The 71,186-nt window shown below is 47.9% G+C and overlaps 2 long non-coding RNA genes across 2 annotated transcripts; one reads left to right on the forward strand and one right to left on the reverse strand.

The window, feature by feature from the left end:
* The first annotated feature begins 8,497 nt into the window (after positions 1-8,497).
* LOC311428681 lies at positions 8,498-14,274 on the forward strand. The gene is made up of 2 exons (XR_014687818.1): positions 8,498-9,242; positions 12,444-14,274. It is a non-coding gene; the product is annotated as an uncharacterized lncRNA (long non-coding RNA).
* LOC311428682 lies at positions 9,134-12,449 on the reverse strand. Its single transcript, XR_014687819.1, has 2 exons — positions 10,953-12,449; positions 9,134-10,913 (listed from the first exon to the last, which is right to left on the reverse strand). It is a non-coding gene; the product is annotated as an uncharacterized lncRNA (long non-coding RNA).
* Positions 14,275-71,186: the final 56,912 nt, after the last annotated feature.

Here is a 71,186-nt window from a genome sequence, read left to right on the forward strand (position 1 = left end):
GGTGGTGAAAAAAATGCAAAAATATCACAAGTTCTGGAAGAAACAGAAGTCTAAGGATAAAGATGGAGAGAAGGATTCCAAGTAAGCAAGGATTCCAGCATACTCCGCATTTTTTATCCTAATTCTTTTCTGGGTGCTTCTCATGTCTTCCTTTTTTTTTTTTTTTTTTTTTTTTTTTTTTTTTTTTTTTTTTCTGGTAGTTTCTAAGTTCTTTAGATAGCACCAGCTGGCTGGGGATCATGTTGTTAGGTTGATCAGTGAAGACAGGAAAGCTCTTGCTGAATTGTGTCAGAGCACTAGCTTTGGACCACATAGTTCGAATCACATCCGTACACCATTCCAGATTAGGTTAAAAGATTTTTTCTGCTTGCACATATTCCAGAGCTAGCCGTTGTTAATGATCTGTGTACAAACCAGGACCTATGGTCCTTCAATCTGACGGCTTAAGTTTGCTGCATCTAAAGTAAGTTGCGTGTGCACAAAGCACCACAAAATAGCTGACATGCTGCAAATCATCACCTGTGGTAAAATAAATCAAGTTTCATATAGGCAACAAGTGCCACATCTTTTTTTCCCTTTTTAACTTGCATGTTTCTTTCAGACTTCATGATTTGTGTTTCTGTGCGCTCCGCTTTGACAATGCCAATCGCAAGCGTAAGAAAAAGAAGAAAAAGGAGAAGAAAAAGAAGAAAAAGGAGAAACACCAGGAAAGCAAAAGGCTCCTTGGAACACTTGGATCCTCGTTTCCAGAAGATAACGCGGGAGAAGAAGGAAGAATGCCATCCTCCAGATGGCTCTTCATGTCAGTAATGCAGAAGTGAGAGCAGTAAACAACCTTACAAGGAAGGGAAGACTTCCAGTGCAGGCCAAAGCAAGAAATACTGCTCCATCGCATCCAACGACTATACTAAAGGTAAGCGGCCGCAGCGTGTGTGAGGAATTCCTTTTATATTAATCTCGAGATTATTTCAAACAGTCTTGAAGTGCTTGATGACTTAACAGTCTGCAGATTTATTATCAAATCAAAAAAAAACCCCACTTGGTAGACTATTTTTTTCCCAGTTTTGAATGGCCACTAGGAAAGAAGGCCTGAAATAAAGAGGTTAAAGGCAAATGGTTTTCACAGAATCACAGAATTTTCTAGGTTGGAGGAGACCTCAAGGTCATCGAGTCCAACCTCTGACCTAACGCTAACAGTCCCCACTAAACCATTTCCCTAAGCTCTATTTTCATTTGGTTTGATGATGAAGTGGCAAACAAGAGGAAGAGTTGCAAGCTCCCTTCTTAAATTCAGTCCAGCCAAGTAGGAAAAGTAAATGTGGACGGACAGCTGTATCTTGGCAAAGAAGATAGTAGGGAGCAAGGAGGTTTAGCAGTCAAGATGGAAGGTGATGCCATGAGGCTTAGAGGCTAGTAATGTTCTAATGAACATGGCCAAGTCTTGCGCTGGGCAGCCTGCTTGGGTCCAAAGCCTGCAGTCCTCCCCAAGATGTCGGCGAGGGGCTGGTGAGCCGTTGGGACGGAACCCCCGTTGCCCGGGTTCCCCAAGCAACCGCCCCACTCTCCAGCCACCATGGCAGGTCCAGCAGCCGGCTCCCGCTCCTCCCGGGGCTGCGGCCCTGCTGGCGAGCCCAGCGCCCCAGAGCTCAGCCCAGCGGCCTTTTTCCCACAGAGGGTTTCCCCAGACGGCTTCCGCGGCTTGCGCAGACGCAAAACTCCCCCTTCGTCGTCCCAGCCGTGCCGCCAACGGTGGCTGCCTGGCTGCTGCCCTCCCTCCCCGGAGCGACGGCGCTGCCCTTGCAGCCCCCGCAGGTACCCACCCTCCCCTCCGCGCTGCCCCAGGCCACCGTCTGGCACGTGGTGCCGGGGGTCCAGGGGCAGGTGCTGCAGCTCCCCGCCGGGGTGCAGCTGCCACCTGGGGGGCACCTCCCAGCCCAGGGGCACCACCTGCAGCTTGGGCAGCTCCCCGCCGGGGGGCAGCTCCCTGCTGTGGGGCAGCTCCCCACCGTGGGGCACCAGCTGCAGCTGGTGCAGCTCCCCGCTGTGGGGCAAAACCTGCAGCTGGTGCAGCTCCCAACCATGGGGCACCAGCTGCAGCTGGTGCAGCTCCCCGCCGGGGGGCAGCTCCCCCACACCGCTCCTCCCTGTGCCCCCTGTGTCCATCAGTGGGGACAGCCCATGGTGACGGGGACACTGGTACCCCACCATGCGCTGGGGCTGGGGCCCAGGGCCGTGCTCCATGGGGAGCTCCTGCACCCCGCAGGCACCTGCCTGTTGCAGGCCCCCGCCCAGCGCAACCCCCCGCCACCCCTCGTCCCGGGGCCTCCGCTGCGGGGGCAGGCGCTCCCCACGCCCCGCACCCTGAGCAGCAGCCGGGGGCAGCTGCCGGAGCCCTGCTTGCACGCCGTGGGGCTCAGCGAGGACCAGGGGCCCCCGCTGCCCGGCCCCACTGCCCCCAAGCCTGCCCAGGCTCCAAGGACCGCCAGCACCCAGACGGCGACGCCTGACGGTGAGTTTGGGGCTGGCACAGCCGGCCGCTGGGCGCCCCACACCCAGGGGCCATGGGAAAGCTGACATCGCCCGTCTTGGGGGATTTTCTTGCTTCGTCCTCAGCGGCGACAGCCCCGCAGGTGCCTGAGGAGCCCCCGCAGCTGCCCGAGCTGGGCCCTGATGCCTTTGCCGAGGCCTTTCCAGAGCTGGCAGGGGACAGCCAGCAGCTGCAGCACATGCAGGACGAGCTCCTGGCCGACCTGGACATCCCCATCCCCGGCATGGAGGAGCTGCTCAGCTGGCTCGATGCCGTGGAGCCCCAGGACGCCTTCCCCGATTTGCCCAGCAGTCCTGCCCTCAGCCGCTTCCTCTCGCAGCTGCCCGACCTCTGCGAGGACATCGAGGAGCCGAGCACGCAGGGACTGGAAGCCACAGGAGCCCTCGGTGAGGTCCCCTCAACCCCTGGGCTGCGCCCCGAGAAGCTTGAGGGTGGGCTGTCGCTGCAGTCCCCCGTCGTGCCAGCAGTGAGCCCCCCGCTCAGCCCTGCAGCCAGTCCCCTGCCCAGTGCGCTTAGGAGCCCCCTACCCAGTCCACCCCTGAGTCCCCCCAGGAGCCTCCCTGACACCCAGCTCCTCAGTGCCCTTAGTAGACCCCTGCCCCAACGCCCCCAGCGTTCCCTCAAGACCCGCCCCAACCCCAAGGTCCCCAGTGCCCTTAGTAGACCCCAGCCCAAATCCCCCCCGAGTTCTCCCAAGAAACGCCCCAACCCCAAGGGCCGCAGTGCCCTTAGTAGACCCCAGCCCAAATCCCCCCCGAGTTCCCCCAAGAAACGCCCCAACCCCAAGGGCCGCAGTGCCCTTCGTAGACCCCAGCCCAAATCCCCCCTGAGTTCCCCCAAGAAACGCCCCAACCCCAAGGGCCGCAGTGACCATAGGAGACCCCTGCCCAAACGCCCCCTGGGTCCCCTCAAGAGTCCCCCGCCTGCCCCTGCGTCCACCGGCACCAAGCGGGGGGCCAAGCGCCCTGCGCCCAGCAGCACCCCCGGGACAGCGCAGAGCTGCCAGCACAGGAGGCCGACGACGGAGAACCCCCCCGGCAAGGAGAGGAAGACGCTGCTGGGCCAGGCTGGCCAAGGCCGCAAGAGACCGTGCCAGGGGAAGACGGCTGGCAGCAGCACGGTGGCTGGCAGCAGCAGGGAAGCAGGCAGCAGCGCGCAGCAGCTGGCGATCAACAGCACCACGGCACCCAGCAAGAGAGCGCGAAGCCCGGGGGCTGCAGGGGGGCAAGGAGCAGCGGCGCCACCTCCCCGCAGAGCGCGGCTGCTGCCGGAGACTCCGAGTGGGGAGCCCCGTGCCGTGCGGCCCCAGGACAGGCTCTGTCCCCAGGCCAGCGGGGCCAGGACGCTGCAGCGCCAGCAGCCGGGGACAAAGACCCCCAGCGAGACTTTGCAGCCGCTGGGGGCCAGGGCCAAGGCGCTGGGGCCAGCGTGCCAGCTGGCCTGTGTGCAGCCGCAGCCCACCTCCAGCAGCCCCAGCAGCATGCCCAGCGCCCCGCCGACAGTGCCAGGCTCCAGCTACCCGTGACCGACCTCGGGCTTCTCCTCGACGGCCCCCGCAGCACCCAGGCAGGCACAGAGACCTCTGCAGGCACCTGCTCCAGCTTCAGCCACGCTCCTCAGCCCTTGCCCCTCTCGCTTGCCCTCTCCCCTCTCTCGTGCTGGAGCTAGGGGATGGGCTTGCCACTCACAGGGATGGCAACAGCGCCAATGGCAAATGCGCGCGCGCCTCACCCAGGAAGGTGGCAATGGCAAGCTGGGGAGATGCTGGCAGCAGCTGGGCTGGGAAAGCTTGGCCATGGCAACTGCTGCTTGGGACACCAAAGGGCTGAGAGACAAGACTTGCTTCTTCTTTCGGGGCATTGCTCTTCTTTCCTGCCTTCTGGATCAAATTCCTCTCCTTAGGTGGTCACTCAGCAAGGCCTCTGCCTGCAGAGCACTTCTTCTTGCACTGGCATGCCAAGGGGATAAGAACTGGGAGGTCTTTGGGATAGCAAATGATCAGTGGGATGGGAAGTGATGATGGGGATAGCAATTCATTGGAATGGGAAAAATGGGTTTTATTTGTATTAAATTTAAATTTTTTAATTTTCATTTAATTTATTGGTTTTCTTATTTATTTAATTAAATCCACTTTATTGACTGTGTTGTACGGTATGGCATTGTTTTATTATTATAAAATTATAAGTATTTAATAGTATTAAATATTTTTATATATTAATATCTTATAAACTGTAAGTATCATTATTTATTATTTTGTTGGTTTTTATTCCTTTTCTACCCTATTAAACTCTCTTTATCACAACGCACTGGTTTGGACTTTATTTTTCCTTCCGAGTCATTCTGGATTCACTCCAGATGGGGGGACACTAGCGAACGCCTGTGTGCTTCAGATCCAAGGTCACCTTTGCCCTCATTCAAGATACATATTTGCATCTGTTGTTGTGAAACAAAATTAACAACAGGAACAATAAAGTTACCTACTTGCTAGCAGCAGCTCTACATTTGCTGGGGTCTGCTCTGTGCATTTTGAAGACCATTCCATGCTCTTCAGCCCCTTCAGGAGGAAATGTATGGTTCTAGGAAAATGCGTCTTGACCTGATGCAAAGCTGTGACGCAGCCTGCAGCTGCTGCAAGCCCTGGCATTTTACCTGCAGCCCCTCCAACAACTCTGATGTTCCCTGCATCGACTTCAACCACTGCGGCAGGACCTGAGGCCCCTCAAAGCCTTGTCACACACCCTGCAGCCCCTCGAGCCCCTGGCATGGTCCCTGCAGCCCCTCCAGCCCCTGGCATGTTCCCTGCAGCCCCTCCAAGCCTGGCACAGGCCCTACAGCTGGCTCCGGGGACGACCCCGCTGCTGTCTCAGGCACCAATACACACAAGGGGAAGGAATGCATGCAGAAGTCATCTCGTTTTGGAAGGGCAGAAAGTCCTCCCAAGAAGAGGAAGGAGCAAGAGGAAGGCGAGGCAGCCTACCCCAAGCTAGGGCCATCCCAGGGCACAGGAGGCTGTTGGAAAGGAGAGCAGAGAGAAAAGCAGCAGGAAGCAGGTGATCCCCATCCCTGGGCGAGCTGCGAGCCATGGGACAAGATTGCAGCTGTCCTCCAGGCGAGCACATTGTCAGCTGGCTGCTGCGCTGCTGGGATAGCAGCTGCGGGAGCCTGGCAGCAGAGGGCAGGGAAGCCAAGCAGCTGGGATCCTTCTCTGGGGAAGGGGGCACTGAGAAAGCGCTTGCAAACGGGGCACAAGCCCTCAGCCTCTGGAGGCGTGAAGGAAAGGGATCCCTTCTGGGAAGATGCTGTGGGCTTGCTGAGGCTCGAAGAACAGACGGTGCTGGCTGCTACCAGCGTGCTGCAGCAGCGGCAAGACAGAGCCGTGGTGGTTTTCCTCAGCTGGGCAGCTGAGCTCCAGCACAAGCGCTCTCTCCCTGCCCCTCCTCCAACGCCAAGGGGAGAAAAGAGGCTGGCAAGGGCTCAAGGGCTGCCAGAAGGACAGGGAGATCACTCCACAAGGAGCGTCACGGGCAAAGCAGGCTCAGCACAGCCTGTTCCAGTCCAGCCCGGGGCCTGCTCCTGCGGGGGCTCTCCACAGGCCGCGGCCTCCTCCAGGCCACAGCCACCTGCTCCACCGGGGGCTTCTCCAGCCACAGGGGGGCTGCAGCGTGGAGATCTGCTCCACGGGGGACCCATGGGCTGCAGGGGGACAGCCTGCTCCACCAGGGGCACAGCCTGCTCCACCAGGGGCCTCTCCCTGCACAGGCCGCAGGGGAACTGCTGCTGTGAGCCTGGAGCACCTCCTGCCTCCTGCTGCACGGACCCTGGGGGCTGCACAGAGCTTTCTCACTCCTCCCTGAGCCAGACGCTGCTGGGCAGCAGCTTTTGTTCCCTTTCTTAGATGGGCTCTCCCCCAGGCGCAAACATCATCCTTTTGCTCTGCGTTCTGGGCAGCAGCGGGTGGGTCCCTCCTGGAAGGAGCCTCCTGGAAGCGGCTCTGAGCTCCCATGGGGCAGCTGCTGCATTCTCCTCACAGAGGACACCCCTGCAGCCCCCCGCTCCCACAGCCTGGCCACGCAAACCCAAGCCAAGACACCGAGCGAGCCTCCCTGATTGCCAGCCAGCAGCTGGCTCAGCCTGGGACCCCAGGCCAGTGCCCACAAGACTCTCCTGGGCCTTGAAAAGCAAGCCTTGTGGGGACGGAGCACCCACAAAGAACGGACTCACACAACAGGACTCCTTGCCAACACTGCCTCACAGACACCTGGGCCTTGAGCGGGTAGCTCACCTTGAGCGAACTCATTTCCTTCCCAGTAGCTGAAATGTGCCCTTTCGGGGGCATTTGGGGGCTACAGCGTGCTGCTGAGAGGGTTGTTGGAGCTCCTGCAGGGCAGTGCTTCCACTAAGGCAAGGCCTTTTCTGCATCTTCTACTGCCCTGCAAGCGAGGATGCTTGGGGCACACAAGAAGCTGGCAGGGGACACAGCTGCAGGGATTGCAGGGATTCCTAAAGTCATAGCCAAATACAAGAAAGACAGGAGGACGTGATGCTCTTGATAGAAAGGAGCTGGGTTTTGGGTCAAAATCCGTCCCTTTTTCTATCCCGGAGACCCCCAAGGGCGTAGGACAGCAGCACTGCAGGGCAGCAAGAGATGCTGTGCATTTCTCTCGTCCCCCTGAGACAGCCACTGGGTGACGATGGTGCCAAGTGTCTGGAAAGAGACCTTGCTTTCTCAGGCCCAGGTGTCCAGCTGCACACCAAGGCCGTCCCTGGCTTCCAGGCGCAGTTGCCAGGCCCGAGGCCGAGCTCCCCTGCGAACCCCCAGCCCAGCAGACCTTGCTCCTGGCATTGTGGAGCAGCCATTTCACGGCAGCCTTTTCTCCTGGCAGTCAGCTTAGTGCCGAAAGCTCTGTCACCGGGACACCCGAGAGCCGTGGCAGCTCAGCAGAGAGTCACTGTCAGCCTTGGAGCTCACAAAGGTGGGTGGCCGCAAGTGCCCTGAGCGTCCAGCTCGCAATGAGGACTGGTGCTGGCACTCGAGGCGTGGAGGTCGGTATGGTGCAATGGGAGACGCCACTGTCCTGCTGGTGGGACAAGAGACACTGATGTGCTGCTGCTGCAGGAGGAGACTTGAAGGTGCTGCTGCTTAGAGGTGCTGAGGAGCGGGCAGCCTCCTTCGTGGTGGCTGAGCTGAGCATGCTCCTTTTCATTAGTACTCTCCCCTTCCTATGTTTTTCCTAAGGTGGAGAGAGAGAAACGCACAGATCTCTTTGTTTCCCGGTAAGAAATGGAAGAGCCTCGTATCTACATATTTGCCAGATTCATCCTAGCACCCTTGGGACTGGGGATCTGTGTTGATCTGTAATAAAGAGCAATCATCAGCACAGCAAATCCCCGTGACCTTGTGTCTATCAGCATCGTCCAAATCCCTCTCTAGAGCTGTGGGCTGGCCAAGCTGTGTGTTGGATGGTGAAGCTGGGAAATGCTTGGGATGGGGAAGGCTGAGTGGGCCGAGAAATCCTTGCTGGGATGGGAAGGTTTCCTTGGCGTGGAAAGGCATTGGGCTAGGAAATGAGAGAGGTGGGAAATGTTCCCGGGCTTTGAAAGCACTGGGAAGCAAAAGCATTGGGATGAGCAATCGTTCCTGGGATGGGAAAACATTGGGATGGGAAGTCTTGAAAGGGGTGGGTAACATTCGCTGAGGAAGGAAATACTTGGAAAAGTCATCCAAGAGAGGGAAATTCTTTGGGACGAGATCTCTTTGGATGAAGAAATGCTTCGTGTTGATGGGAAATCTTTTGTCTGGGAATCTGTTCTCATGTGAACTTGTCAGGATGGGAAATGACCATGAGGATGAAAGCTGGTCCTGGCATGGGAAATGTAATACACAATAAATGTTTGTTCATTGTCTTTTGTATTATAAAACAAGGAGTTCCGTTTGAGGAGCAAGAGTTGCAAAAGCTCCCTGCTGAAGTAAGATGTATAATACTTGGCTAGACACTATGAAAATTCTTTTGCTTAATGTAACAAAAAAGAGAACCCCCTCCCCTTCTCTCCTTCTGCATCTCAGTTGCCTCTTTTGTTCAAAGACACTGCTGCAAAGTTCATGTAACCATCTCCTGATAAGTTGCTAAACTAGTGTATCAACATCCTGCATTCCTGTCTCACGCTGGGCCAACATGACCAAATAAAAAAAAAGAAGTTGAACCACAACGCGGAGGAAGACTATGGCCTTCATCTTCACGACCACCAGAGGGACAGAGACGACCCCCTAGCAACAGTGCGCGCAGTCGCAGAATATACCAGGATGTGCTGCGTAATCCCAGAATTACCAAGATATAAAAAGGGACCCTGGCGGGGGTGAGGTGCGCGCCGTTGGTGGAGCCGAGACTCCCCGGCCGCCCAGCGCTGTTTTGCTTGCTGTTGCTTACTCAATAAATTCCTTTCTATTATTAATGCAATGCTCTCTGAAAATTAATTAAGGGGGCAACTTATAACAAATTTGGTGCCGTGACTCGGATGAAGGCAATCTGATTGAAAGACCTTCGGAGGGGGCGCCCCGCTGATTTCAGCGGCCTTCGCTAGGACTGCTTTCATTCAAATCCTTCACCGACGAACCCTAAATTCGGCAGCAAGCAAATAAAGCCGGCAACCCCTAGTAATCTTTGTGCACGAAGACCGAACGAAGACTCAGGAGTGAGTAAGTATAGGCCGGTGATCCGTTCGGTTGGGGTTGGGTATCCTGGAGCGTGTCGCTGTGAGACGTCCAATTGTGGACGAAGCGAGTGCGGACCCCTCGGTAGTGCAGTTCCCACATCCCGCGAGGGACTGGGCCACGAAAAGGGGGAAGCGATTTGTGTGTGTGTGTGAAGGCGCTCCAGAAGATGGGACAGAAGAAGAGTAAGCCTTCTGGTCCCATGGGCGGGGTAACGTCTGATGTTAGGTTACTCCGGGATTAATGATTAAAAATTGGGAGGATTCCCCTTTTAGGCGGGGAAGGAATAAAGTAAAAATGATACATTATTGTGTTGAAGTTTGGGGTGGTAAACAGATTTGAGGAGACCACCTTTACTGGCCTGTATTTGGGTCCTTTGAAGATTGGGTTTGCCAGGCCCTAAATATTTATGTAAACTCAAAAGAACCTTTTAGTTTGGAAGAAAGTGAATATGCACATTTGTGGATCAGCTCGGAAACTCGAGCCAATTTATATCCTCTAAAAGAAAAAGGAGGGGATGGGAGGCACAAGATAAACCGAGAATTAGAGATTCCAGCCCCACTGCCTCCCTATATTCCACCATCCCCACCTGCAGCCCCTCCAACTCCCGGGCTTCCTAATCTGCAACCCCGGGGAGACTCTGATAGCAACTCTGATTCTAGCACTCAGGGACCAGTGACTAGGAATATGTGGCAGTCCCCATTAACTCCGGGGATGTCTGAGATTTTAAGAAAGAGACAGGAGGAGGGTAAGTGATCTTTAATGGCAACTGGCATAATGTTTGCAGCTGCTGAGGAATAATTCTAACTGGAATAATAACTGTACATTGTATATTGTATATATAAAAGCCCGGGCATTTTTGTTAAAGTGTTCTTTTATACATATGTTAATATGTTAATATGTAAATATAAGAACTGCCATTGAGGTGTATGTCTAAGGGAACAAAATTTGCCCAGGCATATTATCGGCTCATCAGGTTTAAATGTCCCCAGTGTAATTGTCTACAGGCAGTTAATTTACAGTGGTCTGTTTTTACTTGTGTATCTGTATATTGTGGATTTTGGAGGGATTGGGATTGACTAGTAAAGAGCTTCTAGGAAAACGGTGGAATATTAACCACTGTAGATTACAATAGGAAAAGTTCAAAGCAAAGAAATCCCGAGGAAAAGCCTCCTAGGATGTATACTAACACATTGGAGGGATATAGTGGGGTGAGAGGGTACAGAAAGTAAAAGAACTCTTATCAAATATTGTAATCAGTGGTGGCCACTTTATAAACTAGAGGATGGAGCGGAGTGGCCCCTAAATGGAACTACTAATTATAACACCATATTACAGTCAATGTTTTTGTGGAGAGAAGGAAAACAGGATGAAATGTTGTATATTGATGTTGTTTCAGCATCTTGGAGGGAAAAGGTATGGAATTAAGTTGGCCCCTGACTGAGCCTTTGATGTCGGCATTAGAAAAGTAAAGGCTAGAGAAAGATAAAGGAAGTGTTAAAAGGTTTGTGGAAAGTGTTAAAGGTATTCGAAGTTGAATGAGCAGGGAAAGGTGATGTAGGTATTATCTAAGTAACAGTCTAGAAGTTTTGGTATATTTGCATATTTGTTGTGGTGTTTGTTCAGTTTCCCAAGCATCAGGGAGGGGGGAACAGCCTGCTCCACCAGGGGCCTCTCCAGCGGCCGCAGGGGGGCTTCGGCTCCAGCGCCTGGAGCGCCTCCTCCCCCTCCTTCTGCACTGACTTTGGTGTCTTCGGGGGGGTTTCTCGCTCTCCCAGCTGCTGTTGAGCAGCAGGTTTTTGTTTGTTTGTTTGTTTGTTTGTTTTCGTGGATGTGCTCTCACAGAGGCACGGACTATGTTGCTATGGCTTGGCTCTGGGCAGCAGTGGGCCCCTTTAGGGCCAGATGAAATTGTCCCTTATCTACCACGGGGAGGTTTCTGTTTTTGTTTTGTTTTGTTTTCCACGGGGGCTGCCACTGCAGTTTCCCACCCCCACACCCCTCACACACCCTCAAACCTTGCCATCAAACCCAATACACTGGAGCAGCTAAGTCATTACTGACTTGTAAAGTATCAGGGATTAAATTAACTAATGAAACCCTAAATGTGATGGGGGTAGAAGGGACTGGGATAACAGTGCCACTTTTGGGGGATACCAAGCTGAGACCAGGGGATAAAATGATCACTGGGCAATTATTGTATGTATCCAAGGCGGAAACTAACTTGTTGGGAAGGGATTTGATGATTAAATTGGGCATTCAACTAGTAAATTGTTAGACTGGAATAACAGTGTTATTAATGGAGTGCTCTCAGGCCCTGAGAGCAAACGTATATTCACCTCTGACTGGAAAGACCCTGAAATGGGGGCGGAAGCAACAATATAGGTGGACAATTTTACTTTAGGGGTTTACAGGGACACCTATCTATTTGGATAAATTCTAAAAAAGATTTTGGAGCAATTACAACCTCCCAAGGAGGTATTAATGTTATAAATATGTGGATCATTTTAAGGAAAATCGATACTCCCTGATGGGAGAGAAATGCTGAATAAAGTGATAATGAGGCAAATAACTGTTTTACATCAGAAGAATCATTGGGAGGTGCAAGCAATGTGTGATGTTGTTCTAAGAAAGCATGTCTGTGTAGGAATATATACTTTAGGGAAGCACACATGCAGAGGATGTACTATATGTCAAAGGATAAATAAAAAGGTCTTCTGTAACCTATCTAGAGGGGGACGGGAGCCAGGGCTTTGACCTTTCCAAAGTATACAGGTAGATTTTACTGAGTTACTTGTTTGTCCTAATCGACCACGTGACTGAATGGGTGTAAAGCTTTACTGCAAGGATTAAAGCAGGCCTTAGAGATTGAGTGGGATTTTCACAGCCCCTGGCACCCCTCCTCTTCTGGAAAGGTAGAGCAAATGAATGGTGAAATTAAGAAACAACTAACAAAACTTGTGCTGGAAACTAAGGCTTCTTGGGTAAAATGCTTACCTCTTGCACTGTTAAACATATGGACACAGCCCAGAACTGGTATAGGAATTTCTCCTTTTGAAATGCTATATGGTATGCCCTATGACTCGGAATTGCCACTTGATCACCCTCAATTCTAATTAAGACTTGGAAAGAGACTTCTTTAACACCACGATGGGGAAGGCCCCTATGTTGTTTTGCTTACCACAGAAACGGCTATTCGAACTGCGGAGAAAGGATGGACGCATGCCGGCCGAGTGAAAGGACCAATCCGGGAACGTAAATGGGAGGCAGCTCCAGGCCCTGACGACTTGAAGCTGACACTAAGACGGACTCGATAAGTATTGTGTATTATCTGTGTATCGTGGGAAGGGGAGGAGGCCCTGTTTCGAAGGCTCCCTAGTAGGTTCCCCTGAAGAACACTGCTGCTGCCAAGAAGAACCGATACCTTGTAGTTCGCTACAACCGAACTGACAAGCAAGGCAGAGAAGTGAAAACGGTGGGGGACTGAGGGGCCGACAATTTAGATGGGCTCCGACCACCTCCTACGATACATGGGAGTCAGTATCATCGTTTTGGTCAGCTATGGGTCTGCGCATCCCCACCAGCCTTTTAAATGGAGCTTAATCAGATGGGAGGATCAATTCATCATCCAGCAAACAACGACAGCGGGTGCTCCCAGTTTCCGCATCACATTATGTGACCTGGTGTCAGTGCAGCCACGCTTTAACCTATCAGGATTTTATTTCTGCCCAAGTTCTAACCCAGGAAAGGGGTACTGTAATTATCCAAACGCATATTATTGTGCATACTGGGGGTGTGAAACCATTGCTACGGACTGGACACTCGGGGCTGGTCGGAATAAATTCTTACAAGTGGGATATGGGCCGCAAGGTTGTAACTGACAAGTGGATCCCCGTTACAGGTGGCAAGGGCATGGTATAGGGTATACAGGAACCTTCCATGGAAATAAAGAAATTTGCAAGGTTCTATATATAAATATAACAAACTTGGACGATACTAGCTGGGTACTAGGAAAATGTCAGATTTTACGAACACAGAACAGATAGGGGAGGACTCATACTAATAAAAAGGAGGATGCTGATAGGCCCCAGGCAGTAGGAACAAATGAGGTATTGTCAGAAAATGTCCAGGGAATCCAGCCTGTGGAAAATACTACAGTGCCAACCCTCGGCAGCCCTACAAGCTCAGGTAAAGCTGAGAATGATAACATAGTTGAGAATAACATATGGGGGGGGGTCATGAATGCCAGCTACCAATTATTAAACAAAACAAGCCCAAATGTAACAAAACACTGTTGATTATGCTTTAGTATAAGGCCTTCATATTATGATGCTATTGGGGATCCTGGGGAGCCCACCCGCACAAACAAGAACAGCCCTCTACATTGCAGTTGGGGAAAAGACATAAGGGTAACACTAACACAAGTCACTGGAGGTGGTAGGTGTGTGGGCACGGTTCCTAGTGGGAAGTGTCATCTATGTAATACCATGGAGAATGGAAAACAATCAACCGAGTGGCTAATCCCAGCCAACAACGCTAGGTGGGTTTGTTCATGAGTGGGCGTAACTCTTTGTCTATCACTAAAACTCTTTAATGCGTCTCGTGATTTTTGTATACAGGTGATAATTATACCAAGGATTCTATACCACCCTGAGGATTGTATGTATACCCAGCACACAGTGGCAAGTTATCATCTGGAAAGACGGGAACCATTCACGGCTCTAACTTTGGCCACCCTAATAATCCTGGGAGGAGCTAGAGTGGGGACCAGGGTAGCCTCATTGGTTAAACAAAATCAAGAATTTACTTCCTTACGCGTTGCTGTGGACGAGGACCTGACCCAAACTGAACAATCCATCTCGGCCCTGGAAAATCTATCAGGTCACTTCAGAGGTAGTGTTACAAAATCGTAGGGGATTAGATTTGGTATTTTTCAACAGGATGGGCTGTTTGCAGCCCTGAAAGAGGAATGCTGTGTATGCTGATCACACTGGAGTGGTAAGAGATACAATGGCAAGACCCAGGGAAGGGTTGGAAAAAAGGAAACAGGAGAATGAAGCCCAACAGAGCTGGTACGAATCTTGGTTTAATTATTCACCTTGGCTTACTACTTTATTATCAACAATAGCAGGACCTTTGTTGTTATTAAAAATAGCAATAACTTTTGGACCATATATTTTTAATAAATTGATTGCGATTGTAAAGGGATGTTTAGAAGCGGCACATCTAATGCTCATACATGCCAAATACGAGCCAATAAGTACCAACGAAGGAATCGAGGAAACATTAGTTCTTAATAGCCAGGCATTGCAGAGCTTCAATGAACAAAATGAGTAACTAAAAGAAAAAGGAGGGATTGTAATACACAATAAATGTTTGTTCATTGTCTTTTGTATTATAAAACAAGGAGTTCCGTTTGAGGAGCAAGAGTTGCAAAAGCTCCCTGCTGAAGTAAGATGTATAATACTTGGCTAGACACTATGAAAATTCTTTTGCTTAATGTAACAAAAAAGAGAACCCCCTCCCCTTCTCTCCTTCTGCATCTCAGTTGCCTCTTTTGTTCAAAGACACTGCTGCAAAGTTCATGTAACCATCTCCTGATAAGTTGCTAAACTAGTGTATCAACATCCTGCATTCCTGTCTCACGCTGGGCCAACATGACCAAATAAAAAAAAAGAAGTTGAACCACAACGCGGAGGAAGACTATGGCCTTCATCTTCACGACCACCAGAGGGACAGAGACGACCCCCTAGCAACAGTGCGCGCAGTCGCAGAATATACCAGGATGTGCTGCGTAATCCCAGAATTACCAAGATATAAAAAGGGACCCTGGCGGGGGTGAGGTGCGCGCCGTTGGTGGAGCCGAGACTCCCCGGCCGCCCAGCGCTGTTTTGCTTGCTGTTGCTTACTCAATAAATTCCTTTCTATTATTAATGCAATGCTCTCTGAAAATCAATTAAGGGGGCAACTTATAACAGGAAATGCCAGGGAAAAGAGGCGGTGTGGAAGCGTGGTGGGCATGGCAAGTGCTGCGTGGGAGGGCAAGCCTGCTGGGGATGGCCAAGTCTTGCGCTGGGCAGCCTGCTTGGGTCCAAAGCCTGCAGTCCTCCCCAAGATGTCGGCGAGGGGCTGGTGAGCCGTTGGGACGGAACCCCCGTTGCCCGGGTTCCCCAAGCAACCGCCCCACTCTCCAGCCACCATGGCAGGTCCAGCAGCCGGCTCCCGCTCCTCCCGGGGCTGCGGCCCTGCTGGCGAGCCCAGCGCCCCAGAGCTCAGCCCAGCGGCCTTTTTCCCACAGAGGGTTTCCCCAGACGGCTTCCGCGGCTTGCGCAGACGCAAAACTCCCCCTTCGTCGTCCCAGCCGTGCCGCCAACGGTGGCTGCCTGGCTGCTGCCCTCCCTCCCCGGAGCGACGGCGCTGCCCTTGCAGCCCCCGCAGGTACCCACCCTCCCCTCCGCGCTGCCCCAGGCCACCGTCTGGCACGTGGTGCCGGGGGTCCAGGGGCAGGTGCTGCAGCTCCCCGCCGGGGTGCAGCTGCCACCTGGGGGGCACCTCCCAGCCCAGGGGCACCACCTGCAGCTTGGGCAGCTCCCCGCCGGGGGGCAGCTCCCTGCTGTGGGGCAGCTCCCCACCGTGGGGCACCAGCTGCAGCTGGTGCAGCTCCCCGCTGTGGGGCAAAACCTGCAGCTGGTGCAGCTCCCAACCATGGGGCACCAGCTGCAGCTGGTGCAGCTCCCCGCCGGGGGGCAGCTCCCCCACACCGCTCCTCCCTGTGCCCCCTGTGTCCATCAGTGGGGACAGCCCATGGTGACGGGGACACTGGTACCCCACCATGCGCTGGGGCTGGGGCCCAGGGCCGTGCTCCATGGGGAGCTCCTGCACCCCGCAGGCACCTGCCTGTTGCAGGCCCCCGCCCAGCGCAACCCCCCGCCACCCCTCGTCCCGGGGCCTCCGCTGCGGGGGCAGGCGCTCCCCACGCCCCGCACCCTGAGCAGCAGCCGGGGGCAGCTGCCGGAGCCCTGCTTGCACGCCGTGGGGCTCAGCGAGGACCAGGGGCCCCCGCTGCCCGGCCCCACTGCCCCCAAGCCTGCCCAGGCTCCAAGGACCGCCAGCACCCAGACGGCGACGCCTGACGGTGAGTTTGGGGCTGGCACAGCCGGCCGCTGGGCGCCCCACACCCAGGGGCCATGGGAAAGCTGACATCGCCCGTCTTGGGGGATTTTCTTGCTTCGTCCTCAGCGGCGACAGCCCCGCAGGTGCCTGAGGAGCCCCTGCAGCTGCCCGAGCTGGGCCCTGATGCCTTTGCCGAGGCCTTTCCAGAGCTGGCAGGGGACAGCCAGCAGCTGCAGCACATGCAGGACGAGCTCCTGGCCGACCTGGACATCCCCATCCCCGGCATGGAGGAGCTGCTCAGCTGGCTCGATGCCGTGGAGCCCCGGGACGCCTTCCCCGATTTGCCCAGCAGTCCTGCCCTCAGCCGCTTCCTCTCGCAGCTGCCCGACCTCTGCGAGGACATCGAGGAGCCGAGCACGCAGGGACTGGAAGCCACAGGAGCCCTCGGTGAGGTCCCCTCAACCCCTGGGCTGCGCCCCGAGAAGCTTGAGGGTGGGCTGTCGCTGCAGTCCCCCGTCGTGCCAGCAGTGAGCCCCCCGCTCAGCCCTGCAGCCAGTCCCCTGCCCAGTGCGCTTAGGAGCCCCCTACCCAGTCCACCCCTGAGTCCCCCCAGGAGCCTCCCTGACACCCAGCTCCTCAGTGCCCTTAGTAGACCCCTGCCCCAACCCCCCCAGCGTTCCCTCAAGACCCGCCCCAACCCCAAGGTCCCCAGTGCCCTTAGTAGACCCCAGCCCAAATCCCCCCCGAGTTCTCCCAAGAAACGCCCCAACCCCAAGGGCCGCAGTGCCCTTAGTAGACCCCAGCCCAAATCCCCCCCGAGTTCCCCCAAGAAACGCCCCAACCCCAAGGGCCGCAGTGCCCTTCGTAGACCCCAGCCCAAATCCCCCCTGAGTTCCCCCAAGAAACGCCCCAACCCCAAGGGCCGCAGTGACCATAGGAGACCCCTGCCCAAACGCCCCCTGGGTCCCCTCAAGAGTCCCCCGCCTGCCCCTGCGTCCACCAGCACCAAGCGGGGGGCCAAGCGCCCTGCGCCCAGCAGCACCCCCGGGACAGCGCAGAGCTGCCAGCACAGGAGGCCGACGACGGAGAACCCCCCCGGCAAGGAGAGGAAGACGCTGCTGGGCCAGGCTGGCCAAGGCCGCAAGAGACCGTGCCAGGGGAAGACGGCTGGCAGCAGCACGGTGGCTGGCAGCAGCAGGGAAGCAGGCAGCAGCGCGCAGCAGCTGGCGATCAACAGCACCACGGCACCCAGCAAGAGAGCGCGAAGCCCGGGGGCTGCAGGGGGGCAAGGAGCAGCGGCGCCACCTCCCCGCAGAGCGCGGCTGCTGCCGGAGACTCCGAGTGGGGAGCCCCGTGCCGTGCGGCCCCAGGACAGGCTCTGTCCCCAGGCCAGCGGGGCCAGGACGCTGCAGCGCCAGCAGCCGGGGACAAAGACCCCCAGCGAGACTTTGCAGCCGCTGGGGGCCAGGGCCAAGGCGCTGGGGCCAGCGTGCCAGCTGGCCTGTGTGCAGCCGCAGCCCACCTCCAGCAGCCCCAGCAGCATGCCCAGCGCCCCGCCGACAGTGCCAGGCTCCAGCTACCTGTGACCGACCTCGGGCTTCTCCTCGACGGCCCCCGCAGCACCCAGGCAGGCACAGAGACCTCTGCAGGCACCTGCTCCAGCTTCAGCCACGCTCCTCAGCCCTTGCCCCTCTCGCTTGCCCTCTCCCCTCTCTCGTGCTGGAGCTAGGGGATGGGCTTGCCACTCACAGGGATGGCAACAGCGCCAATGGCAAATGCGCTCGCGCCTCACCCAGGAAGGTGGCAATGGCAAGCTGGGGAGATGCTGGCAGCAGCTGGGCTGGGAAAGCTTGGCCATGGCAACTGCTGCTTGGGACACCAAAGGGCTGAGAGACAAGACTTGCTTCTTCTTTCGGGGCATTGCTCTTCTTTCCTGCCTTCTGGATTAAATTCCTCTCCTTAGGTGGTCACTCAGCAAGGCCTCTGCCTGCAGCTCTTCTTGCACTGGCATGCCAAGGGGATAAGAACTGGGAGGTCTTTGGGATAGCAAATGATCAGTGGGATGGGAAGTGATGATGGGGATAGCAATTCATTGGAATGGGAAAAATGGGTTTTATTTGTATTAAATTTAAATTTTTTAATTTTCATTTAATTTATTGGTTTTCTTATTTATTTAATTAAATCCACCTTATTGACTGTGTTGTATGGTATGGCATTGTTTTATTATTATAAAATTATAAGTATTTAATAGTATTAAATATTTTTATATATTAATATCTTATAAACTGTAAGTATCATTATTTATTATTTTGTTGGTTTTTATTCCTTTTCTACCCTATTAAACTCTCTTTATCACAACGCACTGGTTTGGACTTTATTTTTCCTTCCGAGTCATTCTGGATTCACTCCGGATGGGGGGACACTAGCGAACGCCTGTGTGCTTCAGATCCAAGGTCACCTTTGCCCTCATTCAAGATACATATTTGCATCTGTTGTTGTGAAACAAAATTAACAACAGGAACAATAAAGTTACCTACTTGCTAGCAGCAGCTCTACATTTGCTGGGGTCTGCTCTGTGCATTTTGAAGACCATTCCATGCTCTTCAGCCCCTTCAGGAGGAAATGTATGGTTCTAGGAAAATGCGTCTTGACCTGATGCAAAGCTGTGACGCAGCCTGCAGCTGCTGCAAGCCCTGGCATTTTACCTGCAGCCCCTCCAACAACTCTGATGTTCCCTGCATCGACTTCAACCACTGCGGCAGGACCTGAGGCCCCTCAAAGCCTTGTCACACACCCTGCAGCCCCTCGAGCCCCTGGCATGGTCCCTGCAGCCCCTCCAGCCCCTGGCATGTTCCCTGCAGCCCCTCCAAGCCTGGCACAGGCCCTACAGCTGGCTCCAGGGACGACCCCGTTGCTGTCTCAGGCACCAATACACACAAGGGGAAGGAATGGGGAAGGAATGCATGCAGAAGTCATCTCGTTTCGGAAGGGCAGAAAGTCCTCCCAAGAAGAGGAAGGAGCAAGAGGAAGGCGAGGCAGCCTACCCCAAGCTAGGGCCATCCCAGGGCACAGGAGGCTGTTGGAAAGGAGAGCAGAGAGAAAAGCATCAGGAAGCAGGTGATCCCCATCCCTGGGCGAGCTGCGAGCCATGGGACAAGATTGCAGCTGTCCTCCAGGCGAGCACATTGTCAGCTGGCTGCTGCGCTGCTGGGACAGCAGCTGCGGGAGCCTGGCAGCAGAGGGCAGGGAAGCCAAGCAGCTGGGATCCTTCTCTGGGGAAGGGGGCACTGAGAAAGCGCTTGCAAACGGGGCACAAGCCCTCAGCCTCTGGAGGCGTGAAGGAAAGGGATCCCTTCTGGGAAGATACTGTGGGCTTGCTGAGGCTCGAAGAACAGATGGTGCTGGCTGCTACCAGCGTGCTGCAGCAGCGGCAAGACAGAGCCGTGGTGGTTTTCCTCAGCTGGGCAGCTGAGCTCCAGCACAAGCGCTCTCTCCCTGCCCCTCCTCCAATGCCAAGGGGAGAAAAGAGGCTGGCAAGGGCTCAAGGGCTGCCAAAAGGACAGGGAGATCACTCCACAAGGAGCGTCACGGGCAAAGCAGGCTCAGCACAGCCTGTTCCAGTCCAGCCCGGGGCCTGCTCCTGCGGGGGCTCTCCACAGGCCGCGGCCTCCTCCAGGCCACAGCCACCTGCTCCACCGGGGGCTTCTCCAGCCACAGGGGGGCTGCAGCGTGGAGATCTGCTCCACGGGGGACCCATGGGCTGCAGGGGGACAGCCTGCTCTACCAGGGGCCTCTCCCTGCACAGGCCGCAGGGGAACTGCTGCTGTGAGCCTGGAGCACCTCCTGCCTCCTGCTGCACGGACCCTGGGGGCTGCACAGAGCTTTCTCACTCCTCCCTGAGCCAGACGCTGCTGGGCAGCAGCTTTTGTTCCCTTTCTTAGATGGGCTCTCCCCCAGGCGCAAACATCATCCTTTTGCTCTGCGTTCTGGGCAGCAGCGGGTGGGTCCCTCCTGGAAGGAGCCTCCTGGAAGCGGCTCTGAGCTCCCATGGGGCAGCTGCTGCATTCTCCTCACAGAGGACACCCCTGCAGCCCCCCGCTCCCACAGCCTGGCCACGCAAACCCAAGCCAAGACACCGAGCGAGCCTCCCTGATTGCCAGCCAGCAGCTGGCTCAGCCTGGGACCCCAGGCCAGTGCCCACAAGACTCTCCTGGGCCTTGAAAAGCAAGCCTTGTGGGGACGGAGCACCCACAAAGAACGGACTCACACAACAGGACTCCTTGCCAACACTGCCTCACAGACACCTGGGCCTTGAGCGGGTAGCTCACCTTGAGCGAACTCATTTCCTTCCCAGTAGCTGAAATGTGCCCTTTCGGGGGCATTTGGGGGCTACAGCGTGCTGCTGAGAGGGTTGTTGGAGCTCCTGCAGGGCAGTGCTTCCACTAAGGCAAGGCCTTTTCTGCATCTTCTACTGCCCTGCAAGCGAGGATGCTTGGGGCACACAAGAAGCTGGCAGGGGACACAGCTGCAGGGATTGCAGGGATTCCTAAAGTCATAGCCAAATACAAGAAAGACAGGAGGACGTGATGCTTCCGAGAGAAAGGAGCTCGCTTTGGGGTCCAAATCCATCCCTTTTTCAGGAAAGCAAGAGATGCTGTGCATTTCTCTCGTCCCCCTGAGACAGCCACTGGGTGACGATGGTGCCAAGTGTCTGGAAAGAGACCTTGCTTTCTCAGGCCCAGGTGTCCAGCTGCACACCAAGGCCGTCCCTGGCTTCCAGGCGCAGTTGCCAGGCCCAAGGCCGAGCTCCCCTGCGAACCCCCAGCCCAGCAGACCTTGCTCCTGGCATTGTGGAGCAGCCATTTCACGGCAGCCTTTTCTCCTGGCAGTCAGCTTAGCGCCGAAAGCTCTGTCACCGGGACACCCGAGAGCCGTGGCAGCTCAGCAGAGAGTCACTGTCAGCCTTGGAGCTCACAAAGGTGGGTGGCCGCAAGTGCCCTGAGCGTCCAGCTCGCAATGAGGACTGCTGTGGCACTCAAATTGTCACCTGTTTGCTGCGATGCTGGGATACCTGCTCTGGTAGCCTGGCATCAGAGGCCAGGGAAGCCAAGCAGCTGGGATCCTTCTCTGAGGCAGGGGACACTGAGAGTGGAAATGGAAATGGGGCACAAGCCCTCCGCCTCTCAAAGGAACCCCTCAGATGTTTAGGTATAGTAAACTTATGTATATCTGTGTGACTCTAGACCACAACATGTTAGTGTTCTGGTTTGTCCACTGCTTTGTTGTGGGGGCTTTGAGTTGGCCTCTACTCTTTAGGTGAATGCTGACTTCATATCTATGGTGCACTTTATTCTTAAAATGGGAAGTTTCTACCAATTTCCTGTCCAAAGTTCCTCATAAGCCAACTGCAATCATCATTTCAGATGTATCTCCCAACTTACACATTTCCTAATTCTCCTTGATATTTACTCAAGAAATGCATTTTCACAGAGACATCATATTTTTCTCTCAACTGGCATCTGGCTGAGCAGAATGATGTCCTTTAATTCCCTTCCACACAATAGGCAACTTGTTCCTTCTGTCTTCTGAACACTTCCTCCTAAGTTCAATGTGAATACAAGCGGCAGAATTTTGCCTCATGTCTTATATGTGTGGCAGGGCTGCCCTGTCAGGTGTATTTATACTGGAGAAAAAAAAAAAAAGAATAGCCATACATACCATATAACCACTTAACTTTTTCAGTTCTTCTGTTAACAGTGCATGAACATGGGGTTTTGTTGTTTTATTGTTTGTTTTAAACTCCTGACTGCCATATAGCAAACATGACAAAAAAAAAAAAAACAAAAAAACACCCTTTGTTGAGAATCTCTAAGCATGGCTCTACTTTGTATTATCAAATGTCACTTCACCTGAACCATTTCAATCACAAGGGATATCCTTCTGTCAGGCTCGGTAGTACTTCCCAACTTTACGTCACCTGGAAATCTCAAAGCTCATATGTAATTTTTAGTCTTCGGCCACCATATCCGTACTGAACATACCTAAATTTGAAGTCATCTCTGCTCTGAATAGGAGGTTGGGTTTTCAGAGCTCCCTTCCAGCCTACATTTCTCCATGAGTCTTTGCCTCCTTAGCAGCTGCAGTTTCAGAACTGTCTCTGAGAATCACTACAGGTAACCTCTCCTTTGCCGGTAATTCCCTCTTCGAACAGTGTGAACAATTGCAAACTCCCTTGATTCACTTGCAGCCCCAAAGCCCAAATCCATAGATAAGGTATCAGAAGCTCACAGAAAGTGAAATAGATGTAGTTCATCCCCTGTGTAGGGGAACACTGGTCCTACAAAGGCAAGCTACTAAATTCTCTGGAAACAAATTAGCTTTAATAAATTATCTTGTAAATTCCACATTACCCGCTACTTCCCTAGTCTTATCTCTTCTTGCTACAAAACTTTGCCCAGCGTTGATGTCAAACTAACAGGCCTGCACTTGTCTGGATCACTCTTTACATTCTCCTGGACAGAAGTATATTTGTTACTCTCCCATTCTGGGGACTATCCCTCTATCCCTGATTTGCACAGTTGTGATGTATTTTTCCTACTTGAGTTGTTGTTCTGTGTGCCAATGCTGTTAATAGGCTAGGTAGATATCAGCTTGTCATTTTTCACTTGAATCACTGTAGATTTTTATTTCACCTCAGATGATGTTGTGCCTAGTGCCCTACCCTCATTTGCAATGGGAATCCTGTCACTGCCCTTAATATCACATTGTTGTTGCTGTTAGATGCAGGAAATAAGATTTGCAGCATTTGAGACATCATTAACTTTTGATCTATTTTTGCCTCGAGTATGCAACTGTCCTAATTTGTTCTCTTTGTTCCCCCTGGGTTCTGTGGCTTAAGTATCATTTACTATTATTGTTTAATTTCCTATGTGAAGGAGGTTTTGGGTCATTCGTACTTTATTTTTGCAGTTTTTAACCTCTGAAATGTACCTTTTCTCATTGCTTTTTTCCCATCGGAATTTTGAATTTTAACCCTGCCTTCTCTGCACTCCAGTCCCAGAGATGCTTAGTCAGACTCAATGATTCATTTCCTTAGATTTCAAAGTTTGCATTTGTAAGCCTCAAAAATTTCATTCTAAGCCTGGTTTTGTTTTATGTTTTGTTTTATCAGTTTTATGGTATGATAAGCTTTTGCTTCCACTGAAGGGTAGAAGTCATTATGAATAGTGCCAACAAAACAGAAACATAACAATGAAAATGATATTTGAATTCAGAATAGGTATTTAAAAAGTTCACCTTCTCCAGCACAAATGGGGAAAGTAAAATCAATAAATAAATAAATAGAGCAGTCCTAAATCATCAAAACTGGCCAAAGAATTAGAAGAAGCACTATTTTTCCAAGGCTGCAATGTTTTCCATTCATCTCACTGGGCCAGCAGAGCACTAGAGAGCTGGATGCACTGAAGTCCTGGCTCATACCCTAAATGACCTGCAGGAAGATCTTCTTATCTCTGTCCCCCCGTTTCTCCTTTCAATCTCTGTTTTGTCTGTTTGTATCACTAGCTATCAAAGCGCTACTGAGATATGCACGTGCAGCACCCAGCACAACCTTGTTTCAGGCTCCAGTGGGACCTTTAGGCATTACCATCCTATAAACAAGTAACAGTGATAGTGAGCGTAATTACAGTCGTCAAACTATTCCAGCTCCACTTCATTAGCCATGCCCTGAGCTAAATAACATTTTAATCAGTCTGATATGTCACCTGTGGCTTTCTTCACTGTCACTTGCAATCCAGCAAACTCCTTCCTTCATGTTTCTAGATTAGACAGAGGGTTCTTAACTGCAGACATCCACTTCCCTGTTCAGGAAGCAGTGAGACCTTTCATCTTCACCCAGAATTAAGATGATATCCAAGCATCATGAGACACAGCGCGTGTGTCTCCTAGGCCCATCCCATAAGAGCAGGACATTTACCTCACATGAGAAGAAGACTTAATGCAGAGGCAAAGCAAGATACTCGGTGTCAAAGCCATGTCTGGATGATCATTAAAGACAGATCAAAATTACCCAGTACAGGAGGAAAATCTATCATTTGAAGAAGATTATGGTCTCTGATTATTAGTTTCAAAATTAGTTTTTTTCTTTGGATTTCCTCTGAACTTAAACTTAGTTTGGAATGCCTTTGGTTTTGAATAGTTCTGAAATTGTATTACTTCTCCTAAGTAAGTTGATAGTCTGTTCTATTTACGTGAAATTCAAATAATATTGTGAAGGATCTGCCATCACTTTTACTGTGTGCCAGGCCGAGAGCCTTCCTGTACTTAAAGGCAACCTATAGGAAAGCTGGGGAGGGGGTCTTTATCAGGGCCTGGAGTGACAGGACATGGACTAATAGCTTTACACTGAAAAGTTAGATTTCTAATATATGTTAGGAAGAAATTCTTTACTGATAGTACTTCACATCCAGCCACTCCAGCCCCTGGCATGTTCCCTGCAGCCCCTCCAAGCCTGGCACAGGCCCTACAGCTGGCTCCAGGGACGACCCCGTTGCTGTCTCAGGCACCAATACACACAAGGGGAAGGAATGCATGCAGAAGTCATCTCGTTTCGGAAGGGCAGAAAGTCCTCCCAAGAAGGGGAAGGAGCAAGAGGAAGGCGAGGCAGCCTACCCCAAGGTAGGGCCATCCCAGGGCACAGGAGGCTGTTGGAAAGGAGAGCAGAGAGAAAAGCATCAGGAAGCAGGTGATCCCCATCCCTGGGCGAGCTGCGAGCCATGGGACAAGACTGCAGCTGTCCTCCAGGCGAGCACATTGTCAGCTGGCTGCTGCGCTGCTGGGATAGCAGCTGCGGGAGCCTGGCAGCAGAGGGCAGGGAAGCCAAGCAGCTGGGATCCTTCTCTGGGGAAGGGGGCACTGAGAAAGCGCTTGCAAACAGGGCACAAGCCCTCAGCCTCTGGAGGCGGCGCCTGTCAGGCGTGAAGGAAAGGGATCCCTTCTGGGAAGATGCTGTGGGCTTGCTGAGGCTCGAAGAACAGACGGTGCTGGCTGCTACCAGCGTGCTGCAGCAGCGGCAAGACAGAGCCGTGGTGGTTTTCCTCAGCTGGGCAGCTGAGCTCCAGCACAAGCGCTCTCTCCCTGCCCCTCCTCCAACGCCAAGGGGAGAAAAGAGGCTGGCAAGGGCTCAAGGGCTGCCAGAAGGACAGGGAGATCACTCCACAAGGAGCGTCACGGGCAAAGCAGGCTCAGCACAGCCTGTTCCAGTCCAGCCCGGGGCCTGCTCCTGCGGGGGCTCTCCACAGGCCGCGGCCTCCTCCAGGCCACAGCCACCTGCTCCACCGGGGGCTCCTCCACCCGCAGGGGGGCTGCAGCGTGGAGATCTGCTCCACGGGGGACCCATGGGCTGCAGGGGGACAGCCTGCTCCACCAGGGGCACAGCCTGCTCCACCAGGGGCCTCTCCCTGCACAGGCCGCAGGGGAGCTGCTGCTGTGAGCCTGGAGCACCTCCTGCCTCCTGCTGCACGGACCCTGGGGGCTGCACAGAGCTTTCTCACTCCTCCCTGAGCCAGACGCTGCTGGGCAGCAGCTTTTGTTCCCTTTCTTAGATGCAAGATCTTTTAAATTCAGTCCAGCCAAGTAGGAAAAGTAAATGTGGACAGCTGTATCTTGGCAAAGAAGATAGTAGGGAGCAAGGAGGTTCAGCAGTCAAGATGGAAGGTGATGCCATGAGGCTTACAGGCTAGTAATGTTCTAGTGAAACCCAGCCTTCCTAAAGAAACCTGCCTGACTACTTGATGTGAGTAACAGACTCTGTTCAGCTCTTTCCTAACATAGAAACGGTGCTGACTGCTTCTTCAGAGTAACAGAAGTTCGTGATACTACTGAAATAGTTGTGGTTCAGATGTAGATCTGATTTCTCCTAAGCACACTGAATTCACAACTGTTGATCCTCCAGAGGAGGCTTTGCAATTGAACACCTGGAGAATAGGTAAATTTCCCGCTGTTGTTCTCCTCTCCTCTTGTTTTGTTTTGTTTTGTTTTGTTCCTAGTAGCATAGGCTTAAGACTCTGAAGAAACAGGCTGCTTTTTTTCATTTCCAGCACTGGCTGTTCCTCCTGAGCCCCGCCTTCTATTTTTGCAGTCATAGGATATGTGAATGTAAATTCGTGGAGAGAGGTAGAAAACTCTTTCAACTGGTGTTTTTTCGGCTATGTGGGGAGAAGAAATAGAGTGGCTTTGAATATTCTGGCTCTTATTCAGAGCAGCATGTGGAGGGAGACAGATGCGTTTGCTTTTTTAGTGCAATGGCTTCAGAAGCAAGAGGGGAAAAAGCACTTTCTCTGGGAGCTGAAGAAGGTGTCCTAATCACCGGAGAGGTTTCTAAATGGCATATCTTTGCGAGCGTTCCTGTAGTCCGGAGGTTTTTGTTTGTTTGTTTGACGTTGGAAGGTTTTACTCTTAATATTCACGTCCTTCAGCAGAAGTCAGAAATGTGATTTTATTTTGTGCAGTGTCGTGGACCCTCCGAAATCTCCTGGGAACGATGAATACCTCGCCCAGTACCAATGTGATGACGGTGGAGACAAGGAGAAAGCAAGAAGATCAAAAGAACGTGACCTCATTTCAAAAGAAACCGTTTTGTCCGGCAAAGAGTCTTGTGAGCCTGGTGAGAAATTGCGGCATACTTCCTCTCTCGAGTCTGACACTGAATGTAGCTCTAAAAACCTTTCCTCCTCAGCTGTTACAGAGAGATGCCAAGATACAAAGGACAAGACTAAAACCACTGAGAAAGAGCATTACCAAAGCAAGAGGGAACATGCTCCTAGTGAAGAGAAGGAGAGTCAAAAAGCAGGTCCTTCCAGCAAGAGAAGGATAAAGTTGAATACAAAGAATACAAACTTGAGCTCCTGATTGGCTTCATGCTGAACTCTGTGCTGTTCTTGTCCTAATCTTGGTCTCTCCATAGATAATGTGGTTTAAATCCAAATAGAATCGTGCGATGAGGAAGATCTCACTGCAACAAATTCAACATCTAAAATCAAAGTTGACATTTTCCGTGATTTTCTTCCTGAGCAGAAGTGTGCGGTACTCCTTTTATATTAACGTAGAGATTATTTCAAACAGTCTTGAAGTGCTTGATGACTTAACAGTCTGCAGATTTATTATCAAATCAAAAAAACCCCGACTTGGTAGACTATTTTTTTCCCAGTTTTGAATGACCACTAGGAAGAAGGTTATTCCGGCATCAAGAAAGTCATGTGGAATGTAACAAAATTTACTGAACCAGTAAGTAAAACTTATATTTTTCTATTTGTTCCATTGTTTCAACTCTTCTGACCCTTCTGGACGGCATAGATAACAGAGGGGAGATCGTGGTAATCGGAGCTACTAACAGACTGGATTCTATAGATCCTGCTTTACGAAGACCAGGACGCTTTGGCAGACACTTCCTCTTCAACTTGCCAAATAAAGAGGTGAGAACTTAAATTCAACGTTAGTGCTACCATGGCAAAGTCCAACTTTATAGGAAAAAAAAAATAATTGACAACTTGAACAAAAGAGTGATACGTGGAGACACTGCGTTGTTCCATGGAGGACAAATCTGGTACTGGATATATATGGTCAGGATGATACCACCAAGTAGTTAGTTCTATAATCAAACCTTTCATTCCCAAAGTTGTACCTGTTTGCTTAATTATTTAGTCCACTTGGGTGTTTTCATCATGAAGTTGTGTTTTTGGTCTCAATCCTTCACTTATGAATGAATAGGGGACGTGTTTGCATTTGATTGTGCCCCTGCTCGGTGGTAGTAGTTTGAGTCATAATTCTTTTCTTCTTTATAGTAATTGTAGCAATTGGAAGCATTGTGCCAGAAGTGCTTTCTGTGAATTTACTGACTGGAAAGCAAATGTGATGAAGTAATGAGACTGTCCCAATGAAAGCTTGCTAAGTTTTAGAGAAGTTTTTTGGACAGCAAAGAAATGTTTCTGGATAAATTTTTCATTACAGTATTTTCCTCTGGGTCCTTAGGTCTCGTAGTTTGGAAACTTGTTATTGAAGCTATAAATGCCTTTTCTTTCACTGTAGGTTCCTAGAAAAAGTTCAGTATAACAAATAAGAAATATTCAATTTCCTGGTTGACAATGCAGAGTGTATATTAAATAACTGTAAAATACTTGAAAGTTGAGCAAGTAAGAAAAGTGTATTAGTAGATGAGGGGTTTTGAGGGAGGACTGTTTTGTTTTTTGTTGTTTGTTTGTTTGCCTTTTGGTTTGTTTGTTTCTTGTTGGTATTTTTAAGGAAAACTTGGGACAAGCTAAAATGCAATGATTTTGCTTCCAGGCTAGAAAAGAAATTGTCAAGATTCATACTCGTGACTGGACCCCTCAGCCACCGGACATGTTGCTTGATGAACTAGCTGAGAAATGCATTGGTAAGACTGAAACAGAAACGGATTCTTGCTTGTGACCAAGTTGTAAAGAACCTTAGCTTGTACCAGGCAGTACCCATGCTCTTGTGCCTTGTTGCACAACTAGTCAACGAGGCAGCTGGCACGCCTTCATAGCAATCTGTGTGAGATCCTTTCATCTATTTACTCTTTGTTGTCGTTCCTCTTGTTGTCTGAGAACATTAAGTGGTTCTGGGGCATCTTCCTCAAGAGTATAGTTTTTGATGAGGAGTCTGCTTCAGCTGCATAAGTGCAGGATATCAGGCAGTGAGCAACATGAAACATCCTTGCAGAGCGGTAGCACTTTGAATTCCCTGTTATGCTGTTTGGTTTTGGCATTACAAATTCTTTAAATGTTGCATGTTGTAAACCTGGGCCTTGACTGATGTAACGTTTGATTTTTGTTTGTTAGGAGACTGTGGTGCAGATATCAAATCCCTCTGTACTGAAGCTGCGCTGTGCTCTCTACGCCAATGGCCAATGCTATCCTCAGATTTATGCAAGTAGGGAGAAGTTGCTACTAGACGTTAATTCTATTAAAATAAAAGCAAAGGACTTTTTCATGGCTATGAAGAAGGTTGTTCCAGCTTCAAACCGGATCAAGGCTTCACCCGTACAAGCACTATCACCCATTTTCAAGCCACTTTTTCAAAGATCAGTAGAGAATATTTTACAAGTTGTGCAGAAGATCTTCCCGCATGCACAGATTGCACTAAAGGAGGACCGACAGCAAGGTATAACCACAGCATCCACTTCTTTATAATTCTGCTAAAGCAAAAACTTGTGGTTTGTGCAATCAACTTATAGCTTTCAGACATAATGGTGGTAGAATTTTATTATTTGCATGTGCATGTCTTTTTTTTGGGCAAGTCTGGAATACAACACATAGGTTTTATTGTGGATTCGAAACTGAAATGCCAAATGGAAGCTCTGAATGACTCAATACACAGTAAAGGACGATGCGTTCTCTACTGAAGCATCCTGCTTCTGACGGCAGCTAAGATAATTAGCATTTGTAGAGGTTGACTTGAGGTTTGAAGTATAAGGCACCTATTTTTCTTTAAAAAATCAAAACTCAGATCTTTGGAGGGGAAGCATTTCTAGGTCAATGTTTCTAATTCCTTTCTGAAGAATGTCAGGACCAGGATACAAGTATAACTGGTCTAAGCTAAATATTGTTTTAGCTATCATCCTTTTTAACCAGTCTCCTAATTTAAACGTTTGTGGATCGTACTATACACGTGCACATGAGATCAATTAGCATTGATATTTACTAGATGAATGGAATTCTGTGGCCATCACATCCTTTATCCCCATGCTTTCATTGTGGGAACCTCCTCCAGAAAGAAATGGTCTTGTTTGTTTGTTTGTTTGTTTTTTTAGCTATTTAGCAACTGCAGAAATTGTTCGTAATCTCCTTTATTCTAAGGGGGAGAAAAAAATCACCAAGAGTAGCGTACCTTATACATACACATCAGTGGTACTTAGTAGAGCTTTGTAGGGCCTTGTGCCATCTCCTTAGATCTGTGGTGGGCTGAACTCTAGGAAATAGCTTTCAGTGTGTGCTCTCAAATGAAGAAAGGGTTTTGGCACTGATTTAGAAGCTGTATTAATGGAAGAGAAAGAGACAAAGGCTATTCAGGAAAGTTAACAAACCTCTTTTGCCTTTCAGAGCATTTCAATCCTATTTTACAAGATGATATGTTTGACAGTGATGACGATGCATCCTTGGTTTCTGGAGATGAATTAAAAGATGGAATGCCTAACGGACCAGAGAAAAAATGCCTCTGTTTCAGCAGGTAAAGAAAGATAGATCCCTGTTATGTTTAAATTCTCAGGTCTGCTGAGTCTTTGTAAACAGTTCCAGCTGTTAAAAGTGCGAGGGTTGGTAGACGAAGGGGCAACATCAAGTTTGTGTGTTGAAGGGGTGCTTGGTATTCACAAGAAGAAAGGGTGGAGGGACTAAAGTTGTAATGAAGTTGCTCTGAATGACCAAATTGAAAAGCCCAGGCTTCTCTTCGTAAGCCAAAGTGATCCGTAGACTACCAGAACACGTTGACTTAATCCATGGCATTCTTTGAAAGACTCAAGACCACATAAATGTGCAGTCTGTCCTTTTAGCTAAAAATAGCCCAACTTTATGGGTTTGTGTTGCCACCTTTTGCCCTTCTGTTTTCCAGGATTGTTAAACCAGTAGTGAATTATGTAGCAGAAAGAAAACTGAGAAATGGCTTGTTAAAACACCTTGAGAAAAATGTGAATGGTGTCTTTATTTGTTAAGCCACCAAGTTGTGTTAATCTTGTGCTATTTTAGTATGGAAGTCATGCAAGCCCACAGTTGGAAAGTTAGATCATGTTGTCACAGCTGGATCAGTTATTTTTCTCAGTTTCTATTGCTGTGCTGTCCAGAAGATTTTCTGTCCTCTAGAGCAAGGCTAAGTCTCTAGCATCTTTGATTTAAGCCAGCAGAGGTACAGCCTGATTGTAGTGGGGAAACAAATGGTCCTCACCAATTTATTTTTAAATAAAAATAAATTTAAAATAAAGTATATAATAAATATATAATAAATAATAAATTTATAATAAAGTAAAGCAAGATTGCAGGGATATTAATTTGCAGTCTTGGTTTAGTAAAGAATAGGAAACACAAGGGAAGAAGATGAAACAATTGGAATGAGTGAATAACTTAACTGGAAATCTTACATGTATTTAATGTACCGCTGCCATTTGGATTATTTGGGGAGGGAAAAGAAAGTCTATAGGAAAATTACTTGGAACATCTGTGTGTCTATTCAGCACCTCATTTATAAGCTTGTTTTCTTAACTCTTGTTCTAGGAGTGCTTTCTGCGAACCAACATCATGCCAGCCCCGTCTGCTAATAGTAGGAAAAGAAGGGTACGGCCAGGTTTCTTACATGGCACCCGTGGTGTTGCACGCTTTGGAGAAGTTTCCCGTTCACACCCTGGACCTTTCTGTTCTGCTTACAAACGTTGCATCGCCAGAAGAAATCTGCGGACAGGTACCTTTTTTTCTTTTTCTTCTCATCGGATTCACTGACTGTATGTAAAGGATCAATCGAGTTGCAAGTAAGGTGAGCAAAATTCATTGGTAATGGAGGTGGCCTTGTTTTAATGTGCTGGGATGTTTGCTTCTGTCTGAAAATCCCCTTTTCATTTAGACAGCACCACAAACAATCCGGATGTTGTACATGTCCACATTTTCCATACCCAATTTTACAGTGAGGCTGTTGCTAGCAGCTCAGGAAGCTGGGCGGTGTTGCTAATAAACATCTCTTTGTGGAAAGAAATGCTGCTCATGTCACTGGGATCCAGAAAGTAGTTCTCATTGCCTCCTAAGACTGTGTGCTCCCGGTAGATGGCTCTGTATCAGACTGCATGTCGGCTACTTTTTGTAGGCTTCTTCTAAATTATATTAGTAAGGCAACCAAGGTTTGGGGCTTCTGTTTATTTTGTTTTCGCACGGACATACACAACTTGTGCTGTTGCAGTATGTGCACTAAAAGCATTAACATTCAGAAAACACTTCATTTGCACGGTGATGTGGTTTTAACTAGAAAAAATGAACAGATTTGGTGCTTTTACTTTTAGGCAGGAAATCCATTTTCTTGTTTGGCATCACTACCTTAAAATACTTTTACCTTTAGTGGAAACGTTTGAGAGCCATACAAGTAAGGACAGACATGTTACACGACTGAATACTGATGTGTCCCTTAAGCGGGACATTTCCTTTCTTTGTTATGTGATGATTGTGGCTGTGGCCATATAGCTACGGTGTCTAGCCACTGCCTGAATATATCCTTCCCATCTTCTGACTAGAGTTCTCCGAATACTGATAATCTGAAAGGGTGCACAGAGAAATTCCTTATGTGAAAGGATGCTTGCCACTCTGTTCACATAGTTTCATTTCATGGGGCAGTCAGATGGCTATGTAGCTATGTATTAAGAGGTTCTTGTACGTGTTTTAGTTTTCTTACGCAAGCTTTCCTTTTCACTAGCTGATCCGAAATGCTCAGAAGACAACACCAAGCACAATTTATGTCCCAGATATCCATTTATGGTGGGACAACGCTGGACCTGCCTTGAAACTTACTTTTCTAACTCTACTACGTAACATTCCAGCATTTTTGCCAGTTTTGCTGCTTGCTCCGTCTGATGTACGTCACTAGATCTCCCAGAAGAGGTATTTGTCAATACCTTCCTTACTATTTCTTCAGTGTCTTGTAATTTATGAATGCTTTCAGCATCAAAATGCTGTGCTTTCTTAAATGCATGCTGTTATTACTCAGGCACCCTAACAAATCACTTAAAATTTGCTTAGAGAAAAAAATACCGTGAAAGCATCTGCTTAAGGTTTTTTCTGAGTCAAGCAAGTGACTTTCACCCCCTTCTCACACATGCAAATAATAAATTAATACAATAATTCTGGTGGCTACAAAGTGGTTCAGTCAAGAATATGCAGTGCTTGAAATGACAAGAGGAGGTTTTTACTGAAGAGATTTCTTCTGACAGTCTGCCATTCCATGCTATGTTGGGTAAACTGCTAATAATGCAATTTAGTAGAGAATTGAAACACTTTGATTAAAAAAAAATAAGTAAATCAGTTTCTTTCTTCATATAGGCCAAAGCTTTCCAAGCTGGAAAGCTGAGTTCCAATTTCTGCTAAAGTAACTTTGGAATCGAATTCTAGTTGTAGTCCTAAATAAACTGTAGTAAAAGTAGGTGCAGAACTTCATTGACTTCTGAGAGTTTACATTAAGGGAAGGTGCCCAAAACAGGACCACGCTGTTGTCATTCTGATGATTTGGTCTCAGTCACTGGGGGAAGAGAACGGGTCTTACCTAGACGTGTTTATTATCAACTGCTTTGAAAGTGCTTGAGTTCCCACAGAAGTTTTTGTACAGGCTGTAAATTCCTTCTAAAATAAGTAGTGAAATTCCTCACCTACCTTTTATTACTAGAACTTGAAAATGGAGGAAGACGTAGAGGTACTAGCTACTTCAGACACCTTTTGGTAGAGAAATAAAAACTCAGCAAAAAGCCCTCACTTGTCTGCTGAAGCCTTTCTCTTCCCTCTATAGCCGTAAAGGTTCTAAGTAAAGGCTGCAGCAAGGCAAGTAAATACAAAGGAGGCGCTGTTGGATGTGGTGAAAGCCATTACTTTACCAGTGTAGCGTACAATCCCTTCAGCGAGCTTTAATTCTACAGGTGATTCTTAAAGGTGATATTTGAATTTGCCGTGCCAGCCTCTGAAAATGTAGCGTTTTAAGGCCAGGAAGATAACTTTTCTCAGTTTGTGTTCTTCAGGTTATTCTTAATTTGAAAAGGTACTCGTCTTTTTGGAATAGAAGATGAGTTTTTTGTGGCCTTAAATCTGAAATGTCTTTCCTCCTTCTGCTTTAGATCCAAAAATTATTTAATACGGAATTTGGAGAAGTGTGCAATATTGAGTTGCCTGGTAGGGCAGAGAGAGCAGCCTTTTTTTGAGGACCTAATTCTAAATGAAGTGGCTAAGCCTCCCGTAAAGAAAAGAGGTGAGGAGGATATGAGAAGTACATCTAAAACTTTCCTATCGAAGTTACTAGCTCTTAGGGCTTTGCTTTGGTGGTCATTTTCTGTCAGTAATTTGTCGTATGCTTGTATTTGAGTACTGTAAATTGGCTAATTTTTCCTGATGAATTGAAGTTGATTGGACATTGGAAGTTGTGCCTGTAGCACCACCAGCTGAGCCTCAGAAGCCACAAGAGGAAGAAGTAGGGATGCTGGAGGAGGAAGAGGAGGATACCTTGCGTGACCTTAGAATTTTCTTGAGGGACGTTACTCGCAGACTTGCCACTGACAGACGTTTCAGGGAATTTGCAAAGCCCGTTGACCCACAGAAGGTAAAGTAGTGCTGATCCGTGTGTGTCTGTAACTTCTCAGTGTTCGTACTTCTCAGCGTTTTGGGGAAGGTTCAACTTTGTTTTTAGGGCTGCACTGTAAGGATTTTGCAAGAAGCAGAGGCAGTGCTTTTACTTCTGCTGACTCTCAAATGTGTCTTATGGGATTATTCGCTGAAAGCCCTGGTTTCATTCTAAAAAGCCAGTCCAAATGCCAACACAGTTTGCTCGTGAAAAAGCTTTGATATGTAGGCATGTCACAGCACTGCAAAGCACAGAGATCTTTCCTTATAATGACAAACAGTATTTACAGGACTACTTGAGTGAAGTCTGAAGCCCTTTCTTGGACTGTCAGTTCCTGTGGGAACAGGAATAGGAGCAGCAGTTTGTAAAACTAAGTTTTGAGATCCTGTTCTCTGTTTCATCTGGAACTCCTCAATAGGAATCAACCATAAGTGCAGTGTGTTTTCTTTTTCCTCCAATTGGCTGCTTAGATGCCTTTTTCTCCTTAATTTATGAGATAAGCCTAAACTAGGGGCGTATATTTCAAAGACAGATGTAACTTGAATATACCTGCGGATCAGCAAAGTCCTCTTGATGTGGGCCTCCACTGGCTTTTCTTCCCCTTTTCTCCTAGGTTCTTGAGCTGTGAAAAATCTAGACAGATACATATGTCCTCATCTGAACTGGTCATTAGGCTCCTCTTCTGGTCTGAGGGAAGAAATGAGCACCTCATGGCCCAGTTATCTCATTCTAAAGTAGATGCCTGCAATAGGTACTTCACAGGTGCAATTCATGCACCTTTTCCTCAATGTCGACAACAAAGAGAATGCCGGATGGCTTGCTCAGCTTTCACTGTTGTGATTTTCTGAAGCAAAGTGAAATGAATCTCCCACCCTCAGTGTTTCTTCTCTACCATGCATGTGCTTCTGACGTCCCTACTTCTTGTTGTCCTCTCGTGGCCGCTCTAATGAAAAAATGAAAAAGCCCTTCCATTTTTGAGAAGCAAACTGGTTAATGTCAGCATCTTCTGATGCATCGCAAATGTTCAGAGTTTTTAGGAAGTCGTTTATTTAAAGTCTTCAGAATAATTTTGGTAGACAGTGTGCAAGGTTAAGAAAACCTCTGAATGCTTGTATTTGATCTGCAGGTACCTGACTATGCCACAAGGATTAAAGAGCCGATGGATCTTTCAACAGTTCTGACTCAAATTGACTCGCGCCAGTACCTCGCTGCCGGAGACTAGCTGAAGGACATCGATCTAATCTGTAACAATGCCTTAGAGTACTACCCGGATCAAAGATCTACAGGTGAGGATGTGCTTTTTAGCCCTAGTTTAAAAAATCTGTCAAACATATAGATGGATAAATGCTGTGTGCGGACAATAGACTTCGGATGGATTAGCTGATTTTGGACGTCCAGACTGTAAATATTTTATCATTTTGCTACTTGGGCATGGAATTGTGATATAAGTGTTCCCAAGGAACTAGTGCTTTTGTTTTAATTAACTTCGATGTTGTTATGCTGAAAATATTCACTGAGAGAACCTTTCGGAACCAACCTATGAAGAAAGCAATTTTCTTCTGTGATCAAAACAGTTTCATTGGTTGGTAGACAACATTCAGTTAAAGTGTGTAAAATTTCAGATCGTCACAGCGCCTATGTTTTGCAAGACACTGCATATTCAATGGTGAGGAACGAACTGGATACAGAGTTTAGACGACTTTGTGAACAAATTAAAGAATCTCGTGAGAAAAGAGGTACGTGCTTTAACGCTAAGGATTTGAAGACTTGTCTCTGCATTTGTAACTGAAAATGCATGACGAAGATCTTTGGTATCTATTCTTTCTTGCAAGGTCGCACCTCTGCAGCGTGTGCTCCATGCGACAACTCCAAGTCACCACAGCAGAACCCTGCTACTGAAGACGAGAAACCAGATGAAGAGAGTAATGAAAATGAGGAGATGCCAGCGGCACCTGTAGATGCCAGTACACCCATTTCTAATGGCAAGTTGCATTTTATTCAGCTGCTCTTGTCATTCATACCTTCTCTGTTCTTGAGGCGCAACAGGTGTCTCTGATGCCTGGCTCTTTATGGCAGAGGTAGTTTGTTTTCAAATTGACTTCCAAATGGGAGAGAGAAATCCAGAGGTCATTCATTCAATATAGCGATGAATTAAAGTTCAAAGAAAGTTGGTTCATTTGATGTACTCTTACTGGAACTTCATTTTGTAAACAGAACGACCCCCCACTCAAGGATATGACAGCTTCCCTCCCGTACTAAAAATGATAGTACTCACCCTTGTAGGAGCAGCAATGTGAAGAAGGTCAAGGGCAGTAAGAAGGGTTCGAAGCTTTGATATAACAAGCCTTTCACTTTTTTTGACAGAGCTCCTAATAAGCATCTTTAGCAAGGTCTGGAGATGGGAGAAAAACTCAAACTAGATTTTAATTCTAGGATGTATAATGTCAAGCTTGACTGTTCCTCTGAACAGTCAATTGAATTTAAATTTTTTTAATTTAAATTAATTAGTTTATTTTTTTTAATTTAAATTCAACTGAATTTAAAGTTTTGAATTTAAATTCCAATTGAATTTATTGAAAAAAATTCCAATTGAATTTAATGTTTTGTTGTTGTAGTTTTTCACGAAACACTAAGTTTATGTGAAAGGTTTTGCTGCAATATCTTTTTGCCAAGGATATTAAGCTTAAGTTATCCACAAGAAAACGGTGGGGAAAAGGAAGCTTTAGTTTTGAAAGTTTTTTTTTTTTTTTTTTTTTTTTTTCTCTCCAGGTTTTTCTTGAGCACAGCAGCGTTTCAGTGTCTGCCTGCCATTAGTTGCCCCACTACCAAGTCAGGAGGGTCAATTAAACTTGCGTGAGGCAGAATTTCTTTATCTGAATCTACGTGGTTCACATAAATATATTCTTGTTTCCTTCTTTCCCTAGGATTATTCTTCTCCCAGTAATGAATGTTTCAACGGACACCGTTGAAGATCAATGAGCAAAAGCATCCTGCGGTGTTCAGTCTCCAGCTTTGAAGAAAGTATGGTGATACTGAGGGGAAATGTCAAGAGAAGACGCTTTTCAAGGTACTGTATTTCTATATGTTCAATCTCTGTTCGATTTGTAGATTGAAAAGCAAGAGAGAAAGCATGTGCAGTGAGTTGTGGCCTGATAAACCTCCGGCTAAAATCAGCAGAGGCCTATGAGCATGCTGATGGCGTACCAGTACCTTAAAACTAGAATCCCTCTTCTCAGTGAAAGTCTTCTGCTTTTCTAAAAAAAAACTGTTTTTTTCCCCAACCCCTTTGAGGTGTTGTTGTGGTTTAACCCGGCCGGCAGCTAAACACCACACAGCCCTTCTGCAACCCTCCCACCTCCCTCTCTGGGATGGGGGAGAGAAACGGGACAGTGAAGCCCGCGAGTTGAGATAAAGACAGTTTATTAAGACAGGAAAATAATAATAATGATGATGATGATGATGATAGTACTGCTACTAGTAATGTGTACAAAACAAGTGATGTACAATGCAGTTGCTCACTACCCGCTGACCAGTGCCCAGTGTAACCCCTAGCAGCCCGGCTGCCCCGCCCTATCCATGGTGCAGCGTGTTGCCATAAGGCATAGAATTCTTTGGCCAGTTGGGGTCGGCCATCCTGAGTCTGTCCCCTCGCAGCTGTTGCTGTGCGCCGATTCTGATCGCCAATAGGACAGTGAGACACCGAAAGGTCCTTGGCTTGTTGTAAGTACTGCTCTGCAGCAATTGAAATATCGGGGTGGTATCAGCACTCTTCTAAACATCCTTTCACACATCCTCAGCCAAAACATAGCAACCTACCCGCTACTAGGAGGAGAACTAACGCTGTCCTAACTGAAACCAGGACATGTATCTTTTCCACTTGGGTGCTATTGCTCATAATTTTGAGAATTCAACATGAGCAAGCTAGGAAATGTGGGTACATACAGAACCGCGTGTATATGGCACACAACAGACTTGGGATGTGGATCCTGCGTGAGGCCTACAGGCTTCTCTTTGTATACCATGGAGCACTGGCTTGTAAACATGGTGAAATTTCCCATCCTTGATGGGTCTAATACAACAAGTCTTTTCTCCCTTCTCTGCCCTGTCCTCTTTCTTAATGTAGGCAGTTGAGAAAGCCAAAATTGGAACGAAAAAAAGAATATAACACAGGTAAGTGGCTGTAAGTCCCCGGGATACCTATTTACGCTGGTTACTGAAGAGGATGGCACTTGGTCACTCCATGGCTTTCATTTGGCCCCAAAGCCTTCTGTAGTCAGCTGAATTCACTCCTCAGTGACTTTTCTGTGAAGAGAGGTAGGTGCAAATAGGAGATTTTATGAATTCCTTGGGGAGGGAGCAGTGTGAATTGCAGCTTGGTAGGCACAAAGCAAACCGTTCTAATTGTGCAAAGTAAATCGATACTTGATAAGTTCAAACTTAGTTTTATAGTTGGCAAGCACAAAAGTAAACCTTAGCTGTGATCCTAGCAGCACAGTGGTGTAGCTCTTCCCTTCCCCTTGTCCTCTTAGCTCTTTTAATGACAGTGCAAGCAACCAACCTGTGCCAAAGGGTGTTGTATGGCAAACAATGGGCAGGCTTTTTTCTAAAAAGCACGAGTTTATGTGGTGTTTGGGTGTTTCTCTTGAAACGATTCTTCCCTCCTTGAGCTGTTAGATCCTAATGCAGGAAATGGAAGTGCTGCATGCATAAACAGAGTAATCAAACATACACCTCTTAGGAAGAGGCTTGCAATGTCCTAGTGTTTGTTTTGAGCACTGTTAGATACAGTTTGACATGAATGGAGTGAAAACACCTTAGAGAAAGGTGTTGATTGTTCTCACTTTTCCAAGACAGAAATAAGTGGAGTAGATTTCCCTCCTGCATGGAACAAAAGTTGCACGTTTGTTTTTGTCTGACTAGCTTTCAGTCTCTTTAAAAATTTCCCTACAGGTCCCAGTTTTAAGTAGACAGTTTAAACGTGCAGAGCGATAAAGAAGTGGAATGCAGTGGTTGTGACACCAACTTCTGATCTGAAATGTAAAGAAAACTCAATCCACTTCAGGGTGCCTTTTTTGTTTGTCTGTTTCCATTTTACAAGAGCAACGGTGAAATAAGGAGAATCCCATCTTCACTGTTTCAAAATCCTTTGTTTCTGCGTTTCAGTCACCAGAACACTGAGGAGTAGAGCTGGTGCAAAAACTGTGAGACGAGTCCACGGAGAAAACAGGGACTTGGAGCTGCGCCGCAGCTGTAGAGTCGGACACAGGCGGTACTCGACTACTAACTCGTCCATTCTATTTGACAAACTTATGACAAAGTAAGTCATCTTTTCTTGCAGACCTCTTAGAATGATCTTTCTTAGCAAGCCTTTGCACTATGGCATGATGTTGGCCTCGACTTGCTCTTTAGTTTGACAGCAAAGAGGTATGGCTGCTCCTGGCATTTCCTTCCTGTTTACAGGGAGACACCGTTACCTGGCTAGATAAACAGATTTTCTTGAAGGTGCTATTTCAGCATATAAGAATTGATTTAAAAAACAACAACAACAACAACAAAAGTGCTTCATGGCTTGCTAGTTTTGTAATCTCACATTTCTGCAGGAATACTTGATTTGCTGCATTTCACCATTACACTCGTCAGCGCCGCTGATTCTGGTTTATCACTATTTGCATTGCAAATCTCCTTGTCCAAAGCTTAAACTGATGTATGCACTGCTTGAAAACAAAACCTGAAGTTGCAGAGCAGTAGACTCAAGTCATTATGTTAGCAGCTGTGTAACCATACTGCTTTCCAAACATAAGATGTCCAGCTTATTTTGTTTCTATGAAGAGTTTAAACGGCTCCCGTTAAGCAAAGATGTCCCCACACTGATACTTACTATTAAGCAAGGATTCCACCTCCTTTGGCTGAGGTCTGCTCCCTTACTCACATTGGAACATTCATCCAAGTAGCCTGCAATTCCACACTCTCGGGGGAAAGTCCATAGAATAGCAAAGGTTCCTCCAGTCTCTTCCTCAGCCTTTTTTTGAAGCATGCAATAAAGCAAAACATTCACAGGCTGCCCTTCCATGCAAAACAAGGCAAATTAGTAAGACAGGAGCCACAAAACTGATTGTCCTTTAAAGTTAAAATGAGATTTGAAATAGATCGAGTTAGCAAGTGTTGTAAGTCTGTAGCTAAGTCTGGTTTTGCCAATGCAGCACAATTCCCTATCACGTAGCCAGAGCTGCTTCTGTAGCTCCAAGAAGCAAAACTGCTTTGACAAAATACTGTGTCATCAAAGCATTCGTTGGCTCAGTAGGCACGGCTCAGGTTCAAGAAGTTTGTGAAAAAATGAGTACTAACAGAAGCAGCAGGGTCCAAAGAAACACTTTATGTCCCCACTGCGAAATGAGGGGCTTTACCTTGAGTGTTATGCACACTGTCAATAGAAAAGCACTGTAACAGAATCTGCCACGGCAGTTTGCATGTTACTGAAAGACCATCAGAGTGGGACTGCAGCAAGATCATTGCGAAGTTACAAAAAAACCATGTGGGGGTGGGAGTTTAGTTGCGTTAGATAACACAATCTTAGATAAAGATTTTGGTCTTAACGTAAAAGTAAGGATGTCTACTGATTTCTTCAACTCCAACAACTGAAGCCCAAGTCTGAAAAATCGCCTTTAAGAATGCAAAGAAAATATTTAACTCTTCTGTATGTTCATACTTTGCTATCAAGCAAAGGAATGAATGCTGATGCCTTAACTATGTAGGGCTGTAGCTTACAGAGAGACTACACCTTCCTGTTTTTTTCCCTTTAAAAACGTTAAATGTACGTGAAATTATTTGGGGGTGTTTTCACATGCAAAGCCTAATGCAGTGCATGCAAGCCCTGTCATCTTCTTCGTCTAGTAGTGTCGCGTTAAGGGGTGTAGCCGATTGACCGTCATGGGTCCCGTCGGATTCAGGGTGCTGAACTATCACGGTCACGGATTCACCAACAACGCAGTACGGCCTCGCTCTAGTCGCATTCAAGGAGAACTCTCACAGCTAGGAAGAATGCAATTAAGTGCAATTTCTTACGGCGACAGGTACACAGGTTCTTTGGATTGTCAGTGATAAATTCACTGTCTGCAAAAGCAAGCTAGCATGCATGAAATGCACAGGTACACAGCCTAGGTATTAAGACATGAAAAAGCATCAAAACTCTAGAGATTTCTAAGATTCCACAGAGACGCCTGGTATAAGCAAGCGTTCAGATCTTACCCCACGGCGTCCCAATGGAGTGGGGGTGGGGGAGTGAGAGGCTCAGCCTGTCGAGTGATGTCAGAAGGAATCCTTCCTGATAGTATCTTCCCTAACATCCCCTTTCTCTTAAAGCAATTGATATTATTTTCTATCTTTAAGGTGGAGCTTGAGTGACTCTAGTCATGCATATCTTGGTTGTGCTTGGTAGAAATGATCTCACTTGCGTTTAAAGGTACAGGCTGTGAGAAATTCCGAGGGCGTGCTCAGTGAGGGGTGGTTGCACCTTGGAGGCGGGTAGCTTTTGGGATGGAGGTGTGCTTATGATGCCTAGTCGCTTAAGGCGATTACTCCACAAGTAGTAACTTAGTGTTGATTTAACTTCAGCATATCTAAAACATAAGAAGGATGTTAGTATGGAAGAAGCCGATGAAACCAGTCCTTAAATCTTACTACTTATTGTGCGTGAGCAGACTGGCGTGAGTTTTAGCTATACTGGCAAATATCAAACCACACCTGTGTCGTCCCAAAGCTGGGAAAAAAAAAAAAAAACAAAACCAAGGAAATGTTGAAGCAAATAGGGAGGCCTGTAGCTTGTGCAGTCTTTTAGCTGAGAAAATAAAGAAGGAGAGAGACAGGTAGCCTTGAGCTAGCAGAAGCAAGGAAGAGAAGGGCTAAAAGGGAAAAAAAACAGGAAGGAGAACACCAGCTCCAGACTGACCTCTAGTAACCTTTTTCTCATTAAGGGTCATTAGCACATTAAAAATCACACCTGTCAAAATGCTAATCTATGCTAATGTGGGATTCGGTGTGTGTCCCCCCTCTCCTGTTCCCCCTCCCCCCCGGTATTCCTCTGTAATGCACAAGCTCAGTGGAGATAAGTTAGGTGAGCTGTAATAACCAATCCAAAGGAGCCAAAGAGAGAGTTTTCACAAGTTTCCTGTGTATAAATGACGGCGATTCGAGTCAGAGGTGTGCTTGCTTTGCGAAAGATGGCCAAGTACCTGACTCTGCAGAGTTCTATAAGTAATTCTATAATTAAAAGACCTTCGTGTGCATTCCGACTCTGGGTGCTTATTGGCGCGGTGCACTCTGCACGAACCTGCAGACAACATCTGTACTCAGTGTCATGCCTACAGACAACCCTTTACTGTTGGGACCTGCATATTTTTCTGTGCATTCAACACAACCCCTTTGGCACAACTAGTTAACCACGTAGCTGCCAGTCCACCACTCAGTTGCACTTGTGAAGAGGAAAAGCTATTTCCGTCTACTGGAGGAGCACATCCTCTAAATGCAAGCTTCACTCAGCTGGTCATTTACTGCAGGACAAGATTTGAAAAGTGTTGTTGAGTTCTGGGTTTCCTGCTTACAGGAAAAATTAAGTGCTAGATCGCCCTCTACTCCGCTTTGTCTGCTGCATTTAATGGAGATAAAACTGATTTCGTTTGCTCCTCCATTTATGGACAATGAGCTGAAGGAACAGGTACAGCACATTAGCCTGGAATGCCTTCCCTCCCAACCAAAGTAAACTGGAGCTGTAACTAACACAAGCAAAAGCAAGGCTTCTGTGTTTTCAGCTGAATAAAGTTCCAACAAAATCATCCTCTGGGATTTGAAGGTTACTTCACATGACATGCCAACGACTCTTTTCCCTCCATTGTAAAGCGGATCCCTGCTGTTAGTTGCTCTAGAAGCAAAGGAATCGTCGGTTTGGTAACCAAATAGCCGCTTCTGCAAACGAGAAGTGTTGTGCTCTCTCTTCCCTTTGAATGACTCCACACTTCTCATCAGCTACTGGATTGCTGACCTAGAATCAGAGAACATCCCAAGGTGGAAAGGACTCCCAATAATCACCAAGTCCAACTGGTGGCTCCACACAGGACCACCCCAAAGTGAGACCCGATGTCTGAGAGCATTGTTCAACACTTGTTGACCTCCGTCAGGCTCGGTGCCATGAGCAGTGCCCTGGGCAGCTGTCTCAGTAGCCAGCCACCCCCTCAGCGCAGCACCTGAGGCGCACGGGGCTCGGCGGGGCGGCCCGGGAGGGGAGGACGGCGGGGCGAAGTGGCAGCTCCCTCAGAGCCGTCTCCCCGCCGCCTCGGCCGCATGTCGTGGCTTTTTCGTGTCGGGGCTTTTTCATGTCGTGCCCTCGGTCTCTCGCCGTGGGTGAGATGCTGCTCCCCAGCGCGGACCCCTTGCGCGCGGGGCCTGCCCGCGGCGGCGGCGGGAGGGAAACCCCAACCCCAAAGCCCTCCCGGCAGGGAGAGCTCGGGGTGAGGGCCGATCCGGCACCGACAGTAAACACACGCCGGAGGAAACGCTCTGGTTTTAGCCATGAGCAGCGCGGCCAGGTTCAAAAGGCGTCACGCTGGAGCTCCGAGTTCGGCGGCGTTCCGAGGCCGTTGTGGCGGTTGTGGAGACGGCCCCGGCTGAGGTGGCTGCTGCTGTCGCTGCTGTCCCCTCTGTCCCTGCTGTTGCCGCTGTTGCCGCTGTTCCCGGACCTTGGAGACCCCCGGCGGCTCCCTGTGCCAGGCCCTGTGGCCCCGGGGAGCTGCCCGCCGCCTCGTCGGCCAGCCCGGCAGCAATCCTGCCAGCACAGAATAGCCCACTGCGTTTCAGGGTAAAGTGACGATTAATTTCTATTTCCTGGCCTGGGTGCTGCTTTCTTCTTTAAGGAAGCTTCAAGGTTAAAGGTTCAACTCAGTTATGTCAGGGTTCAACTCCGTTTCGTGAAGGGGCTCTTGTACGAAAGCTTAAGCTGGGATTGACTCTCTGCTAAGCGGAGGCCAAACGTGGACCTACTGAGAAGCAGGTCCTAAGTGATAACATTTTCTAAAGAGACTGCTAAACACATCTGAAGAGTGCTGCTGCAGAACTCTGAATGGGGGGATAGCAACTGTCTTAAGTGATCTGGAATCTTGAATTTACTTTTCAATGGACAAGAGGTGTGTCTCTCAAGGCAAACAAAGAGAGGAGTAACACCCTCTCTTGTCACTCATGTCAACATAAATTTATGCTCAGAGCGTAGGTGTAGGAACAGCATCGGTATGTATATGGAACATCGGGAGAGGAAGCTCTATTGGTATTTACAGTTTTTCTACTATCTTGCCAGAGAGACGTCATCTCCAAATGAGAAATGGATGTATTTTGAAACAGTGGTGGTGGATCGGATTTCTTCTTTCTAGTGTTAATATTTGCTCTTGAATCGTACTTAATACCTGGTAACACCTCAATCAGTTGTCAAAAATAAACTTAAAAATGTGTAAGGCTTATCTCATTGGTCAGTATAAAGATCAAGGTCTTCGCTTCGCTTTGCTTCCCTTCCCTTCCCTTTTTTTCTTTTTTTTCTTTTTTTCTTTTCTTCTTTTTTTCTTTTTTTTTCTTTTTTCTTTTTTCTTTTTTTTCTTTTTTCTTTTTTTTCTTTTTTTCTTTTTTTCTTCTTCCCTTCCCTTCCCTTCCCTTCCCTTCCCTTCCCTTCCCTTCCCTTCCCTTCCCTTCCCTTCCCTTCCCTTCCCTTCCCTTCCCTTCCCTTCCCTTCCCTTCCCTTCCCTTCCCTTCCCTTCCCTTCCCTTCCCTTCCCTTCCCTTCCCTTCCCTTCCCTTCCCTTTTCATTTTCCCCAGTATTGTTTTTCTGTTCTCCTTCTCACTGCAGTCTTGATTTTGTTTCTTGTCCCTTAAGTATGTTTCCAAAGTGTTGCTGAAACATTTTCCCTTTCAATCCTACAAAAGGAGCTGTCACTGGTGAAGATCGGAGCTTATCCCTGAGCCCAGGAGCTGTCACCTTAGTCTTCCAATCGGACAAGGACGACTTCATTTCTCATGTAAATGCATTTGTCAGGTTTGCGTATTGTTTTTTCAGGAATGGAAAGTGTGTATAGAATGGATTTAAAATCAATTTTAAATGTAAAACGTCAGGGCAAAAAAGTTCTAATTACAACCTCTGCACACAATTTGCCAGCTGTGGGACTAGGAGTTTTCTTATTTACTGTGTTTTGTTTAACGTGTCTGAAGTTTAATGGACAGCAATCAAGGCGTGCTAGAAATCTGAAAGCACTTTATGCTTTGTTCTCTCCGTCATTTTGGTATAACAAACTAGCTTATGTTTTAAACCCTCCATGAGGTTAGTGGTTTCCCTAAAGGTAACAAGTCCCTGTGTGCTACAGTAAGACAGTAACAAAACATGAAGTATAGAAGTTCATCCTGTCATTATTCAGCTTCTGCCTATGGACACACAATTACGCTTATTTAAAGCGGTATCACCTTGAAACCTAATCAGCATTTTAAAAAGGACTTTGTAGCAGTTATTGGCTTTTGTCCTGGAGGGCTGAGGTTTGTTTTGTTTTGTTTTACATTCAGCATTTCCGTTTCTAGCTTACATTCCCCTGTTATTTTGCATGAGGAAAGCATGCAACTTTACAAAGTAGAACGGAAAGAGCTGCTTTTTAGTCTAACTTTTCAGTTTTTCATAGGAGTTTTAAATGTGGTAGGAGTAAAACACCAGAAGTACTGCTGCCAAAGTTATATTCAAACTCGTCTTTCTTGGAGAAGCAGAAGAAGCCCAGGGAGAAATGAATTTGCAAACATGCTCTTCATGCTCTCCTTTCCCAAGATTTCTCTGAGATATAGCCCATCCTCTGTGGGTTTTGAGGTATATGGTTCCCAGGAGTGAAAAGGAGGGCCAAACATCTCTCCTCTTGGATCTCAGCATGCCAGGGCTTTAGTGTACTGCCACTTACAGCTCCGCTTTTTCACCTGGAAAAAGCGACCGCATGATGTAGACTGAGGAGCCCTCACAAATTAACTTGCCGTCACCAAGTGACGCCCATGAAAGGTGTATTTAAAAGCTAGGCTCATTATAGAATCACAACAAACCCCTCATGACTGGTGCAGTAGACAGTGAGGTAGAGGGCGAGCCCTGGAAAGACAGAAGAAAAGTAGCAGTGAGTTCTGGGTACCTTTGTGCAGACGAAACAGAAAAACACAGGCAGTGAAGTAATAGTGTTCCGTTACTAATGCCAGCAATAGATAATTGCAACAATTATCTGTTAGATCATAGGTACTAATTAACAGATAATTGCGCAACTCCGGAAATCAATAAATAACTGATTCCCCTCAGAGAATGTCTTCTACATTTTTATATTAAAAAGACTCCAGAGTTGTAATGGATTAAAATCCTACGGAAGGGAAAGAAATGGCATCAGCCACTAGTTCTGCAGAAGCGAAAAGTAATACTGATAGAGTTTAGATGGAAATTTTCACTTTGTGTGTTTAGTTTGGGGATTCTTTTTAAATCATTCATACCAGCGATTTAGTTCTTAAGGCTGTTTCTTTGAGATTAAGTGACAGGACTTCTGTTACTCTTTTCTTCTTGGAATGCTTCTTGATATTCTTACGTCAGCCAGAACTTCTGTCTCTGTTGCAGATGTGAACAATGACCGTAGCTAAGAAGCCCAAATCTTCAAAGCCTAAAAAGCCCTCTTCAAGGCGGTCTGGCAAATCCAAGAAACCAAGTCCTAAAATAGTGATGTCACGCACCGCCAACTGGGGCCGGATAGTGCCTGCAGAAGATTCAAGCCAAGTCTCTGTGGCCCAAGGACGTGGAGGTGCTATTTACTGTAGATCATCTGAAAATTCTAAGGCTTTTGCCCCAAGAGATCTAAGTAAGTGTGTGTTTTATCCTGCCTCCATTTTCTTCAAAGCAAAAGTAGAAAATGCAGTTCTTACTTGTTGCACTGATAGAGAAGGGGACTACTGTGAACAAAGACTTCAAAAGCGAATCCCCTAAGGCAACTGAAGTGACTGATGTTACAGAAATTAATTTTGATATATTTACAGTCAACAGAGAAATACGGGGAGCTTTTTGTAATGCACAGATTCCTCCATGTCTTTTCTGTTTTGCAGAGAAAAGTGTTTGATTGTTGCTATTCACAGCTTCCATTTTTCACAGGTTTTTTGAAGGATAACATTGCTCAGGAAAAAATCTGGTATCTGTAGGGGTACCGTCATTCCTAGTTCCTAGTTTTTACGTTTTTACCGTATAATTTCAAGTCTAAGTTTGTGGTTTAAGTTATAATAAGGAAAAAAACAGTAGTTGAGTTAATCAGGTTAAAGATTATAGATGGAGAGGAACTTGGCATTAGGTGCTACAAACAGAATGGCAGTTAGCCTTGCCTTAGAAGAATTAAAATGGTTGACTAAAGTTGTTTGTTTTTTGTTTTTTTTTTTTTTTTTTTCCCAAAACATTGTGTTGACCAGCCAATTTGAATTTGGTGGTATTAAAGCTGTCTGCAATAAGTTTTTCTGGTTTGGATTGTAGCTAGCTCCTCTAGGTGCTCCTGCAGAATAGTATTTTTTTAAATACCTTTCTTCGAAACAAACAAACAAGATCTCTTTTTAAATTTAACTTTCTTGCAGTCGTTAATGATGGAATTGCTCCGCCACAGAGCATTCTTTTTCCACCTGAGAAGATTTGTATGGATTGGCGAGAAACACAAAGTGTTGGAGTTGGCCTGTACAATCTTGGCAACACATGTTTTCTTAATGCTACTCTGCAGTGTTTGACCTACACACCCCCACTTGCCAATTACATGCTTTCTCTTGAGCACAGCCAGTCATGTGAGTACTTTCTAACAGTATTTTGAATCTGTTGGATAGCTCTGAAGGTGAAAGAACAGCAGTGATTCTGTGAGATAAGCTTATTTGCCTGATTTTACCTGTAGCAGCTGGCTTTGAGCACTGTATTAGCAGTGGGCTCCGAATAGCATATGGAGTGCAATTAATGCACCATGGTTTATTTATTTAGTTATTTGTTTGTTTGTTTGTTTGTTTGTTTATTAAAGGATCATTTATTGCTTCATGGGAATAATGAAGTGCATTGGACAGTAATGCATTTAGTAATAATTTTAGAGAGTAATACATTTTGCAGCCTGTGGAGTTCACATTCCTGTCAGCCTTTACAACTGCGACTTTGCAGTAGTCTTTTAGATTTCTCATCACAAAATGCATTTGAATACAGGCTTAGTGGATATTTTTCTTCTGTCAAGTTGTGTGAAATGAAATGTTACAAGACTGTTGGGACATTGGCATCTTGGGAGAATAGAATGTAGCAAGGAGAGTGGATATGGTATCTATAGCTTAAATTGTACTCAGATGTTCGTAGGTATGGATATTTTGCTGGACTGGGATGCTTTGTTCTTTCACTCTTCAGGTCGTGAACAAGATTTTTGCATGATGTGCACGATGGAGACTCACATTAACCAGGCCCTGCGTTGCACTGTTGATGCCATCGAGCCTACGCATGTTATCAGTAATCTCAGTCGTAAGTGGCTTCAGATGTGTTTCTTTTCGATAGCTTGTAATCTTCAAATAATTATTTGATGTGTCTAAGTGGTTTTAACACTCCAATGAAGAGAGATTTTAGAAATACAAGAATGATTTCATTTTTAAATGAGGTCAATACTATCATCTTCTTATTTAGGAATAGGACAACATTTCCGTTTTGGCAGTCAAGAAGACGCACACGAGTTCTTGCGCTATACTGTTGATGCTATGCAGGAAGCGTGCTTGAACGGAAGCACCGAGTAAGCATAAACAAGTTCACTTTCATACATTCTCTAGCACCTTCTAGTCCTTTATTTACTCTCAGAAATGATCTCTAGCACCTTTTAGTGCCTTATTTACTATCAGCAACGCAAGTCTACATCATCCTTGGTTTTCATCAAACTCTTTGAAGAGTTAATTCTGTGCCTTAAATCTTCTGAGGTCTGATTATAATTTATTTCCAGATTGGACAGATCTTCTCAAGCTACCACCATCATTCATCAAATATTTGGAGGACTTCTAAGATCAAGAGGTACTTGAAAAAATATTCCTGTCCTTAGAACTGATCTGTGTCTTTTGTCAGTAGTAAAGCAGTCTGTAGTTTGTCTAAAGTAGTATCTGTCAACAACTTGAATTTGGACAGTTAGTCTCCTTCACATAATGTTAAGCATTTATATTTTGTTTCCAGTGAAGTGCTTGAATTGCAAAGCAGTTTCGGATACGTATGAGGCATTTCTTGATATCACTTTGGATATAAAGGTAAGATGTTTTCTAAATATAATTCATGATGTTTAAGTACATGCATAACTTTCTAAATTAAACTTGTTTAACTTAAAAAACCAAACCACATATAATGTTAAAACGTAAGAGCTTGGTGGTGCTAAGGAAGTGGATTGGACTTTGTCCTTCCGTGGAACCCATGTAAATAGTCTCCACATTTGCATTGGGTTTAAGGGGAAAGAATTCTCTTTCTGCAAAAATTATAATGCTGTCCTACTTCTTTGTTGTTCTACCTCAATATACATCTAATTGTTAGACTGATGAATTTGTCCCCAGTATTGATGACAAAGCACACTGTAGATGCTGTCTAGGCTACTGGAAAAGTATTTGTTCCAAAGTCAAATGCCTTCCAGGTGAGGTCAATGCTGAGCATGCTCTTTCTGCCTCCTTCTTCACAGTGCTCCTAGTAGATCGCTTGAGTATGTTAGTAAGATTCTCTTATAAACTACTAGTATGTCTCTGGAATTTTGAATTACGGTGACTTTGCGCTCTTCTTTCTCGCTGCTCTAGGCGGTTTCGTCTGTTAGCAGAGCTCTGGAACTCTTTGTGAAACCTGAAGAGCTGGATGGAGAGAATTGCTATAAATGTAGCGAGTAAGATTTTGACGAATTAGGTCTTAATCCTAGATGTCAGTTTTCTATGTTGCATGACTCTGTTGGACTACCTCTAAACTTTGGATCTACTTACAAGTTTTGTGGAAGTTTATAAAAGACTTGGATTTTTGTTTCCTTGGAGGGGGGAAGTCTTGTTCATAGGCATTCCCTATGGGTTTGCAATTCTCTGGCTTGTATTTTGCCATCAGAATTCAAAAAGAGCTACTTTTGTTCTTTCTATTTATTAGCTCTCGACAGTACTTTTCTTGATGTAAACTGCCCAGTTTCCGTTGTTCTCTGGGCTAGTGGCTAATTTTCACTGCTTACACCGTAGGTCCTACCTTGGAGCGGGCAATGTGTCAAACTGAACTATTTTGTTTCAAAGGATGGCAGATGGGTTCAGTGTCTTTCCAGACAAGCTCAGTACATGAAGACTTCCTACTGTTAAATGTCTCCCTCCTGTAGAATGACCATGTGCTTCTGTTGTATTTTTGATGTTGATAGTCGACCTATGTTGGAGATTATTTGCAATTTCTAGCCCTGGGGACCAAGGCTCTCTCGTTCCGCTTTCAGTATTTGTATTTCCCTTGAAAGCTGAAAGAATGTATCCAGGATTGGAGTTCAAATAGCCACTTTTGTAGACCAAGAAATGGTACCTTGCCATCCAACCTGGTCATACCCTTTTGTGAGAGATTCCTGTTCCCGCTATGCTCTGAGTTGTTGGGAAAATTGACCTTCTTCTCTGTATTAACAAACCTGACACGCAGTGCATGGGTTTATGAAAAGAAAAAAGACCAACCTATTATGCAAGTAAATATCATTCAAATAGCATAGGCATGCGTGAGACATTAAAAGGAGTTTGTTTTGGGGGCGAAAAAAGAAGATGCCTTCAAACACTTATCTCTGCTTGTTTTTAAGGTGTAAAAAGATGGTTCCTGCGTCCAAGAGATTTACCATACACCGTTCTTCCAAGGTTCTCACAATATCACTGAAAAGATTTGCAGATTTCACAGGTGGAAAGATCAACAAGGTATATTTACCACTGTAATGCAACTATATCATTGTGTAATGGGACATCCCCCAAAGCTGAAAGTTGTTAATATTTTCAGACAATAATTGTAGACTAACGACTATGGCTTATTCTTTCTCTTAATATCAATAAAGTTCCCGCTTGACAAGAAGCATATGCTTTCCTCTGAGAAGGCTGATTCATCAGGAAACAGTTCTCTGCAACTTCTAGTCTTAACCGTTGTTTATGGGAAGACTTATTTGTAGTGAATCAAGAAATATATTCGAGAAATATATTCTAGAAATCAATTCTAGTCTGTGTTTTTTGGAAGTGTTTTTCTCTGGCTAGTCCACGAAGTACTCTGGGATAATTTTTCTATCTTCTTGATGTCTCTTTAGGAGGTGAAATATCCGGAGTATTTGGACCTGAGAGCCTACATGTCGCAGTCAATGGGAGAACCACTGCTCTATGCCTTATACGCGGTGCTGGTACATCACGGTGGCAGCTGTCACTCAGGACACTATATATGCTATGTAAAGGTAGAAGTCAACAGCATTTCTAACAGGGTAAAGGTTGTGCTGGCAAACCAATTAAAGCATGACTAGCAGCTACTGTTTCTAGGGAAAAAGATTTCATTATATTTTTATTTGACATGTGTGTATTTTGTTCCTATCCGTGATTTCAATTGGAAAACGTGCAATTCACCTAAAGAAATCGTTGTCTTTATTTGCAGGCTGGTAATGGACTTTGGTATCAGATGAATGATGCTAAAGTAGTGCATACTGACATTAAAAGAGTTCTTGGTCAGCAAGCTTACATACTTTTTTATATCAGGTAATAACAAATCTTAAAATGTGTTCAGAAGAGATTTACTTTCCTGTTATTGATATTTTTCTGTTTTGCAAGTGTTTTTCTTGCTATCCCGGGAGAAGATTATTATTTGTCTAATTCAGTTCTGTCTAACCTGAAATTCTCTGTGTCGTTTATTATCTTTTGTTGCTCGGCCTTAAACTGCAGCACTCATGTAAATTGCTATCTATGTGTTATCTGTAGCTGGCTAATTTAGAGAAGGAGAGAAATGAAGGCCATCTGTGGTGTAAGAATGAATTATTGCTGTGCAAGTGATAGTCTTAGTAGGAAGACTGTTCTCTACTTTTCAGTCTGTAGTCATGGCGAAGCCTTCTGTAGAGAAGGCTTCCATATCGTATGAGCTGTTCCTCTAAAATGATAGGATGGGATTTAATCCAAGAGTAGGCTGAAAGAAAAACTAAACTACGATCACTGCTCTTTTCTGAAGGCGCTATGATTTGACACTTGGAGAACGTGCGTTTTACTTGCCAGCACCATCTTATCCCTGTTCATTCCCTCCTGGTCAGCAGGGGGCTAATAGTAAGCAGGCTGGATTTCTGGGACCACGACTTCTTCCTCATATGATTAAGGTAATTCAGGGAAGCGGGAGGGCAGATAACGGCACCAAACTGCTAGTGGGTTTGGGGTTTGGTGTGGGGTTTTTTGTTTGGTTTTCGGCATCTTAGTTTTGTTTTCCTTCCCACGCTGCAGCTTTCTTCACAGCCCTCATGCTACAGCCAGAGTCATTCAAACAGTGGTTACTGCTAAATTGTGCAGCCATGCGACTCCATTACTTTATACCTCCAAGACAGCTTTCTAAAGCACAGAGAGCTACGCTCTTTGACTATTTAAGCAGAGTGTACTAATCCTCAAATCATTTAAAAGAGGACTTGTTTTTCCTATCCTCGTCACTTTAGCTAAGACAGGGAAAACTAAATGTCTTATTCCTGAGCACCAGAACGATTACTTCAGGCTTTTCAGGGTATGTTTAAAGGGGAAAATAAATATATTTGGGAATAGCAGCAGGTAATGTTAAGTTGCTTGGCTGTTTTTCAAAGATGATGTTAATTTGATACCAATCTGCAGTAAACCAAAAGCAGGAATTGAATACGCTTATTGGACTTGCATTTATCCTTAACGGGCAGTGTGTTTTTCTTTTTAGGTGTTAAGACCATTTGTAGAAACACTCAGTAGGAGAGTTTTGTGTTTCAAAATGTTACATGCAGTGTTTGCGTTAATCCATCTTGCAATTTCTTCTTTTTAAATACAGAATTCAAGCCGTTTAAATGGAAATGGATCCATAAAAGAGGACGCAAAGACCACTGGTGTCACCCTAAAAAGGCCATCTTCAGCACCACCAATGGCCTGTGTTCAAAACCAGGCAATTACCAGGCCTTCAATTACTGATACGTCAAGAAAACAGAAGATCACCATCAGTATTCACAATAAATTGCCTGCTCGTCAGACTGTGTCACAGCCTGACTTTCTTAGCAGTGCTGTGGAGGATGAAGATCTCTACCAGGCTGTTCCTTCATCCACAATTACAAATTTGGTAATGCAAATGAAGCAAATGCAAACAAACAAAAAAGTTTCTGATGAAATTTTTGTGGAGCCAACAGTGAATGAAAATCCTAAACTCAGCTCTGATAACACAGTCCCTTATGGTGCAGAATCTTCAGGAAAATCTGAGGAGGAGTCAAAGGGCTTATTTCAAAGGAATTTGAAATGCAATGCAATGTCCTCTAATGGAATTTTGGTGTGAAAGGTAGTCCGTACATTGCAGCATTCCAATTCTTCCTGTCAGAATGCTGACAAAGGAAGATCCCAGCATGAGCTGCCAAAAACAGATTCACTAAATGGTGCTATTAGGTTAGTTACTGAATCTAAAGAAAACGGACTGAAACTTGATGATTCCACTTGCCGAGTAGAACCTGTTAAACCTTCTGAGATGTTCTTTTCTAAAACAAATGGATTGCTTGAAACATAGATTTGCTCCATCGAGAATTTCTCACCTACGATGTATTCGGGAGTGTTTATTGTGTTCCTAATTCAGGTGAAATACTGAGAAAACACAGCACACACGTGATCGTAAGACTTTGTGGTATTATCCCCTTAGAATTTGCAGACCTGAGCTTACATTAGAACTTGTCAACTTAAGCTCAGCTGAGATAAAAATTCCTAAGTTTCCTAAAGTAGATTTTGGGGGGTGAGTTGGGGTTATCTTTGAAGTGTAGATAATGCATACAACTCACAGCGGTCTTGCTTACCATTTAATGGAGAAATTCTGACAAGACTAGTCCTCAGTACTACTACAAATAGTATTTTTTTGTCTGCTGACTTGTGCGTTTTAATTGCAGATGCCTGGAGCTATGCCTTCAGTCAATCGAGAAGTCATCACGGAGTCCTTCACAGCCAGCCAGCTGAACAGTTTGTCAGAGGAAATGAGGTAAAATGAGCACAGTCTGATTAAGACAAGACTTTATGGAAGTTCGTTAGAGTTTTATCTGTCTACTAATAGTATTTAATGGAAGGATTTAAATTAGTACAATTCCATACTGTGTGTCCAGTGTCACGAACAGAACTAATGATCAGCACTGAGCATATCACTCTGATGCAGGTTGGTGCCTCAAGGAGAACTTGTGTTCCTTTATAGAATGTTTTTCCATTTTTCTCCACTGTCTGGAGAAACACTGGCTGTTCCCCGCTCGCCCCTATGCCTTTTTTCTCAGAGCAGCAGGTGGAAGGAGACAGATGCGTTTGCTTTTTTAGTGCAATGGCTTCAGAAGCAAGAGGGGAAAAGGCACTTTCTCTGGGAGCTGAAGAAGGTGTCCTAATCACAGGAGAGGTTTCTAAATGGCATATCTTTGCGAGCGTTCCTGTAGTCCGGAGGTTTTTGTTTGTTTGTTTGCCTTTGGAAGGTTTTACTCTTAATATTCACGTCCTTCAGCAGAAGTGAGAAATGGGTTTTTATTTTATGCAGTGTTGCGGAACCTCCGAAATCTCCTGGGAACGATGAATACCTCGCCCAGTACCAATGTGATGACCGTGGAGACAAGGAGAAAGCAAGAAGATCAAAAGAACGTGACCTCATTTCAAAAGAAAGCGTTTTGTCCGGCAAAGAGTCTTGTGAGCCTGGTGAGAAATTGCGGCATACTTCCTCTCTCAAGTCTGACACTGAATGTAGCTCTAAAAACCTTTCCTCCTCAGCTGTTACAGAGAGATGCCAAGATACAAAGGACAAGACTAAAACCACTGAGAAAGAGCATTACCAAAGCAAGAGGGAACATGCTCCTAGTGAAGAGAAGGAGAGTCAAAAAGCAGGTCCTTCCAGCAAGAGGAGGTGTTCTCAGAGCGTGGAATTTGTTGAGCAAAAGAGTCACAAGCAGGAGTACTGGGAGGGAAGCAGGTACAGATCTTTCCCTCGTGAAAGAAACAGCCCTGAGAATGGCAGAAGAGCAGTCAAATATTCAAAGTACAGATCTGGCAGCGGAGGAAGATCAGAACAAGGTAGCAATAGGTACTACCGATCCAAAGGGGAAAGAAGTTGGAGCAGAGAAAGATACTATCGAGACGAAGCACGGAGATGGGAAAGATGTGGCTATTACAAGGATTACTATTCACCTCATGCGACAGGAGACAGTAGAGAGAGAAAGTTCTCTCACGGCGATTCAGCCTTTGACAGATGGACTGCAACTTACTACAGCAGGTCACATAAGCATTATCATTACAAAAGCGGATGGCCTCACGGTTCCCTCTTGAGAGAGGAAGATGTACGTCGCTTTAGCACACCCCGAGCAGACTTGCATCGTTGCTCGGTACCTCAGCAACATTCCGGAAGACATTCTCGTGAAAGACATGCGCTTCCACCTGTGTCAGCTCATTTGGAGAACTGTCTCCAGAAAAATGAAACAGAAGGAAACAGAAAAAGAAAATATACCCGTGCAGAAGGTAGTGAAAGTGAAATAGAAAGGAAAGACAGAAAGATAGAAAAGGAGCTTTTAGGTGGTGAAAAAAATGCAAAAATATCACAAGTTCTGGAAGAAACAGAAGTCTAAGGATAAAGATGGAGAGAAGGATTCCAAGTAAGCAAGGATTCCAGCATACTCCGCATTTTTTATCCTAATTCTTTTCTGGGTGCTTCTCATGTCTTCCTTTTTTTTTTTTTTTTTTTTTTTTTTTTTTTTTTTTTTTTTTTCTGGTAGTTTCTAAGTTCTTTAGATAGCACCAGCTGGCTGGGGATCATGTTGTTAGGTTGATCAGTGAAGACAGGAAAGCTCTTGCTGAATTGTGTCAGAGCACTAGCTTTGGACCACATAGTTCGAATCACATCCGTACACCATTCCAGATTAGGTTAAAAGATTTTTTCTGCTTGCACATATTCCAGAGCTAGCCGTTGTTAATGATCTGTGTACAAACCAGGACCTATGGTCCTTCAATCTGACGGCTTAAGTTTGCTGCATCTAAAGTAAGTTGCGTGTGCACAAAGCACCACAAAATAGCTGACATGCTGCAAATCATCACCTGTGGTAAAATAAATCAAGTTTCATATAGGCAACAAGTGCCACATCTTTTTTTCCCTTTTTAACTTGCATGTTTCTTTCAGACTTCATGATTTGTGTTTCTGTGCGCTCCGCTTTGACAATGCCAATCGCAAGCGTAAGAAAAAGAAGAAAAAGGAGAAGAAAAAGAAGAAAAAGGAGAAACACCAGGAAAGCAAAAGGCTCCTTGGAACACTTGGATCCTCGTTTCCAGAAGATAACGCGGGAGAAGAAGGAAGAATGCCATCCTCCAGATGGCTCTTCATGTCAGTAATGCAGAAGTGAGAGCAGTAAACAACCTTACAAGGAAGGGAAGACTTCCAGTGCAGGCGAAAGCAAGAAATACTGCTCCATCGCATCCAACGACTATACTAAAGGTAAGCGGCCGCAGCGTGTGTGAGGAATTCCTTTTATATTAATCTCGAGATTATTTCAAACAGTCTTGAAGTGCTTGATGACTTAACAGTCTGCAGACTTATTATCAAATCAAAAAAAAACCCCACTTGGTAGACTATTTTTTTCCCAGTTTTGAATGACCACTAGGAAAGAAGGCCTGAAATAAAGAGGTTAAAGGCAAATGGTTTTCATTTGGTTTGATGATGAAGTGGCAAACAAGAGGAAGAGTTGCAAGCTCCCTTCTTAAATTCAGTCCAGCCAAGTAGGAAAAGTAAATGTGGACGGACAGCTGTATCTTGGCAAAGAAGATAGTAGGGAGCAAGGAGGTTTAGCAGTCAAGATGGAAGGTGATGCCATGAGGCTTAGAGGCTAGTAATGTTCTAATGAACATGGCCAAGTCTTGCGCTGGGCAGCCTGCTTGGGTCCAAAGCCTGCAGTCCTCCCCAAGATGTCGGCGAGGGGCTGGTGAGCCGTTGGGACGGAACCCCCGTTGCCCGGGTTCCCCAAGCAACTGCCCCACTCTCCAGCCACCATGGCAGGTCCAGCAGCCGGCTCCCGCTCCTCCCGGGGCTGCGGCCCTGCTGGCGAGCCCAGCGCCCCAGAGCTCAGCCCAGCGGCCTTTTTCCCACAGAGGGTTTCCCCAGACGGCTTCCGCGGCTTGCGCAGACGCAAAACTCCCCCTTCGTCGTCCCAGCCGTGCCGCCAACGGTGGCTGCCTGGCTGCTGCCCTCCCTCCCCGGAGCGACGGCGCTGCCCTTGCAGCCCCCGCAGGTACCCACCCTCCCCTCCGCGCTGCCCCAGGCCACCGTCTGGCACGTGGTGCCGGGGGTCCAGGGGCAGGTGCTGCAGCTCCCCGCCGGGGTGCAGCTGCCACCTGGGGGGCACCTCCCAGCCCAGGGGCACCACCTGCAGCTTGGGCAGCTCCCCGCCGGGGGGCAGCTCCCTGCTGTGGGGCAGCTCCCCGCCGTGGGGCACCAGCTGCAGCTGGTGCAGCTCCCCGCTGTGGGGCAAAACCTGCAGCTGGTGCAGCTCCCCGCTGTGGAGCAAAACCTGCAGCTGGTGCAGCTCCCAACCATGGGGCACCAGCTGCAGCTGGTGCAGCTCCCCGCCGGGGGGCAGCTCCCCCACACCGCTCCTCCCTGTGCCCCCTGTGTCCATCAGTGGGGACAGCCCATGGTGACGGGGACACTGGTACCCCACCATGCGCTGGGGCTGGGGCCCAGGGCCGTGCTCCATGGGGAGCTCCTGCACCCCGCAGGCACCTGCCTGTTGCAGGCCCCCGCCCAGCGCAACCCCCCGCCACCCCTCGTCCCGGGGCCTCCGCTGCGGGGGCAGGCGCTCCCCACGCCCCGCACCCTGAGCAGCAGCCGGGGGCAGCTGCCGGAGCCCTGCTTGCACGCCGTGGGGCTCAGCGAGGACCAGGGGCCCCCGCTGCCCGGCCCCACTGCCCCCAAGCCTGCCCAGGCTCCAAGGACCGCCAGCACCCAGACGGCGACGCCTGACGGTGAGTTTGGGGCTGGCACAGCCGGCCGCTGGGCGCCCCACACCCAGGGGCCATGGGAAAGCTGACATCGCCCGTCTTGGGGGATTTTCTTGCTTCGTCCTCAGCGGCGACAGCCCCGCAGGTGCCTGAGGAGCCCCCGCAGCTGCCCGAGCTGGGCCCTGATGCCTTTGCCGAGGCCTTTCCAGAGCTGGCAGGGGACAGCCAGCAGCTGCAGCACATGCAGGACGAGCTCCTGGCCGACCTGGACATCCCCATCCCCGGCATGGAGGAGCTGCTCAGCTGGCTCGATGCCGTGGAGCCCCAGGACGCCTTCCCCGATTTGCCCAGCAGTCCTGCCCTCAGCCGCTTCCTCTCGCAGCTGCCCGACCTCTGCGAGGACATCGAGGAGCCGAGCACGCAGGGACTGGAAGCCACAGGAGCCCTCGGTGAGGTCCCCTCAACCCCTGGGCTGCGCCCCGAGAAGCTTGAGGGTGGGCTGTCGCTGCAGTCCCCCGTCGTGCCAGCAGTGAGCCCCCCGCTCAGCCCTGCAGCCAGTCCCCTGCCCAGTGCGCTTAGGAGCCCCCTACCCAGTCCACCCCTGAGTCCCCCCAGGAGCCTCCCTGACACCCAGCTCCTCAGTGCCCTTAGTAGACCCCTGCCCCAACCCCCCCAGCGTTCCCTCAAGACCCGCCCCAACCCCAAGGTCCCCAGTGCCCTTAGTAGACCCCAGCCCAAATCCCCCCCGAGTTCTCCCAAGAAACGCCCCAACCCCAAGGGCCGCAGTGCCCTTAGTAGACCCCAGCCCAAATCCCCCCCGAGTTCCCCCAAGAAACGCCCCAACCCCAAGGGCCGCAGTGCCCTTCGTAGACCCCAGCCCAAATCCCCCCTGAGTTCCCCCAAGAAACGCCCCAACCCCAAGGGCCGCAGTGACCATAGGAGACCCCTGCCCAAACGCCCCCTGGGTCCCCTCAAGAGTCCCCCGCCTGCCCCTGCGTCCACCGGCACCAAGCGGGGGGCCAAGCGCCCTGCGCCCAGCAGCACCCCCGGGACAGCGCAGAGCTGCCAGCACAGGAGGCCGACGACGGAGAACCCCCCCGGCAAGGAGAGGAAGACGCTGCTGGGCCAGGCTGGCCAAGGCCGCAAGAGACCGTGCCAGGGGAAGACGGCTGGCAGCAGCACGGTGGCTGGCAGCAGCAGGGAAGCAGGCAGCAGCGCGCAGCAGCTGGCGATCAACAGCACCACGGCACCCAGCAAGAGAGCGCGAAGCCCGGGGGCTGCAGGGGGGCAAGGAGCAGCGGCGCCACCTCCCCGCAGAGCGCGGCTGCTGCCGGAGACTCCGAGTGGGGAGCCCCGTGCCGTGCGGCCCCAGGACAGGCTCTGTCCCCAGGCCAGCGGGGCCAGGACGCTGCAGCGCCAGCAGCCGGGGACAAAGACCCCCAGCGAGACTTTGCAGCCGCTGGGGGCCAGGGCCAAGGCGCTGGGGCCAGCGTGCCAGCTGGCCTGTGTGCAGCCGCAGCCCACCTCCAGCAGCCCCAGCAGCATGCCCAGCGCCCCGCCGACAGTGCCAGGCTCCAGCGCTGTGCCCGCTGCCCCCCGGCCCCCAGCTGGCGGCAAGGAAAGGGAGGTGCCAGCACCACCAGGCAGCACAGCATGAACAGGGGACGCTGCCATAGAGCCGGCGCCCAGAGCGCTGGGCCTGCCAGCCGCGTGAAGCACGTGCTCCAGCTTCAGCCACGCTCCTCAGCCCTTGCCCCTCTCGCTTGCCCTCTCCCCTCTCTCGTGCTGGAGCTAGGGGATGGGCTTGCCACTCACAGGGATGGCAACAGCGCCAATGGCAAATGCGCGCGCGCCTCACCCAGGAAGGTGGCAATGGCAAGCTGGGGAGATGCTGGCAGCAGCTGGGCTGGGAAAGCTTGGCCATGGCAACTGCTGCTTGGGACACCAAAGGGCTGAGAGACAAGACTTGCTTCTTCTTTCGGGGCATTGCTCTTCTTTCCTGCCTTCTGGATTAAATTCCTCTCCTTAGGTGGTCACTCAGCAAGGCCTCTGCCTGCAGAGCACTTCTTCTTGCACTGGCATGCCAAGGGGATAAGAACTGGGAGGTCTTTGGGATAGCAAATGATCAGTGGGATGGGAAGTGATGATGGGGATAGCAATTCATTGGAATGGGAAAAATGGGTTTTATTTGTATTAAATTTAAATTTTTTAATTTTCATTTAATTTATTGGTTTTCTTATTTATTTAATTAAATCCACCTTATTGACTGTGTTGTACGGTATGGCATTGTTTTATTATTATAAAATTATAAGTATTTAATAGTATTAAATATTTTTATATATTAATATCTTATAAACTGTAAGTATCATTATTTATTATTTTGTTGGTTTTTATTCCTTTTCTCCCCTATTAAACTCTCTTTATCACAACGCACTGGTTTGGACTTTATTTTTCCTTCCGAGTCATTCTGGATTCACTCCGGATGGGGGGACACTAGCGAACGCCTGTGTGCTTCAGATCCAAGGTCACCTTTGCCCTCATTCAAGATACATATTTGCATCTGTTGTTGTGAAACAAAATTAACAACAGGAACAATAAAGTTACCTACTTGCTAGCAGCAGCTCTACATTTGCTGGGGTCTGCTCTGTGCATTTTGAAGACCATTCCATGCTCTTCAGCCCCTTCAGGAGGAAATGTATGGTTCTAGGAAAATGCGTCTTGACCTGATGCAAAGCTGTGACGCAGCCGGCAGCTGCTGCAAGCCCTGGCATTTTACCTGCACCCCCTCCAACAACTCTGATGTTCCCTGCATCGACTTCAACCACTGCGGCAGGACCTGAGGCCCCTCAAAGCCTTGTCACACACCCTGCAGCCCCTCCAGCCCCTGGCATGTTCCCTGCAGCCCCTCCAAGCCTGGCACAGGCCCTACAGCTGGCTCCGGGGACGACCCCGCTGCTGTCTCAGGCACCAATACACACAAGGGGAAGGAATGCATGCAGAAGTCATCTCGTTTCGGAAGGGCAGAAAGTCCTCCCAAGAAGAGGAAGGAGCAAGAGGAAGGCGAGGCAGCCTACCCCAAGGTAGGGCCATCCCAGGGCACAGGAGGCTGTTGGAAAGGAGAGCAGAGAGAAAAGCATCAGGAAGCAGGTGATCCCCATCCCTGGGCGAGCTGCGAGCCATGGGACAAGATTGCAGCTGTCCTCCAGGCGAGCACATTGTCAGCTGGCTGCTGCGCTGCTGGGACAGCAGCTGCGGGAGCCTGGCAGCAGAGGGCAGGGAAGCCAAGCAGCTGGGATCCTTCTCTGGGGAAGGGGGCACTGAGAAAGCGCTTGCAAACGGGGCACAAGCCCTCAGCCTCTGGAGGCGTGAAGGAAAGGGATCCCTTCTGGGAAGATGCTGTGGGCTTGCTGAGGCTCGAAGAACAGACGGTGCTGGCTGCTACCAGCGTGCTGCAGCAGCGGCAAGACAGAGCCGTGGTGGTTTTCCTCAGCTGGGCAGCTGAGCTCCAGCACAAGCGCTCTCTCCCTGCCCCTCCTCCAATGCCAAGGGGAGAAAAGAGGCTGGCAAGGGCTCAAGGGCTGCCAAAAGGACAGGGAGATCACTCCACAAGGAGCGTCACGGGCAAAGCAGGCTCAGCACAGCCTGTTCCAGTCCAGCCCGGGGCCTGCTCCTGCGGGGGCTCTCCACAGGCCGCGGCCTCCTCCAGGCCACAGCCACCTGCTCCACCGGGGGCTTCTCCAGCCACAGGGGGGCTGCAGCGTGGAGATCTGCTCCACGGGGGACCCATGGGCTGCAGGGGGACAGCCTGCTCCACCAGGGGCACAGCCTGCTCCACCAGGGGCCTCTCCCTGCACAGGCCGCAGGGGAACTGCTGCTGTGAGCCTGGAGCACCTCCTGCCTCCTGCTGCACGGACCCTGGGGGCTGCACAGAGCTTTCTCACTCCTCCCTGAGCCAGACGCTGCTGGGCAGCAGCTTTTGTTCCCTTTCTTAGATGGGCTCTCCCCCAGGCGCAAACATCATCCTTTTGCTCTGCGTTCTGGGCAGCAGCGGGTGGGTCCCTCCTGGAAGGAGCCTCCTGGAAGCGGCTCTGAGCTCCCATGGGGCAGCTGCTGCATTCTCCTCACAGAGGACACCCCTGCAGCCCCCCGCTCCCACAGCCTGGCCACGCAAACCCAAGCCAAGACACCGAGCGAGCCTCCCTGATTGCCAGCCAGCAGCTGGCTCAGCCTGGGACCCCAGGCCAGTGCCCACAAGACTCTCCTGGGCCTTGAAAAGCAAGCCTTGTGGGGACGGAGCACCCACAAAGAACGGACTCACACAACAGGACTCCTTGCCAACACTGCCTCACAGACACCTGGGCCTTGAGCGGGTAGCTCACCTTGAGCGAACTCATTTCCTTCCCAGTAGCTGAAATGTGCCCTTTCGGGGGCATTTGGGGGCTACAGCGTGCTGCTGAGAGGGTTGTTGGAGCTCCTGCAGGGCAGTGCTTCCACTAAGGCAAGGCCTTTTCTGCATCTTCTACTGCCCTGCAAGCGAGGATGCTTGGGGCACACAAGAAGCTGGCAGGGGACACAGCTGCAGGGATTGCAGGGATTCCTAAAGTCATAGCCAAATACAAGAAAGACAGGAGGACGTGATGCTTCCGAGAGAAAGGAGCTCGCTTTGGGGTCCAAATCCATCCCTTTTTCAGGAAAGCAAGAGATGCTGTGCATTTCTCTCGTCCCCCTCAGACAGCCACTGGGTGACGATGGTGCCAAGTGTCTGGAAAGAGACCTTGCTTTCTCAGGCCCAGGTGTCCAGCTGCACACCAAGGCCGTCCCTGGCTTCCAGGCGCAGTTGCCAGGCCCAAGGCCGAGCTCCCCTGCGAACCCCCAGCCCAGCAGACCTTGCTCCTGGCATTGTGGAGCAGCCATTTCACGGCAGCCTTTTCTCCTGGCAGTCAGCTTAGCGCCGAAAGCTCTGTCACCGGGACACCCGAGAGCCGTGGCAGCTCAGCAGAGAGTCACTGTCAGCCTTGGAGCTCACAAAGGTGGGTGGCCGCAAGTGCCCTGAGCGTCCAGCTCGCAATGAGGACTGCTGTGGCGCTCAAATTGTCACCTGTTTGCTGCGATGCTGGGATACCTGCTCTGGTAACCTGGCATCAGAGGCCAGGGAAGCCAAGCAGCTGGGATCCTTCTCTGAGGCAGGGGACACTGAGAGTGGAAATGGAAATGGGGCACAAGCCCTCCGCCTCTCAAAGGAACCCCTCAGATGTTTTGGTATAGTAAACTTATGTATATCTGTGTGACTCTAGACCACAACATGTTAGTGTTCTGGTTTGTCCACTGCTTTGTTGTGGGGGCTTTGAGTTGGCCTCTACTCTTTAGGTGAATGCTGACTTCATATCTATGGTGCACTTTATTCTTAAAATGGGAAGTTTCTACCAATTTCCTGTCCAAAGTTCCTCATAAGCCAACTGCAATCATCATTTCAGATGTATCTCCCAACTTACACATTTCCTAATTCTCCTTGATATTTACTCAAGAAATGCATTTTCACAGAGACATCATATTTTTCTCTCAACTGGCATCTGGCTGAGCAGAATGATGTCCTTTAATTCCCTTCCACACAATAGGCAACTTGTTCCTTCTGTCTTCTGAACACTTCCTCCTAAGTTCAATGTGAATACAAGCGGCAGAATTTTGCCTCATGTCTTATATGTGTGGCAGGGCTGCCCTGTCAGGTGTATTTATACTGGAGAAAAAAAAAAAAAGAATAGCCATACATACCATATAACCACTTAACTTTTTCAGTTCTTCTGTTAACAGTGCATGAACATGGGGTTTTGTTGTTTTATTGTTTGTTTTAAACTCCTGACTGCCATATAGCAAACATGACAAAAAAAAAACAAAAAAACACCCTTTGTTGAGAATCTCTAAGCATGGCTCTACTTTGTATTATCAAATGTCACTTCACCTGAACCATTTCAATCACAAGGGATATCCTTCTGTCAGGCTCGGTAGTACTTCCCAACTTTACGTCACCTGGAAATCTCAAAGCTCATATGTAATTTTTAGTCTTCGGCCACCATATCCGTACTGAACATACCTAAATTTGAAGTCATCTCTGCTCTGAATAGGAGGTTGGGTTTTCAGAGCTCCCTTCCAGCCTACATTTCTCCATGAGTCTTTGCCTCCTTAGCAGCTGCAGTTTCAGAACTGTCTCTGAGAATCACTACAGGTAACCTCTCCTTTGCCGGTAATTCCCTCTTCGAACAGTGTGAACAATTGCAAACTCCCTTGATTCACTTGCAGCCCCAAAGCCCAAATCCATAGATAAGGTATCAGAAGCTCACAGAAAGTGAAATAGATGTAGTTCATCCCCTGTGTAGGGGAACACTGGTCCTACAAAGGCAAGCTACTAAATTCTCTGGAAACAAATTAGCTTTAATAAATTATCTTGTAAATTCCACATTACCCGCTACTTCCCTAGTCTTATCTCTTCTTGCTACAAAACTTTGCCCAGCGTTGATGTCAAACTAACAGGCCTGCACTTGTCTGGATCACTCTTTACATTCTCCTGGACAGAAGTATATTTGTTACTCTCCCATTCTGGGGACTATCCCTCCATCCCTGATTTGCACAGTTGTGATGTATTTTTCCTACTTGAGTTGTTGTTCTGTGTGCCAATGCTGTTAATAGGCTAGGTAGATATCAGCTTGTCATTTTTCACTTGAATCACTGTAGATTTTTATTTCACCTCAGATGATGTTGTGCCTAGTGCCCTACCCTCATTTGCAATGGGAATCCTGTCACTGCCCTTAATATCACATTGTTGTTGCTGTTAGATGCAGGAAATAAGATTTGCAGCATTTGAGACATCATTAACTTTTGATCTATTTTTGCCTCGAGTATGCAACTGTCCTAATTTGTTCTCTTTGTTCCCCCTGGGTTCTGTGGCTTAAGTATCATTTACTATTATTGTTTAATTTCCTATGTGAAGGAGGTTTTGGGTCATTCGTACTTTATTTTTGCAGTTTTTAACCTCTGAAATGTACCTTTTCTCATTGCTTTTTTCCCATCGGAATTTTGAATTTTAACCCTGCCTTCTCTGCACTCCAGTCCCAGAGATGCTTAGTCAGACTCAATGATTCATTTCCTTAGATTTCAAAGTTTGCATTTGTAAGCCTCAAAAATTTCATTCTAAGCCTGGTTTTGTTTTATGTTTTGTTTTATCAGTTTTATGGTATGATAAGCTTTTGCTTCCACTGAAGGGTAGAAGTCATTATGAATAGTGCCAACAAAACAGAAACATAACAATGAAAATGATATTTGAATTCAGAATAGGTATTTAAAAAGTTCACCTTCTCCAGCACAAATGGGGAAAGTAAAATCAATAAATAAATAAATAGAGCAGTCCTAAATCATCAAAACTGGCCAAAGAATTAGAAGAAGCACTATTTTTCCAAGGCTGCAATGTTTTCCATTCATCTCACTGGGCCAGCAGAGCACTAGAGAGCTGGATGCACTGAAGTCCTGGCTCATACCCTAAATGACCTGCAGGAAGATCTTCTTATCTCTGTCCCCCCGTTTCTCCTTTCAATCTCTGTTTTGTCTGTTTGTATCACTAGCTATCAAAGCGCTACTGAGATATGCACGTGCAGCACCCAGCACAACCTTGTTTCAGGCTCCAGTGGGACCTTTAGGCATTACCATCCTATAAACAAGTAACAGTGATAGTGAGCGTAATTACAGTCGTCAAACTATTCCAGCTCCACTTCATTAGCCATGCCCTGAGCTAAATAACATTTTAATCAGTCTGATATGTCACCTGTGGCTTTCTTCACTGTCACTTGCAATCCAGCAAACTCCTTCCTTCATGTTTCTAGATTAGACAGAGGGTTCTTAACTGCAGACATCCACTTCCCTGTTCAGGAAGCAGTGAGACCTTTCATCTTCACCCAGAATTAAGATGATATCCAAGCATCATGAGACACAGCGCGTGTGTCTCCTAGGCCCATCCCATAAGAGCAGGACATTTACCTCACATGAGAAGAAGACTTAATGCAGAGGCAAAGCAAGATACTCGGTGTCAAAGCCATGTCTGGATGATCATTAAAGACAGATCAAAATTACCCAGTACAGGAGGAAAATCTATCATTTGAAGAAGATTATGGTCTCTGATTATTAGTTTCAAAATTAGTTTTTTTCTTTGGATTTCCTCTGAACTTAAACTTAGTTTGGAATGCCTTTGGTTTTGAATAGTTCTGAAATTGTATTACTTCTCCTAAGTAAGTTGATAGTCTGTTCTATTTACGTGAAATTCAAATAATATTGTGAAGGATCTGCCATCACTTTTACTGTGTGCCAGGCCGAGAGCCTTCCTGTACTTAAAGGCAACCTATAGGAAAGCTGGGGAGGGGGTCTTTATCAGGGCCTGGAGTGACAGGACATGGACTAATAGCTTTACACTGAAAAGTTAGATTTCTAATATATGTTAGGAAGAAATTCTTTACTGATAGTACTTCACATCCAGCCACTCCAGCCCCTGGCATGTTCCCTGCAGCCCCTCCAAGCCTGGCACAGGCCCTACAGCTGGCTCCAGGGACGACCCCGTTGCTGTCTCAGGCACCAATACACACAAGGGGAAGGAATGCATGCAGAAGTCATCTCGTTTCGGAAGGGCAGAAAGTCCTCCCAAGAAGGGGAAGGAGCAAGAGGAAGGCGAGGCAGCCTACCCCAAGGTAGGGCCATCCCAGGGCACAGGAGGCTGTTGGAAAGGAGAGCAGAGAGAAAAGCATCAGGAAGCAGGTGATCCCCATCCCTGGGCGAGCTGCGAGCCATGGGACAAGATTGCAGCTGTCCTCCAGGCGAGCACATTGTCAGCTGGCTGCTGCGCTGCTGGGATAGCAGCTGCGGGAGCCTGGCAGCAGAGGGCAGGGAAGCCAAGCAGCTGGGATCCTTCTCTGGGGAAGGGGGCACTGAGAAAGCGCTTGCAAACAGGGCACAAGCCCTCAGCCTCTGGAGGCGGCGCCTGTCAGGCGTGAAGGAAAGGGATCCCTTCTGGGAAGATGCTGTGGGCTTGCTGAGGCTCGAAGAACAGACGGTGCTGGCTGCTACCAGCGTGCTGCAGCAGCGGCAAGACAGAGCCGTGGTGGTTTTCCTCAGCTGGGCAGCTGAGCTCCAGCACAAGCGCTCTCTCCCTGCCCCTCCTCCAACGCCAAGGGGAGAAAAGAGGCTGGCAAGGGCTCAAGGGCTGCCAGAAGGACAGGGAGATCACTCCACAAGGAGCGTCACGGGCAAAGCAGGCTCAGCACAGCCTGTTCCAGTCCAGCCCGGGGCCTGCTCCTGCGGGGGCTCTCCACAGGCCGCGGCCTCCTCCAGGCCACAGCCACCTGCTCCACCGGGGGCTCCTCCACCCGCAGGGGGGCTGCAGCGTGGAGATCTGCTCCACGGGGGACCCATGGGCTGCAGGGGGACAGCCTGCTCCACCAGGGGCACAGCCTGCTCCACCAGGGGCCTCTCCCTGCACAGGCCGCAGGGGAGCTGCTGCTGTGAGCCTGGAGCACCTCCTGCCTCCTGCTGCACGGACCCTGGGGGCTGCACAGAGCTTTCTCACTCCTCCCTGAGCCAGACGCTGCTGGGCAGCAGCTTTTGTTCCCTTTCTTAGATGCAAGATCTTCTTAAATTCAGTCCAGCCAAGTAGGAAAAGTAAATGTGGACAGCTGTATCTTGGCAAAGAAGATAGTAGGGAGCAAGGAGGTTCAGCAGTCAAGATGGAAGGTGATGCCATGAGGCTTACAGGCTAGTAATGTTCTAGTGAAACCCAGCCTTCCTAAAGAAACCTGCCTGACTACTTGATGTGAGTAACAGACTCTGTTCAGCTCTTTCCTAACATAGAAACGGTGCTGACTGCTTCTTCAGAGTAACAGAAGTTCGTGATACTACTGAAATAGTTGTGGTTCAGATGTAGATCTGATTTCTCCTAAGCACACTGAATTCACAACTGTTGATCCTCCAGAGGAGGCTTTGCAATTGAACACCTGGAGAATAGGTAAATTTCCCGCTGTTGTTCTCCTCTCCTCTTGTTTTGTTTTGTTTTGTTTTGTTCCTAGTAGCATAGGCTTAAGACTCTGAAGAAACAGGCTGCTTTTTTTCATTTCCAGCACTGGCTGTTCCTCCTGAGCCCCGCCTTCTATTTTTGCAGTCATAGGATATGTGAATGTAAATTCGTGGAGAGAGGTAGAAAACTCTTTCAACTGGTGTTTTTTCGGCTATGTGGGGAGAAGAAATAGAGTGGCTTTGAATATTCTGGCTCTTATTCAGAGCAGCATGTGGAGGGAGACAGATGCGTTTGCTTTTTTAGTGCAATGGCTTCAGAAGCAAGAGGGGAAAAAGCACTTTCTCTGGGAGCTGAAGAAGGTGTCCTAATCACCGGAGAGGTTTCTAAATGGCATATCTTTGCGAGCGTTCCTGTAGTCCGGAGGTTTTTGTTTGTTTGTTTGACGTTGGAAGGTTTTACTCTTAATATTCACGTCCTTCAGCAGAAGTGAGAAATGTGATTTTATTTTGTGCAGTGTCGTGGACCCTCCGAAATCTCCTGGGAACGATGAATACCTCGCCCAGTACCAATGTGATGACGGTGGAGACAAGGAGAAAGCAAGAAGATCAAAAGAACGTGACCTCATTTCAAAAGAAACCGTTTTGTCCGGCAAAGAGTCTTGTGAGCCTGGTGAGAAATTGCGGCATACTTCCTCTCTCGAGTCTGCCACTGAATGTAGCTCTAAAAACCTTTCCTCCTCAGCTGTTACAGAGAGATGCCAAGATACAAAGGACAAGACTAAAACCACTGAGAAAGAGCATTACCAAAGCAAGAGGGAACATGCTCCTAGTGAAGAGAAGGAGAGTCAAAAAGCAGGTCCTTCCAGCAAGAGAAGGATAAAGTTGAATACAAAGAATACAAACTTGAGCTCCTGATTGGCTTCATGCTGAACTCTGTGCTGTTCTTGTCCTAATCTTGGTCTCTCCATAGATAATATGGTTTAAATCCAAATAGAATCGTGCGATGAGGAAGATCTCACTGCAACAAATTCAACATCTAAAATCAAAGTTGACATTTTCCGTGATTTTCTTCCTGAGCAGAAGTGTGCGGTACTCCTTTTATATTAACGTAGAGATTATTTCAAACAGTCTTGAAGTGCTTGATGACTTAACAGTCTGCAGATTTATTATCAAATCAAAAAAACCCCGACTTGGTAGACTATTTTTTTCCCAGTTTTGAATGACCACTAGGAAGAAGGTTATTCCGGCATCAAGAAAGTCATGTGGAATGTAACAAAATTTACTGAACCAGTAAGTAAAACTTATATTTTTCTATTTGTTCCATTGTTTCAACTCTTCTGACCCTTCTGGACGGCATAGATAACAGAGGGGAGATCGTGGTAATCGGAGCTACTAACAGACTGGATTCTATAGATCCTGCTTTACGAAGACCAGGACGCTTTGGCAGACACTTCCTCTTCAACTTGCCAAATTAAGAGGTGAGAACTTAAATTCAACGTTAGTGCTACCATGGCAAAGTCCAACTTTATAGGAAAAAAAAAAAATATTGACAACTTGAACAAAAGAGTGATACGTGGAGACACTGCGTTGTTCCATGGAGGACAAATCTGGTACTGGATATATATGGTCAGGATGATACCACCAAGTAGTTAGTTCTATAATCAAACCTTTCATTCCCAAAGTTGTACCTGTTTGCTTAATTATTTAGTCCACTTGGGTGTTTTCATCATGAAGTTGTGTTTTTGGTCTCAATCCTTCACTTATGAATGAATAGGGGACGTGTTTGCATTTGATTGTGCCCCTGCTCGGTGGTAGTAGTTTGAGTCATAATTCTTTTCTTCTTTATAGTAATTGTAGCAATTGGAAGCATTGTGCCAGAAGTGCTTTCTGTGAATTTACTGACTGGAAAGCAAATGTGATGAAGTAATGAGACTGTCCCAATGAAAGCTTGCTAAGTTTTAGAGAAGTTTTTTGGACAGCAAAGAAATGTTTCTGGATAAATTTTTCATTACAGTATTTTCCTCTGGGTCCTTAGGTCTCGTAGTTTGGAAACTTGTTATTGAAGCTATAAATGCCTTTTCTTTCACTGTAGGTTCCTAGAAAAAGTTCAGTATAACAAATAAGAAATATTCAATTTCCTGGTTGACAATGCAGAGTGTATATTAAATAACTGTAAAATACTTGAAAGTTGAGCAAGTAAGAAAAGTGTATTAGTAG

This window comes from Aythya ferina (assembly GCF_964211825.1).
Source record: "Aythya ferina genome assembly, contig: HAP1_SCAFFOLD_110, whole genome shotgun sequence".
Classification (NCBI taxonomy): domain Eukaryota; kingdom Metazoa; phylum Chordata; class Aves; order Anseriformes; family Anatidae; genus Aythya; species Aythya ferina.